The sequence below is a fragment of the Mchenga conophoros genome, linkage group LG3, assembly GCF_057382185.1.
Source record: "Mchenga conophoros isolate Kocher_MC1m ecotype Shallow Benthic linkage group LG3, M_conophoros_male_GT1.1, whole genome shotgun sequence".
In the NCBI taxonomy this organism is placed as follows: Eukaryota; Metazoa; Chordata; class Actinopteri; order Cichliformes; family Cichlidae; genus Mchenga; species Mchenga conophoros.
Genome location: NC_140528.1, coordinates 2470589 through 2542677, shown reverse-complemented (window position 1 = coordinate 2542677; position 72089 = coordinate 2470589). Strand labels below are relative to the sequence as shown.

Sequence of the window (72089 nt, the reverse complement as noted above, 5' to 3'; positions counted from 1 at the left end):
TTTGTATAATATCACCCACTGCTAGCATTCTGTAATTTACTGTCTCTTTTGAAAACTTATCACTTATCACATGGAGAAACCTTTGGAATGCAAGCATGCTGATCCACACAGGTATGCACACAGGTGTACACATGGGTATTCACAGACGCGGACTACAGCTTTCTTGGCTGCTGCCTCAAAGCACACTGTGCGCTGTCTATCCTGCGTGCTGCACAATATCGTTTATTATTTAGTAACTATTGATATCTATGGCTAGCTAGTTTATTGTGATGGTGCTTTTTTTTCTATTATTATGTTGCTCTTTGTTGTTTGCTGTCTCCTCTGTTTGTTTTTTTTCTCCATACAGGTGACCCAGGAGTTTTTTTTTTGTTGTTTGTTTTTTTTTCTCTCTTCCCCCCCTTCTCACCGTCTCTTCCCCCCTTTGGTTTTCTTTCTTTCTCTCCCTCTCTTTCTTTCATTCTTTCCCCCTGTCCTATCCCCCAGTCATGTCTGTCCCGTTTGCAACTGAAAATAAAATAAATTCATAATTATAATAAAGGTCAATCAAATGGACCAATATGGCAAGGCCATGATGATCCACTTGGTAAAATAAATCCGCCTGGCATCTTTCTTGGCCTTAAGACAACAATTCTGATGGCTATAGATCCAAACGGGACAAAAAAAAAAAATAATAAAGTAGTCTCAGAATAGTGAATTAAACCAACATTTATTGTTGATTTTTTTTTTTAACAAGAAAAACATTTTTCAACTGAATAAAAACAATGCCAATAACCAAAATAAATAGAAGCGTACATGAAAACTACACAGTCCTTCACCTTTCTGTCTGATTTTTTTAAGGAAAACAGTTTTTCATTCCACTAAAAACAGGACAAACCCACCAGCATGAACATTAAATAAACTATTACAATTGTAAAACAAAACTCATTTACAAAATGTAATAATTATCAGTGGGTCCCAGGAAATAGAATGTGACATGGGATTTAGATTTCCGTTACCAGGATGGTCGGGTTCAGCGTAGTCTTTATCACCACCTGTCAAAGACACATCATCAATATTCATGTTTGCTCAGGTTATTCACTTGTTCACATCTGTCTGAGATCATTCATACTGTTGTATGGATGTGTGTACAGTATGTATATAATTATCAGCTATGTAAAAGATATTATCATCTCTGTTCTTACCTAGTTGGAAGTCCTCCATTCAAACTCAGAGAGCCGCTGGAGGAAGGTGGTGATCCGAGGGCTGATTCTTGTAACCTTCCTCTTTACGACACGACCTGTCTTGCGGCTTGTACCAAGTTTTGCAGGGCATTTTGTTCCCATGTCTGGATTGATCCTCACAAAGAACCTTTTAACGGAAAAAAGGCTGCTTTAATTTCAAAATTAAAACATACGTTACAGCAATCACCTATATGTTTCTGCAACTGTAAAAAGAGAAGGAGAAAAAAAAAGAAGAGAAAAAAGGAAAAAAAAAAAAAAAAAAGAAAACTTATCACTACATAAACAGCACAAGACTTAAGAGTATTTAACAAGAGCATTTTCCCTGGTTTTACTACCACACTGGGGCACATGTTCACCAAAACGCAGCAAACCTTTGCCATCTTATCCAGGAAGGTCACCTTTTTACCCTCACATGGAAGAAGTAATCTGATTGGCATGGTGGTATGTAGCATGTAGTTTGAAGCAGGGATTTCGTAGTGCCCCATGTGTAGTGTTGGAACCCAGTCAGGATTTGTTTCATTCATTTCATAGGCTGGTTTGTTGCAATAATGCCAAATAATTAGCAACTCTATAAATAGAAGGTAGTTCTGCATGTTTGTTCTAAGTTTGTGCTATGATCTCAGAGCGCATTGAAAATAAAATTAACAGGCTATAAATAATAATATGAACTTATTTAGAACTTACCTGAATGAAAATACTGGAGCACACCAACAGATATCTGTGGCTGGTAGAGAACTGAATATCAGCTCGTCTCGCAGCTGCTATCCAGGCTAGACGCCTTCTTTTGGTAACATCCAACACATAAGCTCCCTCATGATGCTTCCAGGTGAGGAAACAATGAAAAGAGAGCCTGTTTTCAAGCTTATTCCTTTGTCGGTAGTGCAATCTAACATTACAACCGACCACACAGCAAGCATTTGTTTGGCCTGCTAATATGGCGCCTTGACCAAAAATCCTGGCTACGCCCCATCCCGTAAGATCACGCTCCAGAGCCCTATTAACGTACGGATCTAGAAAGAAGACGCTGCATTTTTAACTCTGAGGGAGATGGAGAATGAGCCTATTTCCAAAACAGTGGAGTGTGTTCCTTTAAGTACTAAATTGTATATATTGTCAAAAACTAAAGTGTACATAGCAGTTGTTGTATCTTGTTTACTGTATCACTGACAGATAATTTCAAAGTCAATGAACGCTACATTATAGTGAGATATTGTGTAATGTGAAATACTGTAAACAAATGAATAAACAACCTAATTCGTGATAGACCTTTGACTCTGTTTTGTTTGAATCCAACTGTTTTTTGCAGATGTGCATAAAACATGTTACTTTTAGTATTGTTATCATTATCATCATTATTGCACTAAATATATTTTAAATAAAGGATACTTTGATATACATTCTACTGTAAGGTTGGAAATGTATTTTCTTCACCCTAAAATATGTTTTGAAATGTATTTTGGTTTGAAAGAAATATATTTTCAATTTCAAAAATATATTTTTTTGGAGCATCACAAATACAAAATATATTTACCATATATTTGAAATATATTTTGGCCAGGAAAAATGTATTTTTTTACCGTATGGGTTTGCTGCTGCTGACTTTGAAAATCACACCAAACATGGAATCAAATATATCGACTCAGCTTAGACTACAGAGAAGCTCGGCACTGCTCACAAAACTCAACACAAAAGGCTTTTTAAAGACAACAATCACTTTGACAGACACACAAACACGACTGAGTACAGAGCAGCTGCTGGTTTGAAGCCACAGAAATGTTCAAATGTTTAAACACACTGCAGCGTTGCAGCCGTGATGCATTTGTGCTGCTAAGGCCACACACATCAGCTGCCTTACATTTTAGTACCAGTTCATCTCTGACCATGGCAGCACAGTCTTTCCAGTACAGTGATGTTGGTGGGGACAGTGGGGACTGATTGTTCATTGGCTGTAAGCCGGTCACATGGACGTTTAACTGGTGCTTTGATTGCTCTGTAGTCTGTTGTGCCTGTGAGCTGCTCCTAAAATGAGACAGATTATAATTGTCACCATTCTGTTAATGACTCTTATTATGTGCGCTCTCCTCCACTGTCACACTAAACACATTAAACCTTTATTTTTGTGTAAAGTCAGGATTTATTGGCTCTTCTTAAAAGCGTCATGAAGTGCAAAACTCAGCAAACATTATACAAAAGTAGATTTAGAAGCTGAACTGAAAACATTTAAAGTGACAGTCAGCACAAATCCAGCTGACATCTCCATCCAACCCAAGTCTTCATTTAAAGTCATTATAACTGTGACACACGTTTGTTACAGTATTAATCCTGCCTGATGCTGCAGGGCCAACATCATGAAACAGGCTCAGCATTTATTTCCATTATGAAACTTTATCATTAAAAACAAACCATTGTTCTGCAGTTGTCCCAGGACTGTCGGTCAAACGTTCTCTCCACATGTTTAAGGCTGAGCTCACTTTATCGTCTGCCTGAAGGAGGGAAGCAGATGTTACTAAACATCACAATAAAACATATGAAATGGGTGCACATGAGGAACGTCTGCACTGTTAAAGCCATGCAAACATCTTCACACATGAAGCAGCAACACCTCTCAGTTTAGCAGCAGCTGGTAAAAGCCACAGTGATCCTGGAGCCTCCCTGAAGGACTCGTTCATCAGTAACTGTCAGGAGGACGATTAAACCTGCTGCACACGTCCTGTAGTTACACACTCGGGAGGAAAGACGACGTCCTCGCTCTGCAACATGATCTGTGTTTCATCCAGGACGCTCAAACACAGATTGGTTTCCAAATATTAGACGCACTGGTTCTTCATGCGTTTCTACCTGAGCACTCAGAGTCATTTCTACAACAGGCCTCCTTCACCTGCTGGTGCCTCTGTTTCTGTGTTTGGCTGTTTCCATCAGTGCCTGATGTTTGTGATCTTTGATCTGTTCTGAAGTCTCTCTTTGTAACACAAATGGTGTTTGGCTTCTTTTGCAAACAAGGCAAAAGAACTTTAATGGATTCATTTGCTGATCTTACTTTTCTGATGCAAAGCCGTCCTTTCAACGCTTTAGAAAGAAAACCAAACAATGTTTTTAAAACTTTCCCAAAATGTAAAAGCTATTAAAACCATAAACTTCTGCTCCTTGATCATGTGATTCTTCTTCTAGACTGTCTGTAATTGTTATTGCTGATTGTCAATAAAGTTGTTTTTTATAAGTTATGTTGTAAAGGAAGCTTGTGGCGAGGGAGGAGGGGCGACTAAAAGCAGGTTCATATAGTGGGAAAGTCCTCAGGTCATGTGAGGATATTTACTGATGCGTCAACACTGTCAGATAAAAGAACGGCTGCTGCATTTGTTCTCCCACAAATAAGTTTGGTGATGAGTAAAAGAATTACAGATGATGTGGCAGTTTATACTGGGAGCTGGTAGTGATGTTACTGGCTTGAACTGTGTGGAGGACGCACTAATATGCAGGTATGTGGTTTGCTGGGACTCTAGCAGCGTGCTAGTGAGCACAGGTGATGTGTGTGTGTGCGAGGTGAATTAAGGTTATTATTCAGATATCATGTCTCATCTGGGAGAGCAGCCAGCAGCTGCAGGAGGTGAGCATCCAACGACATGATGAACCCAAAGACTCCAGCTCAGCCAAACTACAATTACAGATTACAGTTACACTCCTAACTGTTCCTGCAGTATTTAAGAAAGACGTCAGTGATTCAGACCAAAACTGCTCTGCAAACTTCACATTTACTAAACATTAATGTTCCCAACACAGATTTACATGAGAAAAACAGGACATCATAGCACCCCCTGCCCCCCCTGATATTACATCACTTCAATCCCAAACAGAAGGAAAGGAAAGATCAAATCTGTCTTGAACCTCTGCTTCAAAGTTACAGGTGCTGTCTCTGTGTGAGCCTTTGCACTGCTGCTCGCAGCACCGTTATATCACTCAGCGCTCGCTGCTGTTATTGAATCCACTTTTTACTGTCCGTGCAATCAAGCTCCTCTGCAGAGCTAGAAAATATCTTCGAACCAGTTTATGTGTTAGGGGATCCTTTGCAGCTGTGACTGTTGCCTCTGTTTTTGTCCTTTGGTTCCTGGGAGCCTTTTACATTTCCATCAGCAACAAATATCTGAACAGGCTTTATTGTAGGAAATACAGGATTAAATAGTTGTCATTATTTATTAGATGTTGTTAAAGATGATCCGATGCTTGTTTAGTTTAATGCTGTGGCTTCAGTCAGCATCACTGTGCTGTATAGTTTTATTTTTCTGATCCTTCTGTTAAAGTTGCTGAATAAAAGCTGGTTGGTCTGCACCTCACCGCTGCCTCGAGCCTCCTTCTTTAAAGCAGCAGAGGCTCTTCATTCAGGTATCACAGCTCGAGTTGTTCTGCAGGAGACCCAGAGTACTGTCCTTGGTCCATAATGACATTAACTTTGATTCATGTCAACACGAAGCCTGAACGTCTGTGATGAACACACTATCAGCATCACTGACATATTTCATCATTTAAAAACACTTCCTGTCTCTGTGGTGGTTACAGTGACATCATGCAGTTTGTGCTTTGACCTCCAGAGGGCGACAAATCAGCACAGACAGAGAGCTCCATTCAAACTTTGCTGCCATCAGGAATAATTCTTCAAATATAATCATCAGTGATTGAGCAGTTATGATATCAGGGACAATCTAGACATGTGTGACAATACTGAACATGTCACATGACACACCTCAAACATCATGTGATCCACTCTCAGTCTGCACTTTCAGTCATGACTTCATGAATTTATGATCAGTTTACTCCTGAAATATTCAAATGCTGCAGGGTGAAGAACAACAAAGTGCTGACACATGTTTGTGTTTCAAACAAGAAAACCAGCAGAAATAAATCATCTTTGGACAACATGACAGAGATTAGTGAGTTTCCAACTTGCACTTGAATGCAGCACAGACAGATTCTGATGTTCGTGGTTGTAAACGTGTCCTCAAACGCCGCTCTGACTCTTTCCTTCCTGCTCAAAGTTCCTCTTTTCTGAACTTGGTGTTTGTGCCTGACGCTGATCGTCTCCGTGTGGAGCTCCGTGTGAAGGTAACGTTAGCAGTGTGTAATGTTTCCTGGCTAACATCAGCTGTGTGCAGCTCAGTTCCAGCACAAATCTGCCGCTCCATAGTTCACGGTAACGGACTCATGAGGTCGACCGTTAAACGCTCTCCCGCCATTTTGTCTGTGTGCGCGGATGTGTACGTTTTTGTTACCACTGTCATCTCATCAATAGCCTATTTGTAAAAGATCTCTGTTCATAGTTTAGTTGGATTTTAAAACTCTGTAGTTGGACAGTTTTATTTTGGACTGATGCTAAAATTCTTGCTGATTGTTTCTGTCGAGGTTTTGTACTTGACATCCACCATTTTGGATGTGATAAGCTGTAGAGAATGCGTCCAAAAAGAGAAACCAGAAAGAGAACCTGTTTTATTAATAACCTCTTGCAAATAGAAGAATATGAAAAAAACAACAACAAATAGGATAAAACCTTTAAATTACTTGAATTTCTAAAATCACCATCATCTGTTAACACAAATTTGATCATTTCAAATTTGTGTTTTCATTTTCTCTTCCCAGTTACTTCTTTCTCATTCTCTTCATTCTCCTTGTCACCTTACGTCTCACTCCTTAACTGAAGTTATAGTTCTAACATAAGAAGTCCCACCAACGTCCTTTATTTAATCTCTGTGTTGTCACAGTTATTATCATCAGATCAGACATGAGACCCAGACAACAACATAAGTTTACAAGCTAACATCATGTCAGCTAACATTAGACGATAGCATCATAAACTTTAAATTACTTTGCCTCTGATCAACAGTTTGATTACATTCTCACATCACAAGTTTATTTGCTAAGTGTGAGTCCGCCCACATTAGATCCACTTTTCAGCAGGTGGAATAATTTGTAGTATATAGGTAATACATCAACAATGCTGCCGTGGCTAAGTTAGGAATATTTATAATGTCATTTCCAAAACTTGCATATGATCTGCAATTTGTAGCAGATCTACTGACTGTCACAGAGCAGCTGGAGCAGTCTCGAATGCAGGTCAGTCCACTGCTGCCCCCTGTGGCCAAGTGCCATAGCTACTGCTGGATGAACTCGTGACACATCTGCACCTGTTTCTATGAACACATTGAGTCTGAGTGGCTGCACTTACACTGGTGCATTCAACATATTGAAAGATGCCAGCAATGTGGATTGTCAAGACTCAAACCAACCGTTGAGCAAAGACAGCAGGATCACTTGTTTCTGTTTGTTATACAGCCAGATTTACTCGTGACACACATGTGCAGCTGCTTTATCACCTATTCTGAATTTGTTTCAAGCACAATACATTTGTTACACATGTTGGGATATTGTGTTTGTTATAAATGTTATATACCTGTGTGGTATGTGACTTGTGTTGCCATGACGCCAGGTCTCTCTTGGAAATGAGATTTTTAATCTCAATGAGATTTTTTTTTACCTGGATAAATAAAGGACTAATTTGTAACTTTCAGTGTTTTCCGGTCTTCCAAAAGAAAAAAAACCTTCAACTACATGACATGCAGTTGTGTATTTGTTTTCACCTTATCATACACTTGAAGTTTTACAAATCACCACTTCTTTAGTGAATATCATTTCAGTCTCAGACAACCTCGTTTCTCTTACAGAGGTTGAATGCACCTTCTGCGGATGGCGGTACCACACAGTGTGCGTGGACTTCCCCTGCACAGAAGGCAACTACAAATGCTGTGAATGCTAAATAAACAGAAACAAATGATCCCTGTTGTCTTTGCTTGATGATTGGTTTGAGTCTTGACAATCCACATTGCTGGCGTTGCATCTTTCAATGCCAGCAATGGCAGGTATCAGTGCTCAAAGCTTTTGTGTTTGTTTCCAACAAGTTGCCCACCTCGGGAAACAAAAATGTGTTCTTTTACTTGTCAGATGAACATATGAGACACTTTGACTCTTCAGTGCAGTGTGGAGCCTAACAAAGATCTGTTTTGTGTCCCAGCTGATCAGCAGGAGGAGGAGAGTCTGACGGAGCAGCAGAGGAACATTTTCAGCTACTTGGACTCAGCTCAGCCACTACAGAGGAAACAATGAGCTCAACACAGAAGGTGACAGACAGAGCAGGACCATATGACCAAAGATATTTATCACCATATACATTTGAACATTTGCCATAACGATGTAGCTGACGATAGAATTGACACCAGACAAAATACTTTACAGCTGCACAACTTTATTAAAAAGCCATCAATGTATTTTCACTGAAACAAGCAGCTGTTGTTTATGTGCATTAAAGTTATATAAAAATGTAACAGTGCAAATGCAAATTCCTCGCTGACAGTTTAACCAAAAGGCGTTTCCAGTGGAAACTGGCCGACACATCCTGAGCATAACCATGTATAATATCCACTAAACTTCAGAAGAGGTTATACAGTCGTGGCCAAAAGGTTTGAGAATTGCATAAATATTGGAACCTGGAGAAGTTGCTGCTTAAGTTTTTATAATAGCATTTTGCCTGCACTCCAGAATGTTATGAGGAGTGATCAGATGAACTGCATCGTCCTTCTTTGCCATGAAAACGAACTTAATCCCCAAAAAGCCTTACCACTGCATTTCATTGCTGTCATCAAAGGACCTGCTGAGACCATTTCAGTGATCGTCTTCTTAACTCAGGTGAGAATGTTGGCGAGCACGAGGCTGGAGATCATCATGGCTGTATCCCGATTCAGGTTCTGCAGCTTTAAAGTCCTCAAGGGCCGCGTACTCAAAGACCGCTAAGGCCGAAGTGCGAGGCTCGTAGGCTCGTGAAATGGGACGTCTAGCCTCCGTCGCGCTGCCCAGGTTGCCTAGCAACCATGATACTAACAGCTGGAAACGTTTCATACAGCTTTGTTTGACAGAAATGAAGGAGAACATATTTAGTTCATTTGTTTCTACATGAGCTCTGTGTGATTTGATGAGTATCTGAGGCTGAGACCACAGGACTGTGAAACATGATTGTTGGGCTTCATTTCTGTGCTGAACAGACGTTTAAGATTAGCTGTAAATAACAATTAGCTGATGTTGTTCATGAGACTAAAGTCATCTCACTGTGGTAATGTAAATATAATATGGCCAATATTATAGTTATTATATTAATCACTTCACTCACAGACAAGTATCTGTGACAGTGTGTATACAGATGTATCATATAAGAGACAAATATTGTTTGTTTAATATGTTGGTACTAAATGTGGCTCAGTGCTTACATATATGTGTAAAAAGCAAATGTAGGAGCTGTGATAACTGTGTCTGATAGAATGAAGAGTAGACTGATATATGAAATATTCCTTTATTGGGTGAGAAAATCAGACCATGTCATAACTGCTGTAAGTCACACAGAATAGATATCAGAGCCTTAAACAGGCTGACTTCTGCTAAATGGGTCAAACTGGGCAGAAAGTCTACAAACACATAACATCCTTATAGAATATGATGTAACACTATAGATCAACTTACCTCAGAATATATAAAGCATATAAACAGTTACAGCAACATGATGCAACAAACACAGCAGCTACTGATCCAAAATACTCAAAGCTTCATAGAACTGAAACCAACATTTATTTTTAGCTCCATTCTGCTGCTGATACAGACTTTAGGTTTCTGAACATTAAACTTGTTGCTGCCTTTCATAGTGTGTAACTTGAAGGCCCTGAGTACTTTCTCCCACACTGGAAACACTGGGATGATCACATTATTTGAACATTACCTAATAAGACTGATTCAGCACAGACAGTTATGTTAAACTTTCCTAGCAGTCCTTCACAAACAGGGAACAGTCTGTCTATTCTCTCCATCTGTCAGCTGCTGCTGGCTCTTCCTCCTCCTCTTCCTCACACACTGCTGAGTTTGTCCTGGTGGATCATCAGGGCTGCAAAGCCTCACAGATGATGTGCAGCAGTGGCTCCCTCAGTCTGTCCTCACTCTGGACACTTGCAGTCGTCACACATGGAAATCAAATGTGTGATAAGCTGCAGGATTCAAACACAAGTGTAACTTATAAACACATGTTCATACTTTTATTCCACAATCAGAGAGAAAGAAACAGAGAGAGAGTGCAGGACAGACAGACAGGTGACAGTCTCAGGTGTACACACTGCTACACAACAGCAGCAGAGAAGCAGGATTTAGTGTTTGTGTTATTACGAGTGTAAACAAGAAGAGTTCCAGATGGTGCAGTGGACACATGTGTGACTGCTGTGATTAAAGCATCTTTCTTTCAGCTTAACGAGTGAACCGTCAGCTCGTTCAAACACACGTTAAAGTGCGTTTGGCTCGACACCAGCGAACAGAGGCAGCAATATAACACAGCTAACATTAACAGTGCAGTGGATCCTGCTTGTGCCGTGATGTTCAGGACTGCAAACCGAGCAGCATCACTGACTTTCAGCTTGTTGTGTTTGTGGATATATGACTGACTTTAATTATCCACAAAATCATCACATTCTCTGTCAGATTAAGGTCGACTATTGAACGGCGTATATTTTAAAGGCTTTAAAACCAAGTTAACGCTGAAAGTACAAACATCACTAATGTCACATAACTCTGCCGACAAGGCATAGCTATGGCTATGAAATGCTCTTTGTGTATCACTTCTTCATTATGAAAGATGTCATTAATGCACTAGTAATGTCTCATCTGGAGTATTGTTCAATCATTTGGTCAGCAGCTAATAAGACAGATCTTAACAGACTTCAGTTAGTCCAGAATAAGGCGTCCAGATTAGTGTGAAGATGTTCATACTATACTAATATTGATCAAATGCATAATAACCTTTCTTGGCTTCCTGTACAGGCTAAAATATTCTATGGCTTACTTGTAGTTCTAAAGAAAGCAATTCTGTTAAACACACCACATTTATTCTGCTCAGCTGCAGTATCCAGATGAAATACATCATCATATTACACAGTTTTCAACAAGCTGCAATTTAGTAAATGCTCGAGTTAAAAGTAACGTTTTGTAAAACTGTTACATTTAGAGCAACTTTTAAGTGGAATAAGTTGCCTTAAAAAATTAGAGAATTATTCAAAACTTCAATGAACACTTAAAAGCCGATTTACAGAGCTTTTAGTTGTTGTAAATATTGTAAGACATGATTTGTTTTTGAAATTTGTGTAATGTGCCTCAATGTTATTGATATTATTATTATTATTATTATTGATTGCTTATATTTGAACAATTGTGAAACCTCACTGTGGATGTAAGAGTGAAATTATGTGGATATCTTGAATCCACTTTATTGTGTAATATTTTATGTGAGTATTTGACGGAAGACGAGCAACATCTGTTGTGGAAGCTAACGGGGTTCCTTTAGAATAAACAAACATAGGATTTATTATCACTGAATAATTCTGTATAAATCTATACAAATTATAGAAATATGTAATAGGAAACAACAAAATAATCTAAATTATAAAATAATGTGTGTGTGTGTGTGTGTGTGTGTGTGTGTGTGTGTGTGTGTGTGCATGATTTTAGTGTTTGAACAGTCATGAATTATCTTTAACAGCAGGTTGGATGTAATGTGTTAGAACTACCAGCAGGTGGGGATAAGAGACCTTTAAGGTGTTTGGTGCCACGCTCCACCTTCAGGTTTAAAACTAGTGTTAATGGAGTTTGAAGGTTGAGTTTGTTCCACGACTGCATTTCACTCACTGCCTCTGTTTGTATCTCTGTCACTGCAGGACCAACATGGAGCCAGAAGTCAGCGCTCTCAGGAGGCCGACAAACCTCACAGAAGAAAGGGAGAGAAAAAACACACCTGTGACGAGTGTGGGAAGGGTTTTACTGTGAGGGCTAAACTAAAACAGCATCAGGTCATCCACACTGGAGAGAGACCGTTCAGCTGTGACTTGTGTGGAAAGTCTTTTTCCTTGAAGCGTTCCCTAAAACAACACCAACTCATCCACAGTGGAGTTAAAGCGTACAGCTGTGATCAGTGTGGCAGAGCTTTTACTCAAAGTAGCAGCTTACAGAGTCATCTAGTTACCCACTCTGGAATTAAGCCATACAGCTGTGACATCTGTGGAAAAACTTTCAGCCAGAGAGGGAGCCGAAATAAACACCTACGCATTCACACCAGACATGATGTGTACTGCTGTGAACAGTGTGGCAAAGAGTTTACAACAGACGCACACTTACAACAACACATGTTTACCCACACTGAGGAGAGACCTTATCAATGTGACCTGTGTGAGAAGACTTTTAAATCTCCACGTCACCTGAGACGACACCAACAGATCCACACCAGAAAGAGACTCTACAAGTGCAGCTACTGTGAGGTATGTATTTATATTGTTATCTTGTCATTTTAGCCTGACTGTTTGGAACAACTCTGCTCATTAAACTGTGTTAGCATGTTAGCAATTCTACTGCATGGAAAAGCAGCTCTGAGTGATTATTCAGATTTTCCTTTCAGTTATGATTTTAGTATTACTGTAGTATTATGGTGGTAGTATTGTAGTTATTGCAGCCCAGTAAACTGAGTGTGTTAACTGAAACAGTCAAATGTAGTTGGACGTCTGCAGAGATGCTCTTTATTTCAGGCGACGTTCAGGATACAAATGTTGAAGGACTGACTTACACTGTCTTTGTGTCTTTGTTTAGAAGCAGAGCGACACAGATGGATCCAGTTCTCAACCCTGTCATCACTGTGGTGGTGGGAAAGACTTTCATTGTGACCTCTGTGGAAAAACTTTCAGTCAGCAAAAGACCCTAAAAGTACATCAACGTAGACACACTGGAGACAAACTGAAATACTGCAAAGAATGTGGGAGAAGCTTCACCACACCAAGTGATTTAAAACGACATGAACTGATTCACAGTGGGGTTAAAAAGCACCTCTGTGATCAGTGTGGGTCATCCTTCACCACTGCATGGAAGCTTAAAACACACAAACGAGTCCACACAGGAGAGAAACCACACAAGTGCAGACACTGTGAGAGAAGCTTCTCACAGTCAGGTCATCGTAACCTTCATGAACGTGCACACATGGAAGGAAACTACAGCTGTGACCAGTGTGACAAGAGCTTCAGGAATCTCAGTTCATACTCTGAACACAAACGATCCCACGTTACTAATAAACTGTTTCACTGTTACCAATGTGCCCAAACATTCACCTCATTGTCTGCTCTGTGCAAACATCAGCGCGATCACTCAGGGCTGAAATCACTCCCATCACTGGATCACAGTGAATCTGAAGACACAGAAAGATCCTCTGGTTTCTGTGTCAGACTCAAAAAGCTTGAGATCAGGCTCCACAGAGTTCAGATAGAATCATTTAAACTTGTGTTGAACTGAACTGGTTGCTGGGCTGAACTTCTACATAATACAGATCTACATGGGATCTTCTTTTCTGTTTTACTGAGTCAGTTTTGTCCTTTTTTCTCTGTCCTGGTTTTGCTCGTCTGTAAATGATTGAAACTCAGTCAAATAGTTCATTGTTCTCCAGCAAAACGTTTTGGAAACTCATGTTTAACCTTTAAAACTCTGACATGTTTTAGCACACAAGGCTTCATCGGGGAGTTCACTCATGATTGGACCATGAGAACAAAGGTTTTTAGTTCTTTCAAAGAGAGTCTTGGAGATGTTTGATGTTTCTGTTTTTCTGAAACCACCTGAAAGAAAAACTATTTTTCTTGCTTTATGTAGTGTGGAAGTTTTTAATGTTTCTTCATCTGTGATGTTCTTGAATGTGTTCACGTGAAGATGGTACAAATAAACTGTCCTTTCAGCTTTAGCTCCTAATTTATTCATTATTTATGGATGTAGCACAGCAGCCGTCTCTTGATTAACACATGGAGGGCTCGGGATCTGATGGTGTCGTCTCCCTAATTTGCCCACTCAGTAAATCTCACTCATGGCCAAGAAATTGAAATAAACCTTGTTTCCCTGCTGGATAGTGATCCACTGTAACTCTGCTCCTCCTTCCTGTTTAGGATTTCTGTGGCTGAAGTAAAATTCCCTCCATCCATCACTTATCCCAGCTAACCCAAAGTGAAATAAAGTTTTGCTGGTCTTAAAAAAGCATTACAATAATGGGCATTACCAATGCAAACTGAATGATACAGAAGATGAAAGAAGAGACTTTGATCAGTTAATAAAGCTCATGATCTGGATTCATTGTGGCTGCTACACAGATACTTCTGGGTCACTTCTCTCAGTTAGGAACCTTCCTCACCAAACTGACTGTTGGACCACACCCCTGGTTTCATGAGAAATTGTTTCAGCCATGATTTCTCTTCCTGTATTTCAGAGTAAAGACTGAAGTGACAAATGGAAGCATGTTTAAAAAACGCAATGTGAGAGAGACGTTGAGGTCCTTAGAAGTTACCCTGGGTTTTTCTGTCACCCTGCTAGATGTTACACACCTTGTTATTGGACTGATTTCTACTGCTGGACTACTCCTGCGGAGAGTAACAATACTCTTACTAATTAGCTCCCTTTCACAGCTTTGGGGATATTTATTTTTGTGTTTGCAGCGCTGTGAGCCAGAACAGCGAGAGAAAAATCTGCAGCAGCGACGAGCCGAATGCTTACGTGAATCGCAGCAGCTGCACATGTGCTACGCTGAATTAGAGGATATCTTTGCTCTGGATTTCTATTTCTACTTTTTCATTTCTATATGATTCTTCTTGCATCTAAACAAAGATGATTCAATTTGCTAAATGTTGATGGCTCTTCGTGCTCAGGTGTAAATGAGACGTAATATTTGCTCTTGGTTTGGTTCTCCTGTACAGAACCTTGCAGTACAACAGAAACCTAAAAACATTATTTGTAGTGGTTATTCTTAGTTGTTCTGCTGCCTAAATACCACAGGGTCTGATTATGAAGTTATTGAGCTGCACATACGTTACGACCTGCTTAAGTTCGAGGTCACAGCGTCTGTAGAGCAGCTGGAACATAATGAAGTCTACAAGGTTAAAGTTTTCTCTTCAGTTATTGTTCTTTCTGCTGCTTGGTTTGATGGATCTGAGAGCTTTTGTTTTTATTATTGTTATTATAATTATCATGAATATTTTACTCTCTAGAAGCTTTAAAATAGTGTTTGTGTTTGAAAAAATTGATTTAAGAATTGAACAGAAACATCTGTCCTTCTGAAAATCGCCCAAAGGCACGGAGACAAAGTCAAAGGATGCAACCTGTAACTTTCTCTTCCTTCATGTCAGGACCATCATCCATGATTTATATAAAATGCATATAGCAACAGTAGCACTTTAGTTTGGACTTTATGATTTCTGTAACTGGAAAATATTATTTTGTTTAAAAGGGCGACATTAACATTAAAATAAATGAAAGAAGCTTCAGCTGAGAGCTTCATGCAGTCATCATCAGCAGCTCATAGCAGTCACAGCTCTTTATTACGCAGCTTTGCAGGAATTAAAGTGGCTGAAGTGTCAGAGTTTGTGTGAGAAGCTGCTTCATGGACAGCTGTACACACGTCTTTATTATTTCTTCATAAATCAAACACACAGGTTTGTCTGCAGATGATTTAAAGTGTGTCGTTGTGCAGTTAAAGCTGTTTGTGTGACGCCCTGACCTCCTGTGAATGAAACAGCCAATCAGATCCATCAGAGAGAGAGCAGGAAGTGTTGTGTGTTTGTGACAGAACAAGGAAACAGTGATGATGATGAACATAAAGGTCCTCTGATGTTTCCTGTTACAGTAACGCTTGTTCATCTGTTGCTCTCCTACACTTTCCTATAAATAAAGGAGAAAAAGTCCGTTTAGTTTCATTTCCTACAGCTCAGAGTTACACTTCACATTCCTGCTGTCACATCAAAAAGCTTCACTTTGGTCCAACATCTACATGTTAACATGAAACACAGACAGACTCAGAACATCTGGAACATCTGCACTTTGACCCAAACTGTTATAGCAGGATATTTTCTACATATTTCTTATGTTGGACCTGTTTGAACTGTAAACGACCTGTAATCATCTGTAAATGGTGTGAGACACACTGAGGCCACCTACAGGGCAGCTGGGGAACAGCAGGGATCTGAAATCATATGAGACGTTAGTGAGTGAGAAGAACAAATGGACTTAAGATGGCTCGAAGTGATCAAAGTTGATCTAAAACAGAAGATAAATCCACTGATTCTTTGTAAAGTTCATCTGCTGCTCACATGAATCCATGAAAGATTTATTTCACTGAATGTTTCTTCAAAGCTCATTTCAACCTGTTGAAGTCATGAATGAAAGTGCAGACTGAGACTGGATCACATGATGTTTGAGGTGTGTCATGTGACATGTCCAGTATTGTCACACATGTCTAGATTGTCCCTGATATCATAACTGCTCAAACACTGATGATTATATTTGAAGAATTATTCCTGATGGCAGCAAAGTTTGAATGGAGCTCTCTGTCTGTGCTGATTTGTCGCCCTCTGGAGGTCAAAGCATAAACTGCATGATGTCACTGTAACCACCACAGTGACAGGAAGTGTTTTTAAATGATGAAATATGTCAGTGATGCTGATAGTGTGTTCATCACAGACGTTCAGGCTTCGTGTTGACATGAATCAAAGTGAAAGCAGAGAAACTGGAATGAATCAGGTGTTTTTACCTGGTGTAAATGGCAACACATTAAAGGTGTATAGACAGTAGAGATGTTTTAAAAATCTTAACAGTTCAGTAGCAGCGCCTCGCTCGTCACTTCTCACGGTAGATGACTTTAAACTATGGCCCGATGTTAGCTACATCCACATTATTAATGACTTGTATTTTCCGAAGGCGTTGTTGGCGAGGAATTGTGTAATTATAAGAGCACCGAGGCGTATAATTACCTGCACAGCAACAACATTGATAAAGTACTGCTCAACAAACAAGACGACTTTATTTTTCTTAAAGCACCTGTAGAGCCGAGCCAGAACGCTAATCAGGCTAAACACTTAGCATGGCTAATGCTAAGAGAAAGTGGAGTAGTGGAGACAGTCGGCTGTTCCTGTATCGCCGGATTAGGGAGATCATGTAGTCATGCTGCTGTTCTGTGGAGGGTATTTCACTTATCTGGATATCACAATGTTTAAATGACTGAAACAGAAACACTGGACTGGTCAAAGGCTGACTGGGGAGTCACGCTACTGCCATCCAGCCACAGGGGACTGTCCTCTCCCCCTTCCTCTTCACCCTCTACACCACAGACTTCAGCCACTGCACAGAGACCTGCCATCTTCAGAAGTTTTCTGATGACTCTGCGGTGGTTGGATGCATCAGCAGGGATGATGAGACAGAGTACCGGGCTGTGGTCGACTCCTTTGTCACGTGGTGTGAGCAGAATCATCTGCAGCTCAACGTGGCAAAGACCAAGGAACTGATCGTGGACTTCAGGAAGACCAGGAAACACTTGACCCCTATTTCAATCCAGGGGGTCAGTGTTGACATTGTGGAGGACTATAAATACCTTGGAGTACACATTGACAATAAACTGGACTGGGCTAAAAACACCACAGCACTTTACAGGAAGGGCCAGAGTAGTCTCTATTTTTTGAGGCGACTGAGGTCCTTCAACATCTGCCAGAAAATGCTGAGGATTTTCTATGAGTCTGTTGTGGCCAGTGCGATCCTCTATGCTGTTGCATGCTGGGGGAGCAGGCTGAGGGTCGCAGATGCCAACAGACTTAATAAACTGATCCGTAAGGCCAGCAATGTTGTGGGGATGGAGCTGGACTCCCCCTCAAGGTGGTGTCGGAGAGGCGGATGCTGTCCAAGATAAAGACAATGTTGGATAACACCTCCCACCCACTCCATGACATGTTGGTCAGTCACAGGAGCTCGTTCAGTGAGAGACTGAGATTACCGAAAAGCACCACTGAACGACACAGGAAATCATTCCTGCCTGTGGCCATCTCCCTGTACAACGCATCCACTTAACACACTGTTTACTGCTACAGCTACACATGTTTCTTTTCCAACTATTTATTTATGAGTGACTTATGTATGTATGTATGAATATATATGTATATATTGTACTATTCTTAGTTAGCGTATTGTCTGTCTTGTCTTAATGTTGGTTTAAAATGGAGCACTGTAACAAAAAATAATTTCCCCCAGGGATCAATAAAGTATTCTGATTCTGATTACATGGAGTACTGTTTACTGTTTACATGTCAATGCCACTCGTTAACTTTGTGTGGGCTGTATGCTGCACAATAACAGGTTAAATACAAAACTGTATTTGAAGACACCTGTAGCACTGCCTCAGTTCTGGATGTTTCCACAGACTCCTCTGTGCACCTAAAGAAAAGGTCAAAGGTGTTGAAAATCTCCCAATTCTTTGAATCTTTGGGCTGAAGGAAGGACAGTACTCGGTGTATAAATGCTCAATCAACAATCATTTATTTCCATACAATTCAACACTTAAGAGCATAAGAACCATCATGATGGGGAGACCTGCCTGCAGAGGGTCACAGCAAGTCTCAAAGTGGTGACGGGTTACACAGCCTCTTATAGCTTCTAGCGGCCCCCACCTAGTCGTAAAAGCCTAAACATTCACATTCTTTCTCTCTTACGGCGCCTAAGTTATGACCTCGGCTCCTTGTCTTTCTGCTCTCTGTAAGGTGGGGGTATGGAATGTGGTCTGTCTCTTCTATTATCGGCACAAGGTCCTCTGCACACAACATTCTCTTCATGATTCAGCAGTATGACATGTCAAGAAACAGTGTAACACATTCAACAGTGTCGAGTAATACAGGTCAATCCAATAGATCTAATGATTTTCACACTCTTTTAAGTCAGAAGTATAATGCAAACTAAAACTACATACTGATCACACACTCTATATTAAAGGCAAGGCAAGGCAAGTTTATTTGTATAGCACAATTCAACAACAAGGTGATTCAAAGTGCTTTACAGAGACATTAGAAACAAAAACAAATAAAAAGCATGATTTAAAATTGATTAAAACAAGCAAACAAACTAACTAACTAATTAACAAACAAACAAACAAAACAGTATATAAAATCAAAACAGATAAAATCAGAACAGTAGATAAAATCAGTAGTTAAATGTAAGTTTTGAAATTTAAGCTTAAAAGTGTGGATTTGGTGCTTTATTCAAATGCAGCTGAGAACAGGTGAGTCTTCAACCTGGATTTAAATAAACTGAGTGTTTCAGCTGATCTGAGGCTTTCTGGGAGTTTGTTCCAGATATAAGGAGCATAAAAGCTGAATGCAGCTTCTCCGTGTCTGGTTCTGACTCTGGGAACTGATAAAAGACCGGATTCAGATGACCTGAGTGATCTGGAAGGTTCATACTGGGTCAGGAGGTCACTGATGTATTTTGGTCCTAAACCATTCAGAGCTTTATAGGCCAGCATCAGAACTTTGAAGTCTGTCCTCTGACGGACAGGCAGCCAGTGTAAAGACCTCAGAGCTGGACTGATGTGGTCCACTTTTTTGGTCTTAGTGAGGACTCGAGCAGCAGAGTTCTGAATGAGCTGTAGTTGTCTGACTGATGTTTTAGGTAGACCTGTAAAGATGCTGTTACAGTAATCAAGCCTACTAAAGATGAATGCATGGACTAGTTTTTCCAGGTCCTGTTGAGACATCAGATCTTTTATCCTTGAAATATTCTTGAGGTGATAGTAAGCTGACTTTGTTATTGTCTTAATGTGTTTTTCTAAGTTTAGGTCTGCATCCATCACTACACCCAAATTTCTCGCCTGGTTTGTGGTTTTTAGATGTATAGATTGAAGTTCTCTGGTGACCTGTAATCGTTTTTCTTTGGCGCCAAAGACTATTACCTCAGTTTTGTTTTTGTTTAGCTGGAGAAAATTGTGGCACAACCAGTCATTGATTTCCTCAATGCATTTACCAAGAGCCTGCACAGGGCCTCGGTCTCCTGGTGACATTGTGATATATATTTGTGTGTCATCTGCATAGCTGTGATAGTTTATTTTGTTGTTGTTTATAATCTGTGCCAGTGGGAGCATGTAAATGTTAAACAGAAGGGGTCCCAAGATGGAACCTTGGGGAACTCCACATGTGATACTTGTCTGCTCAGATGTGAAGTTACCTATTGATACAAAGTATTTCCTGTTTTCTAAGTATGTCTTGAACCAGTTTAGTACAGTTCCTGAAAGACCTGTCCAGTTCTCCAGTCGTTTGAGTAATATGTTGTGGTCAACTGTATCAAATGCTGCACTGAGATCCAGTAAAACTAAGACTGACATTTTTCCACTGTCTGTATTCAAACATATGTCATTAAACACTTTGGTCAGAGCGGTTTCAGTGCTGTGGTTCTGTCTAAAACCTGACTGGAAGGCATCGTAGCAATTATTCTGTTTTAAGAAGTAATTGAGCTGTTGAGAAACTGTTTTTTCAATGATCTTACTTAAAAATGGGAGATTTGAGATCGGCCTGTAGTTGTTCATTTGTGTCTTGTCAAGATTGTCCTTTTTCAGTATAGGTTTGATTACAGCAGTTTTTAGTGATTCTGGAAACACACCTGATAATAAAGAAAAGTTGACGATCTGTAACAGGTCTGACTCTAAAGTCTTTGAGACCTTTTTGAAAAAACTTGTTGGCAGGACATCTAAACAGCAGGAGGAGGAGTTCAGTTGACCTAAGATGTCCTCCAGGTCTTTGCTGTTAATCGGATGAAACTGTTTCATGGTGTTTAAACAGTTTTTTGGTGGACACAGTACATATCCTGGATCTGCTGTTGATGTACCAATTGCTTGTCTAATTTTTTGGATTTTTTCTGTGAAGAATTTGGCAAAGTCATTGCAGGCCATGGTCGAATGAAGTTCAGCTGCCACTGGCACAGGAGGGTTTGTTAGCCTGTCAACTGTAGAAAATAAGACCCGAGCATTATGGCTGTTTTTAGTGATGATGTCAGAGAAGTAGGACCTCCTTGCACTCCTCAGTTGTAAATTAAAATTGTGAAGTTTCTCTTTATAAATGTCATAATGAACCTGGAGGTTTGTTTTTCTCCATCTGCGCTCAGCTTTCCTACGCTCTCTTTTTTCATTTTTCACCAGTGTGGAGTTTCTCCATGGAGACTTTTTCCTTCCAGAGATAACCTTCACCTTAATGGGAGCAATAGTGTCCATTACATTTAACATGTTAGCATTGAAGCTATTGACGAGCTCATTGACTGACCCTCTGGACAGGTCAGGTGTTAATGGGAAGACCTGGTTAAAAATTGCACTACTGTGTTCAGTTATACACCGTTTTGTGATCACTGTTGTTGATATATTTGTGTGGGCTGAGATTTTACTTTCAAAGAAAACACAGTAATGATCAGACACGCCCACATCAGACACAGTAACCTTTGAAATGCTCAGGCCTTTGGAGATCAGTAGGTCGAGAGTGTGTCCTCTATTATGTGTGGCCTCTGTTACATGCTGAGTCAGCCCAAAGTTGCCCAGAGTGTTACTCAGGTCTTTAGTCCCTTTGTCCTGAGGGTTGTCCACATGGATGTTAAAATCCCCAGCAATAATTACACAGTCAAAATCAACACAGGTCACAGACAGCAGTTCACTGAGGTCATTAAAAAAGTCTGTGCAGTATTTGGGAGGCCTGTAAACATTAAGAAACACAACTTTGGATGGGGCCTTCAGCTGTAAAGCCACATATTCAAAAGACTGAAAACTTCCAGGAGATAGCTGCTTACATTGAAATGATTCATTAAATAAGACAGGGTATAATATGATCTACAGCAGTATCAACTACTTTGATTACATATATAAGGTAACATATGATAACCGAATAATCTCACAAAGGTCAGCAGCACATGTAGTTGGGACAATTCTTCAGTCGCACAAACTACACAATCATTTTCCTCCAATGACGACTTTTCACTTGCAGAAATGGTCCTGTGTGATTTCCAGGCTGTGATATAAAAACTAGTTCCTAATGGCAGCGACTCACTCAGTAAACATGTGTTTCCTTCACCAACCTCACACACAGATCCAATAAGATCAGGAAGTGGGCAGTATAGTACAATATGTGTTATTCTGTGCTGCACTGCACAAACTAAAGATCTGCTGAAGTGTTGGAAATGATCCAGATGTTTATTTTGGATGATACAGCAGAAGATCAGACATGAAAGTGGAGATAACACAGAAGACCTGCAGCAAAGGTCAGAGGTCAGACTGGGCCCCTGGATTCAACAATGAGCCAATGATCATCAAGCAGTGACTAAAGCAGAGCCCTGACGTTCTGACATTCATCACACAGTCAGAACAAATGTCTGCTGATGACTTCATCTCATGAAACGACTGATAGATGTCAGTTCATTGATCAGCTGAGCTGCTGATCTTCATCGTCACAGAAACATTCAGCTTGTTTCAATCAGTAAATAACTCCCACTACTCCCAGTTTGAACTGTTCCCACTCAAAATGCTGTGAGAACAATGATCATTGTAGAACTTCACAAACATCACGTGTTGTTTTCCACATGTAAGATCAGCAAACACACAGAAACTTCCTGTTGCCACACACGGCCTCTAAAATCTCTTCCACGCTTTCTGTCTGAAGTCCACTCTCTGTGTCGGATCCACAGGAAACAACAAGATCTTATTAACATGGTTTTCAATGTGTCTCCTTCCAAAAAGTCCAACCAATGAACAAATGTGTGTATTTGTGGAGGCCGAACAAAAGCATGACACATTTCTCTGTTTCTATAAACTGGAGTCAAACACAAACATGAAGAGTTTCACTGACAGACTCCAAAATGCCCCCACAGTGGATCAAAGGGAAATCCTACAGTGTGGCCAGAGACTCTTAATGGCTCCAACATCAACACATCCACAATGTTGGATCCAGTTCTGCCTCACAGAGTTACTAAGACACACCCTCTGCAGCATCACAACAGCTCCACCTGCTTCACCTGCCTCCTCAGCATCTGTACACCTGAAGAGAAAAGAAAGGCTCCAACAGCTCAAATCTACAAAGGATTCATGAAGTTTCATCCAACAATAACATGTTTGCCTTCCACAGTGTGCTGTTAGACACCACTGTACCTCTGCCATTTCAAAAAGAGCAGCTTGGGAACATTTTGGCTCCAAACACTTTGTGTTTAAGTTCTTTGTTTTCTTTGTGAAGCCGACAACATCTGGAGCTTTGTGACTCATAGAAACATCATTTTGTTCTTTAGATGACAGCAGATTGGGACTGAATAATCAATCACTATCAAACCAATAAAGACAAACATGCTGATTTTACAGGAACTTTGTTGGAGAAGCTGCAAAGACATGAAACTGGTGGAGATCCCAAACCAGTTGATAGTGCTGGTTATTCCAAATAAAGCTGTTTCCCTTTGAGATGAAACGACTTTGTGTCCTGATATATAATAAAGATGTTGTTGTTTTTGAGCCCCTGTATTAAAAGTAGTTTAAAGTCAGCTTGAGTTTGATGTCTTTATGTCAAAGCTGCTCATGATGTTGAGCTGCTGATGGAATAAAAACAATATAAAAGCATGTAGTCCAGACTTAAATGTAGCCTGTTGTTAGCTGAGGTCCACACACAGTGTTTGACAGTGTAAAGTGTGTGAAAGGGCTGCTGGTGGAGCTCACTAGGATGAGCAGGTGACCACGAGGTGGAGAGCAGCTGGCCTGGCTTTGACCCGGGCCACGCCCCCTTTCTCTCTGCTTTGCTGTCACTTATCTTCACTGCTCTGTCCAATAAAGCTGAAAAAGGCCCCGAATCAAAGAAATCTGCTGCAGCCTCTGAAATGTCTTCTGTTTCCTTCCCGACGGCTTTTTCACCGTCAGCCCATCAGACAGTCCAGCAGCATTTATGATGATGTCATGATGTTGAAGAGGCTGCTACGGTGGCCTCCCATGACCCCCAGCCTCATCACAGCTGAGATGCAGACATTTGAAAACATTCAGCAGACAACTGAATAACAGTCCAACACAACAGTCTGTGTGCAGACACACACTGACCTTTCATATAGTCAAACACAGCTGGTTGAGTCATTTCTCTGTGAGTCTAAAGTGAATCTAGTATTTGAAAGTCCACTTCCTGTATTTGTTGTTGAAGACTTCTTCAGCTTCTTCTCAAGGACATCAGCTGCTTGTTTGGCAGCAGAGGCAGTTAAGAAGCTTCCTGAAAAACACTGAACAGTGAGTTCACTGTGGCATATGACAGATTCAGCTTTCTGTGTGCAAATGTGTCTGTGTCGACCTTTCAAATGCTGTTGAATCCAAAACATCAGCGGCTCCTCGGCTGCTCACTTCATGCACTTCTGTCTGTGTGACAGTCCAATGACATCACAGCTGTTTCCAGCCCCAGTGTCTCAGGACTGGACACCTTTAAACATGTCGAGGATCAAACAGCGTCCAGCTAAACACACATGAAACTATCAGAGCTGACAATCATTCCAATAACATCTAATGGTTCATGTATGTAGACACAGGACTACAAGGAAATGGCTCTCAGCATCTGGCTGTGGGAACACATGAGTCCCTGTTTGTGTTCAGATTGTGTGCATGTTTTAGACGTGTGTCACATGTAGAAACACAACAATCCCACAATGACACACAGATGTGTTTGACACAGCTGTGCAGCTGTAAGTTGTTTCTAATGATTCATTGAAGCTCTTCTAACATTCTGGAGACGATCAGTACATGAATCTGTTTGTAACCCATATCAACTACTCCCTGTCACATGACCCACGTCAGCTGATTTGAGGTCCCTCTTCTGATTGGCTCCTCCCACGTCGCGGCAACTCTGAAAACCGGCTGTGGAGGGATACTTCCGGGTTCGACTCCTGCTGTGGCTGTGAGCTTATGGCATTTAGAACGGTGTTGGAAAACAAAGCGTTTTCTCCCCTCAATTCATCTTTAAACTTTAAACTCAGCGGTAAGTGTCCTTAATATCTTTCAACCTTTGGTTGTCAGTAACCAGCCGATCGTTTTCGCGATTAAAAAATGACTTTGTGCGGCAGCGCTCCCACCGCGAGCAGAACTCCGGTTCAAAAACCGTTGTTTTTGAACACTTTTATTTGCTTAAGCATGTTAATGGGCTTACTTTGAAACAAAGTGTGATTGAAAGATTATTGTTATGTGTTGCCTTGAATTCGGCTATGCTGTCTGTTAGACAGTTGTTTTTCTTTATTGTTGTTTTTGTATTGTTTGTAGCGAACGCTACTGGAATGTATAGATTAAGCTACGTAGCCAAGATGATTAATGATTTAACTGTTTTACATTGATTGATGATGATTTATGGTTTGCATTGTTACCTAGACATGCAGAAGAATATACTTGTTTACCGGTAAACTGAATTGAACTTGATGTGCTAATGGACGTTTTTCTGACCTACAGGTCAGGTTTTTTTCCCCTTTGAATTGATCTTCTTCATATTGAAGTGGCGAGCCGGTAGGACCATTCTTTCTTTTCCCCCACTTAGCCGTCTTTTGATTACGGACATATTTCCCCCTTGTATGAAGCTGGACCCTAAGGAGGAATACCTTAAAAGTGAACTTTAAAAAGAAAAGGACCAAAAAAAAAGGACTCTTAGCAAAAGGACTCTTGCACAGAAAAATCACAGCACTGATTTATTATTTAATTGTGGACATTTACGTTGTGTGTTGTGTTAATTATTTTGTTCCATTTCCCCTTTCCCCTATTTATTCAATATATTTTTGGTACAAGACATTGCAGTTTTTGGTCTCATCATTCACACCATCTGGGCTCCATAAAGAACTATTTCTTCTGCGCGTCAGTCAGTAAATTCATCCATTGACATAAACTAGTCCTTAAATAACTTGGCGTTACACGTGGCGAGCCAGCCAGGAGCCTGATGGGTGAATGAGTGGGGTTTTTTTTGTGTTATTTGATGTAATTTGATATTCAGTATTTTCTGTGGTTTTGATAAGGTCCGCGACAAGAAAAAATGAAGTTTATTCAGGAAAGTGGGGTCAATGTTGCACATTCTGTCATTGTTTCTGGTGCCACGAACACTGAGAAAGATGAGGAAATTCTTGATTATTTGAAACAATACGGTCGTATAAAAACGGTTATTTTCGTGGATGACGCAAATAGTGTTTTTTACAAAAACCTGATCGTTGAATATTGTGATAGTTCTGCGTTAACTGCTCTTAATACGGTTTTCCCATATACTCATCGGTCAAAGAATCACTCGGCTTTGACTTTTTGTGTAAGATCGCTTGCCGCAGAATGCACAGCCACAGGAGGAGTCAGGACCCCTGCAGATTACCTCGGCGAGCTCAAGCAACTTGCACGCTGCAGCGGCAGGGATTTTCCAGATATTCTGCGGGAAATGATGGGACAAATTAGTGAGCATCTGGAAGGAATCGAACAAGACAGTGACTTAGAGGGAGCCTCAGTCCAAATTGTGGAGCCTGCATCATCTCTGCCTGGCCAGCAGGGGTCGTTGTCTGGACACTCCACAATCCCTGAGACAGCTACCAGCAATCCCTCACCTGACCAACAAGGGTCACTGCCACATCCACAAAGATTTTCACTGTCACAGACTGAAATGAACCCCCCAGAAATACAAAAAGTAGTGGTGGAGCATGTTGTAAAAACAGACACCGTACCTGCATTCAGACTTCGTCCTTTCTCTGGGAAGATCCCCAAACCAGCCAACGAAACAGATTATGAGACCTGGAGATCTCACATTGAACTGCTGTTAGCAGATCCAAATTTGGCACCTCTACAGATCACTCGTCGCATCCTTGAAAGTTTGCTACCTCCAGCAGCAGATGTTGTGAAAGGGCTGGGCTCAAACACAATTCCATCCATCTATTTAAAAGTGTTGGATTCTGCTTTTGCTTTAGTACAAGATGGTGAAGAGTTGTTTGCTCAATTCCTGAATACGTTACAGGACCCGGGTGAGAAACCCTCTGCTTTTTTGCAACGTTTACAACTCACATTGAACACTGTGATGAAAAGAGGTGGTATCTTGTCTTCAGACTTCAACAAACATTTACTCAAGCAGTTTTGTCGAGGATGCTGGGATAGCGATATCCTAAACAAACTACAGTTGGAGAACTTGAGGAGCGATCCCCCATATTTTGCAGAGCTCCTCCTACTGCTTCGAACTGAGGAGGGTAGACAGCTGGCCAAGGAGAATCTCATGAAGAAGCACCTAACTGCATCCAAGCCTCGTGCCGCTGTTCATTCGCAGAGCACATGTGCTTGTAGCCATTCAGACACAAAGGCTATTAATGAGCTGAAGCAACAGATGCAGAAACTGCAGAGTCAAATGGCTGCTCTTCTCTCACAGAAATCTCAATTCTCCAAGCCAGCACCACCTCAACTCAGATCAGCACAACCAAGACCCTGCAGCAGTGCAACCAGTTCCCGGCCTAGAGCAGGCTACTGCTTTAAATGTGGAGAGGATGGGCACATGTCAGCAGGATGCGCCAACCCTCCGAACCCGACACTGGTTCTGAAAAAGAAGAAACAACTTGAAAAAAGACAGCAGGCTTGGGACAGCAATCACAAATCGTCAAACTAGAGGCAGTCTCTGTGGAGGGACAGACGGAGGCTGCAGTCGACCCATGTCCCAGTTACAAGCAGGATGGACATTCCATCACATTGCCTAAAGGACTCATTGGAACCAGAAGCACAGCACAGGTCACGATTGGAGGAACTGTATTCAACTGCCTGTTAGACACTGGGTCTCAGGTAACCACCATCTCTCACTCCTTCCACCATGATTATCTTTCTGACCATGAAATACAACCTCTGAAAAATCTCCTGGAGATAGAAGGAGCAAATGGCCAAGCTGTTCCATACCTTGGTTATGTGGAGCTGAACGTCACTTTCCCTCCCGACTTCTTGGGTTCCACCACAGCTGTTGACACACTTGCCCTGGTAGTTCCTGATGTCCAATCAGCTCAACAGCCGTCAATACTGATTGGTACGAACACTCTGGACTTGGCATATGAGAAAGCATTCTCAGACCAACAACCCTCCATTCCAGCGCCACATGGATACAGAGCGGTGCTGAAAATCCTTGAGCAACGATACAGACTGGCCAACAGTAACCATCACGGAATCATCAAGCTGCACACTGACAGACCACAGACCATCCCAGCTGGAAAAACTGTTGCCTTGGAGGGGTTAATTTGCGGACGCTGCCTCCAGGCCGAGAAGGCTGTGTTGGTGGAACATCCAACTTCGTCACCTCTGCCAGGTGGCTTAATGGTCCCGTCTTGTGTCATGGATTTCCCTTCTCACCAGCCATACCACTTACCTGTGGTAATCTGCAACCAGTCTGATCATGATGTAACCCTCCCAGCCAAAGCCATCATTGCGGAGATCAGTGCCATTCAGTCTATTCAGTGTCAGGAAAGGAGTCATGACAGTATGCCTCCTAACCCTGTGACCTCTGGGTTCAACTTCAACTTTGGTAACTCCCCCTTAACACCGGAATGGAAGAGTCGTATTACTGAGAAGTTAAACGCCCTCCATGATGTCTTTGCAAAACACGACCTTGACTTTGGGAAAACCAACAAAGTGAAACATCAGATCAAGCTCTCTGACCCTACTCCCTTCAAACAGCGCCCAAGACCAATCCATCCTCAAGATCTGGATGCGGTGCGCCAACACCTGAAGGAGCTGGTTGACTCTGGGGTCATCAGAGAGTCAGAGTCACCTTTTGCATCACCCATTGTCGTGGTGCGAAAGAAGAATGGGAGTGTGCGGCTCTGCATTGATTACCGGAAACTAAATCTGCAGACCATCAAAGATGCATATGCATTGCCAAAGTTGGAGGATACTTTTACAGCTCTCTCTGGATCAGAATGGTTTTCAGTCCTTGACCTTAAATCTGGTTATTATCAGATTGAAATGGAGGAGGAAGACAAGAGCAAAACAGCATTTGTATGTCCACTTGGATTCTATGAGTTCAACAGAATGCCCCAGGGAGTCACAAACGCACCCAGTACCTTCCAACGACTAATGGAAAAGTGCATGGGAGAAATGAACTTGAAAGAAGTCTTGGTCTTCATTGATGACTTGATTATTTTTGCACCAACGATTGAAGAGCATGAGAGGAGACTACTGAAAGTCCTTCACCGTCTGAAGGAATTTGGACTCAAGCTCTCAGTTGAAAAGTGCATGTTTTTCCAGAAATCCGTTAAATACCTGGGGCATGTTGTGTCAAAGGATGGTGTGCAGACAGATCCAGATAAAATCGAGACACTTAAGTCCTGGCCGATTCCAAAGAATCTTAAAGAACTTCGCTCTTTCCTGGGTTTCGCAGGATATTACCGTAGGTTCATCCAAGGCTACTCTAACATCGTTAAACCTTTGCATGACCTTACTGCTGGATATCCTCCATCACAGCGGAAACTCAGAGCCACCTTCAAGCAAGAGCAATATTTGGATCCTAAGGAACCACTTGCCAGTCGCTGGACTCCTGCATGTCAACAAGTCTTTGACACAATTATCAAAAAACTCACGACAGCACCAGTACTTGCTTTCGCCGATCCCCAGAAGCCTTACCTTCTCCATACAGATGCTAGTTCTACTGGGCTAGGAGCTATTCTGTACCAGGAGCAACAAGGACAAAACCAGGTGATTGCTTATGCGAGTCGGGGTCTGTCGAGGTGTGAGTCCAAATATCCAGCTCACAAACTGGAATTTCTGGCTCTCAAGTGGGCTGTTACGGAGAAGTTTCATGACTATCTCTACGGCACCAACTTCACTGTCATTACTGACAGCAACCCACTCACCTATCTACTTACCTCTGCTAAATTAGATGCCACCAGTTACCGTTGGCTCTCTGCTCTTTCTACATTTTCATTCAAAATCATGTACAGATCTGGTAGGCAAAATCCAGATGCTGATGCTCTCTCTCGCAGGCCGCATGGAGAACTCTCCAATGACCAGATGTCCCAAAAGGAGAGGGAGAGAATTCTCCGATTTGCCCAACATCATCTGGATCAGTCTTCCTCAATTTCCATCGATCAACACACAGTCAAGGCCCTTTGTGACCGGCAGCTCGTTTATAGTACGGCTGAAAAGATGTCCACCACCGCACTCATCCAGTCACTAACTGCCCATGCCGACAGTTTGCCTGACAGCTTCGTCAACGACACTCAGTTTGCACCTCCTGTTGTTCCTCAGCTGACGAATGCTGAAATCGCTGAGAGACAGAGGGAAGACCAGACCCTGAGGCATGTCATATTGCTGCTAGAGACTGGGGAAAGCCCACCTCCCGTCTTGCGGGATGAACTCCCAGAACTGCCCCTTCTACTCCGAGACCAACATCGCCTGGAGCTCCAAAACGCCATTCTCGTGAGGAGGAGGCAAGTTGGGGACCAGCTCTATCACCAGTTAGTGTTACCTCAGAAATTTCGGGCTGAAGTACTGTCAGAACTGCATGACCAGATGGGTCATTTGGGCATCGAACGTACTCTTGACCTCGTACGTCGAAGATTCTACTGGCCAAAAATGGCCAATGATGTGTGGAATAAAGTGAAGACATGTGAGAGATGCACCAAACGAAAAGCCTTACCTGAAAGAGCGGCACCCCTGGTGAACATTCGAAGTTATCGACCTCTGGAACTGGTTTGCATGGACTTTTTATCACTGGAACCCGACAGGAGCAGAACCAAAGACATCCTGGTAATAACAGATCACTTTACCAAGTACGCTGTCGCTGTCCCCACTCCAAACCAAAAAGCAAAGACTGTCGCCAAATGTCTCTGGGACAGTTTTCTGGTTCATTATGGTATCCCAGAAAAGCTCCATAGTGATCAAGGACCAGACTTTGAGTCACGCACAATAAAAGAACTCTGCAAAATGGCTGGAATTCACAAAATAAGAACTACACCATACCATCCACGAGGAAATCCAGTCGAGCGCTTTAACAGAACACTCCTGAATATGCTCGGAACACTCACCACAGAAGAGAAAACTCACTGGAAAGATTTTGTTAAGCCCTTGGTCCACGCATACAACTGCACCCGGAGTGATGTTACTGGCTACTCACCCTATGAGCTCATGTTTGGTCGACAACCTCGCCTCCCGATTGACCTGGTCTTTGGACTGCCTGTGGACAGCAATCAACTGACTCATTCGCAATATGTCCAGAACCTGAAGTCAAATCTAGAAAAGAGCTACAAAATTGCCATTGGCAATGCGGAGAAGCTCATGGAAAGAAACAAGAGCCGTTTCGACCAACATATCACCCCCTCTGAACTGGACGTTGGTGACAGGGTGCTGGTACGTAATGTGAAACTCCGAGGCAAACACAAAATCGCAGACAAATGGGAACCAGACATCTATGTGGTGGTAAAAAGAGCAGAAAATCTTCCAGTGTACACTGTCCGACCGGAGAACAAATCCAAACCGATTCGTACTCTACACAGAGATCTCCTATTACCATGTGGATTTTTGCCGCATTCCACTCGAACCAACCGAACAACTGTAAAACCAACCAGGAAGCAGTCATTCAACCCTTCTGATGAGGACTGTGCACAACCTCAGTCAGACGATGAGGATGAAATGATACCGCATCAATGGTATGATCCTGTATCAGAGCCTCTGCAATTCACCACTGTCCACAATCTGCCAGAACCGTCATCCGCCGTTCCAGCCACTGAACCTTTACCATCTGATACACCAGTCTGTGAACCTGCTACGCTCCCTTTGCCTCCTCTTGAGCCAGCAGAGAGCGAAACCCCTGACTCAAAAACCCCCGTCAAGGAGGAAGCTCCTGATACTGTGGAATCAGAGGACAGTCTGTCCTCTGCTGAACCTACCAATGTTGAATTGCGGACTGAGTCCAGTATGTCCTCTGCTGCTGATCTACCATCTAACTCTGACACCTCCAGCTCTGAACTAGAACCTCTGAGAACATCAACTCGGATCAGGAAACCTCCGGACCGGTTACAATACTCTACGCTTGGTCAGCCCATCTTGAAGAGTATTCAGGCACTAGTCCATGGCTTAACCACTGCCTTTACTCATGCACTGGAGGATGAAGAGGACCATCTGCTTACTGCCACTGAACAACCTGTCATCCGGACCCAACCACCATGTACAGGGACGTACATGAGATTGAGGGGGGAACCTGTAACCCATATCAACTACTCCCTGTCACATGACCCACGTCAGCTGATTTGAGGTCCCTCTTCTGATTGGCTCCTCCCACGTCGCGGCAACTCTGAAAACCGGCTGTGGAGGGATACTTCCGGGTTCGACTCCTGCTGTGGCTGTGAGCTTATGGCATTTAGAACGGTGTTGGAAAACAAAGCGTTTTCTCCCCTCAATTCATCTTTAAACTTTAAACTCAGCGGTAAGTGTCCTTAATATCTTTCAACCTTTGGTTGTCAGTAACCAGCCGATCGTTTTCGCGATTAAAAAATGACTTTGTGCGGCAGCGCTCCCACCGCAAGCAGAACTCCGGTTCAAAAACCGCTGTTTTTGAACACTTTTATTTGCTTAAGCATGTTAATGGGCTTACTTTGAAACAAAGTGTGATTGAAAGATTATTGTTATGTGTTGCCTTGAATTCGGCTATGCTGTCTGTTAGACAGTTGTTTTTCTTTATTGTTGTTTTTGTATTGTTTGTAGCGAACGCTACTGGAATGTATAGATTAAGCTACGTAGCCAAGATGATTAATGATTTAACTGTTTTACATTGATTGATGATGATTTATGGTTTGCATTGTTACCTAGACATGCAGAAGAATATACTTGTTTACCGGTAAACTGAATTGAACTTGATGTGCTAATGGACATTTTTCTGACCTACAGGTCAGGTTTTTTTCCCCTTTGAATTGATCTTCTTCATATTGAAGTGGCGAGCCGGTAGGACCATTCTTTCTTTTCCCCCACTTAGCCGTCTTTTGATTACGGACATATTTCCCCCTTGTATGAAGCTGGACCCTAAGGAGGAATACCTTAAAAGTGAACTTTAAAAAGAAAAGGACCAAAAAAAAAGGACTCTTAGCAAAAGGACTCTTGCACAGAAAAATCACAGCACTGATTTATTATTTAATTGTGGACATTTACGTTGTGTGTTGTGTTAATTATTTTGTTCCATTTCCCCTTTCCCCTATTTATTCAATATATTTTTGGTACAAGACATTGCAGTTTTTGGTCTCATCATTCACACCATCTGGGCTCCATAAAGAACTATTTCTTCTGCGCGTCAGTCAGTAAATTCATCCATTGACATAAACTAGTCCTTAAATAACTTGGCGTTACATGTTCAACACGACAACAGTTTGACTTCAGTGTGAACGTTTGCATTAAATAACCTTCTTCATCCAGCTGACAGCATCTTCATCCTATGATGTGAACAGTTCCTCCTGTTGATGACAAACCTCTGACAGGATCTGCTTGAGGAGCTTTTTCATGTGCAGCTCTCTGAGCTCAGGGCTGAGCTGCTGTTTCATCTTTAAGAGCTGCTGCCTCCTCGCCGGACTTGTTCTCCTCTTCTTCTCCTAATGACACCATTTCTGCTTCATATTAAATTCAATAAAGATGCTGACATGTATCTGTAGCAACAACATCATTGAATCTAGAACAACTGGAGCCAAACCAGTGGCTCTGCTGGGATCACTGGTGAGCCAACACTTCCTTGTTGATGCAGATTTCAGGGCTTCCTTTTGCTCCTCCGTTATAACTGTTCTCTCTTCTCAACACATGATGACACAAAGGAATCAGCAGTGACAAAGATGATGCTGAAGAGAAGCACACACTTCACACATATAACAGAGCAGTGCAGTTACACACACCTCTGCTCGACATCAGGCCTCAAACAAAGACACAAAACACTAACTTGACTCTAAACAGAAGAAACGAGCAGCTGTTTCTGTTCTGTGCTTATTTATATTTGACACACATGCTTCTCTTTGTGCAAACACACATCGCACTATAAGGGTAACCTCGCACACAATGATTGGACAGCACAGTGATGATGCTGGGAGATCCTATACGCAGCAACACAGAAAGACTGAGAACTTTAAACAATGATGGAAAGTGTTATAAATGACTTGTTGGCCTCTGATCTGTCACAAACAGCTGAAACGTGTCTCTCATGAGTCACATGAAGGTTTTTGACAGAAAGGACAAAAAGTAGCTGCAGTCAGTTTGTGTCATTTTTATATTTATTCATCTGGGAGAAAAATCTGAGGGACATTAAAATGTGTTTTCAACAGAGACAAGAACATGAATATAACAGAACAGGTAAATGAACATGTTTCAAGTAAACAGCTGGACTGATCAGGTCCAAACACAGAGTGATAAACTTGTCAAACAGCTGTCATATCTTTATATAGAAGCTCTTTATAAATGCTGCTCACTGCAGTCTGTTTACTAATAATGTCAAAGTGTTAGAAACACAGAAACATCAGAATGGTCTTTGTTCACAGAAACCTGTCTGGGATCCTTTGTTGTTCTTTTGATGCAGAGTTACATTATAAATATAAAGAGTTATTTCAGAGTCTCATCAGTTTTCCTGCATGTCTTTATTTAACACATCAGCAGGGCTGAAGCTCTCATGTTAAACACACACTGATCTATGGACACGTTCATGTGTTTCTAACAGAACCAGGCTGTTATCAGCCTGCACTAACATTATGTCACACACACTGAATGTAACAGTGACAGTTTACATCATCACACAATCAGCTGTGATTGTTTCACTGTCATCAAACGAGTCAACAGGAAGTAGAATCAATAGAAACCAATCATTTCCTGACAGCATGTCTGATGGAAATAAGTGCAGATTATGTATGAAGTCTAACTGCACACAGTAACTGTGTTACAATAAGGACTTAACAGCGCCCTCTGCTGGAGTGTTTCAGTACTGCGTTAACTAGAATACACCACCTCCTCCTCACACCACCTGCTACAGCTCTACTCTTCTATGACTACAGTCATCCACAGCACTGATGTGAGGTCACATGGTTCATATGTAAGGAGCACAGCTGACCTCAGGTCAGTTTAATGACTGTGAGCAGCAGCTGTGTTATTGTCACTGTGACAGGGAGACACTCTCAGACACAGCGCTCATGTCAGCTTGTTCTCATGCAGGAGGATCAGGAGCTCCATGTTTGTCTTTCTGTTTGAATCATGATGTGTTTGTGCCATCAGAGTCTGTCATGAGTACTCAGGGTTTCACAGCAGCTCTTCTGGATGCTGACGAGGACTCCAACCTCATGTTTCACCTCTCTGAGCTTCTGATGTCTGTGAACACTCGTGTTTCTTCTCTGGGCTCATCTGGACAAAAACACCTTTCTGTGTTTGGCTGCAGCCTCATTCTGACTGACAGGAAGTGTGTTATCCATGAGCTGCACTTCTGTGAGGAAGTTTCCTGCTGTGTTTCCTGTCTGTGGACAAACACGAGTGTTCCAGCTGAGGACTTGGTTCCTTCCACCTGTCCATACAGGACATCACGCTGTCTGCAGCTCTGTAAATGCAGCTCCAGGTCCTTCCACGTGCTGCTCTGTATTTGTGCAGTTTGTAGTGTGTCCTGGGAAACGTAGCACACATGGTGTTCTTCTGCTGTTTCCTCCTTTCACTGAGTGTGAAACACTGACGCTGTGCTGTTGTTCACAGAGGGGAGCTGATTCTAGCTGCAGCTGGACTCTGTCATCTAACTGAATGTGTTGGTGCTGATCACGGGGCTCTGAGGGGGGAGCAGCAGGAGGACTCTGGATGCTGACGTCAGTGTATCTGTGGAAGCTCCCACAGCGTGTCTGTCATTCAATATTGTGCTGTATATTGTATCTATGCAAAGATGAACAGACTGTGTGTTCACTGGTCTCTGTGCTGCAGCTCTGATGTCATCATCACTCCCTCCTCCACCCTCAGCAGTCCCAGCATGCTGCTGTGGTGCACCCCACCCTCACTCTACACCTGAGCCACAGACCACACCCTCCACCTCAATATACACCACAGTTTTCTCTGCTGTGGAAATGAGATCAGGAGGAAATCATCATTATTATTATTTAATAAACGCTCACATTAATGTGGGCTTATTTGTTTCATATTAGAAACATTAGTTGAGTGTTTTTAGTATAAAATGGTCAAAGTCCCTCTTTTTGCTCCTCCCCTCACCTGTGGATGGACGGTGCTGTTACCGTGGTGACAGCTTGGATGTGTTTCAGTCCTGCCTGGTTATCACTGCAGGAATCTTTCACATTTATTACAGGTAATAACTCTGATTTTTCTGTGTATTATGAACCAAATGTATCCTGATACACACAGAGATGGATGAGCAGAGGTCACATGATGAAAGAACAAACATGGAGTCTTTGATTTATTTAGATATTTATTGATGAATGCAAACAAACCTGACACTGAACCATCGTCCAGCAGAACAAACCTGATCACATGACCTGCTGACCCAAACAGTGCAAAGCTCCATGGCAACAACAACAAACAGCCTCACATATGTTAACAGAGGCTGTTAGAAGCACAGAGTCTTTACAGTCTTTCTCCTGTTTGGACACAGATCTCTGCACATCTTCATCACAGTTACTCACAGACGTGCAGAGTGTGTGGATATCAAAGCTAAGTTTCCACCATGTTTGTAGTCTGTACTGGGACTCATGGAGCATCTCTCTATGAGCACTCAGTGCTTTAAACAGTGAGTCCCAGTTTAACCAGCAGCCTTCACACCACACATCACACAGACATGGAAACTTCAAACCTCAGACTGAAGACACCATCAGAAATAAACAGATTGTGATGAAGATGAAGAACTGGACCAGTTTGCTGTGGTTTCTTCTGTTCCTGTCAGAAATAAGAGTCTGGCAGCACTTTGCTCTCCTTCCACATGTTTAAGGAGGAAGTGAAGAAGAGCGAGTGAGTCGTCTTCCTCTGTGGGCCCAACATCAGGCAGCAGCCACGTATTTTTAAAAACCCAGCACACTGCTTCAGAAACACTGAGTCCAGGTGACCAGAGTCATGTGATCAGTGAGGTCTTCACTCAGGACGTCACTGCTTCAGGACCTGATTCAGAGGTTTATAAGGACGTGGATCATTGGTGCTGATGTTGTGTGAGAGCTGGTGAACCATGGGGAACATAAATAACAACCAGGCCATCAGCAGTTCTACCCCCAGCTCTAACACCTACATAATACACTATACATATAGTTATTGTTAAGGTTCAAATATTGAGGAAGGAGAGTACAAACAACCAGGTCCAGAAGAGCTTGGTCAAACAATTGATTTTAATGAACACAGGCGTGGGGGGACCAGCGCCGTACGCAGACAGCGCTGATCTCCGACTAATCAAAGCATAAACAGATATTTTATACCATCGGGGTTTGGATTTAATGACGCCCCTTCAACGTCACACAGATACATACATACATACGTCAAATCAAAACCACAATGACTTTTAACACAGTTTGAAAAGAACATTATCTCTATCTTCATGGCAGATGTTTCCTGTCAACCTTTTGACTGCCGCTTCTCCAAAACCACAGACCATGCTCTGCAGTAAGATACCACTTCTGCACGCCCGCAGTTGCAAGCAAACATGATTAACCTCTCACCTATAACTGAATGTATCTACTATGTGTGTGTGTCATGACCTCACTTGGCACTCTGTGTCACCTCTCACCTACTAACGCTCGCAGTCAAACAGAGGCCACTCTCACATGTGTTAGCAGTTTACTAAAACTATATATGTAGTATATTGAATAAATGTTTTAATCAAGAACCTCTACTAGAAGCTTAATAAAAGAATATAAAAGTATAAAAGATAATAATGAACAACCTGGTTATTCAAATAGCATCATCCAAACAGCTCCTCAGAATAAGCTGCACTCACAATCTGCTTTTAGTTTCACTTTTGCAAAAGCACGCTCTGCAAACCTGCAGTTTCCTGTCAAGACTTTGCACAGAGTGTCCTCAGAATCAACAGAATCAGCCCATACACACTTAAGATTATAACAAGCATTCAAAAGCATTTAAGATCATAGATTCAACTCAACAGTTTAAAGTGGTTATAACTGCACCTGTAGTAAAGGCTAATTGGGTACCAAAATGTTTAAACATCTGAATGCAATATCAGTGCTGTAGATTATATTATTAATGCAATGGTAATGATGATGATTATTAACAGTAGCAACAAAATAATTTCCCTGATCTCCACATTATATAGGTTATAGTATGTTATATATAAACGTAGCTGAAGCAGTTTCATTTGTAGCTTCACGCTGCACTTCACATGTTTGTCCACCAGATGGCAGCACAGAGGCCTGTGTTGGAAAGCTTTGAGTAATGAAGCGTTTTCAATCCAAGCTTCAGAAAGCTTCATGTGGTCATCAAGGAAGCAACCAGGAAATATCTGCTGTGTGTAAAAACAGCAACACAAGAATCCAGGATGAAGACAAGAAACTCAAAGCTCACAAAACAGGTGGAGCTAATTTTGTGACGTGTTTCTGTAAAAACACCACAGAAGTGAATCATCAAAGTTTCCATGTGAGCTGATGATGCTGCTGCAGAGTTTCTGTGAACCTCCTGTGACCCCGCCTCCTCATACAGAGACATCTGATTGCTCTTCAAACTGCATCACGTGGACACATGTGATTGTGTGTTGTAGTATTGATCCCAATGCTGGTATCAGTCCTGGATCAATAACACTGGATGGATGCGTTCAGCATGGAGCCCTGAGCTGTGTTACAGACAAACATGGAAACTGACAGGTCTGTGTCATTCACAGTCTGTAACACTTCTAAACAACAGAGGCTGACCCAAGTGCCTCAGAGCCAGGCACGCTCACATCACAGCTCTCTAAATAAGCCAGTTTCAAAATAAGAGCTGAAAGCTGTGTTTGCTTGTGTTAGCTTATTATTGTGGAGACTAACATTCAGTGATCATGTGTTCAGACTCATAATGATTACTCTCAGAAATCCTGATCTTTGTATTTACTGTGTGTTGGATCAATAACTGAGATTCATGGTATCACACAGCTGTGCTGCTGCTGATGTCAGCACATCTGGAACAATACGAGGTATCTGCTACCAGACTGAGCAGGACGTGAGACCTGTGGACTGTTTAAAGCTGTCCCTCCACAGCTCACTCAGACCTGATCCACACCTCAGTGATATTCTCTGACTTCCTCAGTAGAGACAGAAACCATTCAGATCTGGGACCATCAGCTGACTGATGATGTCACACAGACTGTGTTTTTCAGGAACAGTGATTCTGATGTGAGCCTGCTAGCTGACAGCAGACCTGATGAAAGCACATGTTCACATCTGTGAGGACAGACTGGACTCTTTGACTGCACCTTGGTTCTCCTCAGAGGTCTGTACAGGAGCATGTCCACCCCCACTGAAGATCTCAGTCACTGTGAAACATAGAAAGCTGCTTGTGTGGCCTCTGCCTCACATGTAGATACAGCTACAGGTTTCTCTGTCAGTCAGACTGAAACAGTGTCCTGATGCTGCATCATTCAGCTCTGTGCCCCAGTCAGCATCACTGGGAGCTACCAGTGTTTCTGCCCTTTTCCTGTAACACTACACTCAGCACAGGCTCAGCTGGTATCCAGTGTTGGACTTTGGCTTCAGCTGCTGTGATAGATCCTCTAACATAGATCAGCTCTGCTACATGTTGTTAGATAAGTGCAGCTGCTGTCATGTCCTGATGTTTCTCTGGCTCAGCAGCTTCTCCATCAGAGGTTCACATGGAGCTGATCCAGTATCTCCAGTAACTGTGTTCTGTGCCTCACTGGTTCATCCTTCTGTCTGTGTGACGTCAGTCAGATGTTGACTGTAATCTTCACTGTGTCACAGAGTTCAGTGAGTCCCGTTATTCACAGTATCAATCAGATCATCAGAGAACAGCTGATCAGCAATCAGTGGTGCCAACAGCGCCTCCTGTGGTGAGAGGATGCAATAATGCAATGTAGCATTTTTCCACTCAACACTTGCAGTCATGGAAACTGTCTGTTGGATCTGTGTGACGTTGCTTTCTTGGTTAGAGTTCCTCACAAATGTCCAGATGATTCTTCTAATGAGGCGTCGACCATGTTTGCAGCTCTTTGGAAGAAAACGTCGCCCTTTGCCATCCTTACTTTTCTTTGACTTCTTCAAATGCAGCTGAACTCCAGCTGGTATTTTCTTGGACTTTGCAGCTGTTTCTGGTCATCAGTTCATTCCTGCAAACCTCTGAAGCTGAACAACAATGATGCTGCATTGCTGGCTGATCCCAAAAGGTTGATTCTGTTCATCTGGACCTTTTCAGAAACGTTTGCTCACTGATCAGGTGACTTCTTCAGTCTCAGCTGACTGCAGCTTTACAAGCTTACAAACAGCACATTTGCACAATGACTGAAAGCAGCAGCACCTGATATATATGATACTAATATAATACATATACATATATAATCCATACTAATGATGAAGGAACTGAGCTCACAGTCCATTGTTCATTCAGTGAACTACTCAGTTTATTTTGGGCCTCAGAAATGCTCACTCTGTTTGTACATCACTGTCAGCAATAGACTCATTCTGCTGTGTGGACAGGAACACATGTGACATCACTTCCTGTTTGTTTGTGACTGAAGAAGTTTACAAGGAATCATTTAGAAGAGTTTCAAACATCAACTGATTGAATCCATGAATCTGAAAACGTGTTTGTGAGTGAAAGAGACAGACATGTACAGACTGAACTATCTGTTCAACAGTCAGAGTGTTTCTGTAACAGGAGACACTCTTTACACTCCACTCAGCACAGGGACACTGAGGAACCACGAGACCAGAACATAAACCCAGGATAAAGAGTTTGAGTGAATGTGGTGTTGAAGGTGTGGAGGTGGATCAGAGTGTCAGAGGAGACTCTGTAGAAGGACAGAGTGCCAGCAGGACAGTCCACATACACTGCTGCTCTGTTAGAGACAGAGGAGGAGGAGGAGGAGGAGATGGATGTTTGTATCTTATTGTGCCTGACAGACTGAGGACCATCACCAGAGCAGCTCAGACTCCAGGACTGATCATTGTATCCAAACACACAGTCAGCACTGCGTCCTTTCCTTCTGATGCTTCTGTAACTCACTGATATATAAACGTCTCCTCTCCACTCGACCTCCCAGTAACAGCGACCAGTCAGACCATTTCTACACAGCAGCTGAGGATAAAAACCATCAAATCTGTCTGGATGACCAGGATATGACTGAACCTCCTCCACATGTGTCACCTTCCTGTTGTTGTCAGACAGTTGGAGCTTTGTGTTCACTGTGTTTGTGTCGATTGTGAGTTGACAGGAATCTGATGGAGAGAACAAACACAATCCAGCTGCAGTTATTGATCCATCATCTGTTCATTGATTGACACTTTGATGATGACTCCTGACATGATGAAGATGGTTGAATGTGTGCTGCTTTGTTTTCATGAATCCCATTAAAAACACACTTACACTTCCTCAGACCTGGTCTCAACCATCGGACTCCAGCAGGCTCCACCCTGAAAGGAGGAGGGGGGTCAGAGCAGCACAGTCAGCATGCACACATGGACATTACATGGCTCTCACACACACACTGTTACACACTGAGCTCAAAGCTCGGCTCCACTGTTTTATTCAAAGAAATCTACATTTATTTATCAGCACATTTAAAAACAGCTTGAGCCAAAGTGCTGCACAGAGTAGAGAGAAAATAGGAAACATACACAGTAATGACTATAAAGACTGGTCAGGATTGAAAGCTACAGAGTACAAATGTGTTTCCAACCGGCTTTTAAAAATGTCCAGTGTTGGTGACGACCTGATGTGAAGGGCGACTGTTCCAGAGTTTGGCTGCAGCCATCGATAAAGCTCACCTCTGTTTTTACGTCTAGTTCTGGTCAGAAGCTGCTTATCTGCAGACCTGAGGGCTCCACTTGGATTCTTTTGTTAAAGAGAGATAAGATGGAGCCAATCCATTCACAGATTTAAAGACAACCAGATCTGGAAGTGGATTCTACCACGTACTGGTAACCAGTGGAAAAAGCTGCTGATGGGTCGTCTAGCACAGACCCACCGCTGGAACCAGACAATTGATGAGGGAGAGAACTGTGACAGCGCCGTTCCTTCACTTGACCTCAGTCGCTCTCGTCTGCTCCCTCGTAACACTGCTCTTTATTGAGCTTACATGAATATGCACAAGTTCATTATGACGTCTTACACAGGTATGAACAAAGAGTACCAGTCTGTGCATAGTGTGTGTGTGTGTGTGTGTGTGTCTGTGTGTGTGTATATATGTGTGTGTGTGTGTGTGTGTGTGTGTGTGTGTGTGTGTGTGTGTCTGTCTGTGCATAGTGCGTGCGTGCGTGCGTGTGTGTGTGTGTGTCTGTGTGTGTGTCTGTGTGTGTGTGTGTGTGTGTGCGTGTGCGTGTCTGTGTGTGTGTGTGTGCGTGTCTGTGTGTGTGTGTGTCTGTGTGTGTGTGTGTGTGTGTGTGTGTGTGTGTGTCTGTGTGTGTGTATATATGTGTGTGTGTGTGTGTGTGTGTGTGTGTGTGTGTGTGTGTCTGTGTGTGTGTGTGTGCGTGTCTGTGTGTGTGTGTGTGTGTGTGTGTGTGTGTGTGTCTGTGTGTGTGTGTGTGTGTGTGTATATATGTGTGTGTGTGTCTGTGTGTGTGTCTGTGTGTGTGTGTGTGTGTGTGTGCGTGTCTGTGTGTGTGTGTGTGCGTGTCTGTGTGTGTGTGTGTGTCTGTGTGTGTGTGTGTGTGTGTGTGTGTGTGTCTGTGTGTGTGTATATATGTGTGTGTGTGTGTGTGTGTGTGTGTGTGTGTCTGTGTGTGTGTGTGTGTGTGTGTGTGTGTGTGTGTGTGTCTGTGTGTGTGTGTGTGTGTGTGTGTGTGTGTGTGTGTGTCTGTGTGTGTGTGTGTGTTTGTGTGTCTGTGTGTCTGTGTGTGTGTGTGTTCCAAATGTGACCCTGTGACCCCAAAGCTGGTGCTAAGAGTCCAGCGGTCCCCCTAACAAAGGGCTCTTATACTTAACCAGACACAGAGTAGGTGTCCTCCTACACCAGGGGTCTCAAACTCGCGGCCCGCGGGCCAATTGCGGCCCGCAGGACGATAGTTTTTGGCCCCACCTTAATATGAAAATGTAATGTTAGTTTGATAATGTATGACACTTTACAGTGTTGTGGGCGGAGCTGAATTAACCCACCAATCAGGGTGGGATATGGATCTTGTGGAAAACCTAATGCGGCCCAGCCTCACCCAGACTCTGCCTGCAGCGGCCCCCAGCTAAATTGAGTTTGAGACCCCTGTCCTACACCATAAATCAGTAAGAGAGGGTACGACCTCTCTCATGGCCCCAAGTGGTGTGTGCATGCCAGAGCACTCTGGAAGGCACACAGAGTCTTTACAGACTACTAAGGATCGAACCTCTATCATCATGCAATCGATTATACAACTCTAAGCATATATGAGTAAATATTTCTAAGCATAAATGACAATCAACAATATAAACCTTACAGCTGGTTTTAATAACAGAATTCATTTGTTTCTCAAACGAGAAAGAGCTATCGAGAAACACTCCTAAATCTTTAGTTCTTAACTTTTCCAGTGGGCCAAGGTCAACATTATCTGCTAATGCTAAATAGGCTGCCATTATTAACTAATGCTAATTTGACATGAATTAGCATTATGCACTAATGCTAACACTTACTTTTTTTAAAAATGTGAGTAGCTAATGCTAACACTATTTCCCTTAACTTTATAACAATGTGAACGGCTAATGCTAACACTCTTTTTCCTAGCATTATAACATCTGAGCTGCTAATGCTAAGTAGGCTGCCATTAGCACCTACGTCTAATTTAAGGCAAATACGCATTAGAACCTAATGCTCATATCGTTTTCCTTTGCTTTATAACAATGTGAGCAGCTACTGCTAAATAGCATTAGCTAATAACAGCAGTCTAATTTAATGCAAGTTAGCCTCATTTGCATTACAACGATGTGAGGAGTTAACGCTAAGTATGCTGCCATTAGTGGCTAATTCTAATTAGGGGTGAATAATTATTACCAGCTAATGCTAATATCGTATTCTCTTCCCTTTTAACAATGTGAGCAGCTAGTGCTAGGTAGGCTGATGCTAGCAGCTAATGCTAAAGCTAATTTAATGTGAATTAGCATCACATTAGTGAGGAGTTAATGCTAAGTAGACTGCCATTAGCAGGTAATGCTAATTTTAGGTGAATAGGAATTGGCAGATAATGCTAATACCATATTTTCTTGCTTTATAACAATGTGACCAGCTAATGCTATGTAGGTTGCCGTTATTAGCTAATACTAATTTGAGGTGAATTAGCATTATCCCCTTATGCTAACAATGTTTTTTCTTACTTTTTAACAATATAAGTAGCTAATGTGAACACTTTTTTTTTTATTGAATTCTAATTTTTCCCTTGCGATGTGAAGAGTTAATGCTAAATAGGATGCCATTAGTGGCTAATTCTAATTTTAGATGAGAAAGCATTAGAAAGCTAATGCTAATACCATATTTTCTTGCTTTATATCAATATTAGTAGGTAATGCTAAGTACGTAGCCATTATTAGCTAATGCTAATTTAGGTGAATTAGCATTATCCACTAATGCTAACACTGTTTTTGCCAACTCTTTTCCCTTGCATTATAACAATATGAGCAGCTAATGCTAAGAAGGCTGCCATTATTAGGTAATGCTAATTATTATGTGTGTTAGCATTATCCGCTGTTGCTAGCAATGTTTTATCTTACCTTTTAACAATATCAGCAGCTAATGCTAACACTACTTTAATTTCAGTTAAACCTACTTAGCATTAATTAACTTCATTTAGCATGAAGAAGTTTTTGCTATATGCTACCATTAGTGGCTAATGCTAATTTTAGGTAAATAGAAATTGGCAGCTAATGCTAATACCATATTTTCTTGCCTTATAACAATGTGACCAGCTAATGCTAAGCAGGTGCCATTATTAGCTAATACTAATTTGAGATGAATTAGCATTATCCGCTTATGCTAACAATGTTTTTTCTTACTTTTTAACAATACGCCATTAGTGGCTAATTCTAATTTTAGATGAAAAAGGATTAACAGCTAATGCTCATACTGTTTGCTTTGTAAGAATGACAGCAGCTAATGATATGAAGTCTACTGTTATTAACTAATGCTAATTTGATGAGAATTAGCATTATCCGATAATGGTAACTCTTTTCCCCTGCATTATAACAATGTCAGGAGTTAATGCTAAGTAGACTGCCATTAGGGGCTAACTCTAATTAGGGGTGAATAATTATTAGCAGCTAATACTAATACCGTTTTCTCTTTTTCCTTATAACAACTTGAGCAGCTAATGCTAATTTGATGCGAATTAGCATTATATTAGTGAGCAGTTAATGCTAAGTAGGCTGCCATTATTAACTAATACTACGTTGACGTGAATTAGCATTATGCGCTACTGCTAATACTGTTTTCTCTTACTTATTAAAAATGATAGTAGCTAATACTAATACTCTTTTCCGTTGGGTAACAACAAAGTGAGGAATTAATGCTAAGTTGGCTGCTTTTAGCGGCTTATTCTAATTAGGGGTGAATAATTATTAGCAGCAAATGCTAATACCGTTTTCTCTTTCCTTATAACAATATGAGCAGTTAATGCTAATTTGATGTAAATTAGCATTATATTAGTGAGGAGTTAATGCTAAGTAGGCTGCCATTAGCAGCTAAAGGTAATTTGAGGTGAATAAGCACTAGTAGCTAATGCCAATACCCTTTTCTCTTGTGTTATAATGATGTGAAACGTTAATATTGTTCTCAAACAACAGAATGAGAATGAAATATTGATTCTAACAGGGCCCATAAACAGCATTAGCTTAGCAGCATTAGCTTATCAGAGTCTCCATCATGGGGTGGCTGTAGCTCAGGTGGCAGAGCAGGTCAGCCACTAATCAGAAGGTCGGTGGTTCGATCCCAGGCTGCCTCCTGGCTGCATGCCAAATATCCTTGGGCAAGATACTAACCCCATGTTTGCCTACTGGTGGTGGTCAGAGGGCCCGGTGGCGCCAGTGTCCGGCAGCCTCGCCTCTGTCAGTGCGCCCCAGGGCAGCTGTGGCTACAACGTAGCCACAGCTGCCAGTGTGGCTACACACACATCGCCAGTGTGTGAATGGGTGAATGACTGAATGTAGTGTGAAGCGCTTTGGGGTCCTTAGGGACTAGAAAAGCGCTATACAAATGCAGGCCATTTACCATTTACCATCATGGTCACACAAATCCTTAGCGGAGCAAAGTGGCCTACTTAGCAATAGCTGCTGTAGAAAGCAAAGGGAAAACAGTATTAGCATTAGCTGCTAAATGTGCACTTGAGAACAAATCTATTGTGAATTCAGCCGTGAATGTAGTGTTTCCAGTAAGCTTCCATTTCCAAATGTTAGCTGCTCCTGTCTGCCTCTTTGTCACACACAAAGACTGAAATGATTCACAGCCTTGTTTCATCCTTCTGTCAGCGTCACTGACTGTCACTGTGACTGTGGACATACAGCATGGGAAACACACACATGGCTGATACTTGTATCTAAAGTTACAAAATGTTGTCTCTGTCCAAATATTACCTAACTGTAAGTCTACTTTTAATGAAACTCTCAACATGACTTATCAGTTATCATTAATGTTCCTGCAAACAGACTCCTTGAAGACCCCCTACATAAATATCCATGTACTATCCAGCTAGACTAGTGTGTCTGTCCCTGAAAATATTCCTGCATGTGTGATTGTTCATGTCTCATCTGCAGGAAACAAACAGGAAGTGAGTGAAAGACACAGGAAATGATTCCAGCTCTTCCTCCTATATCAGACATTCTCTCCATACCTGAGAGTGTCCAGTCTCCAGCCTGGATCCTTCAGTCCAGCCGACAGAAACTTCATTCCTGAGAGACCTGGATGATTGTAGCTCAGGTCCAGCTCTCTCAGATGGGAGGGGTTGGAGGTCAGAGCTGAGGCCAGAGAAGTACAGCCTTCCTCTGTGATCAGACAGCCTGACAGACTGCAGACACACAAAACAACAATCCATCTGTTATCCATCTCTATAGCAGCATAACTAAGTGATGGTTCAGGGTCACCTGATCCAGCTCTAACTATAAGTTTTATCAAAAAGGAAAGTTTGAAGCTGATCGTCAAAGTAGAGAGGGTGTCTGTCTCCTGAACTCAAACTGGGAGCTGCTTCCACACCCAGTCCAACATAGCCAGGCTTTCTTTGCTGCTTTGACAAAACCTCAAATCCCAGTCAGAGATGGTGAGCATCATCACAGTGATGATCATTTCTCTGTTAACCCAGGCTTTCTGCTTCAGGATCTGTGCACGCTCACAGAACAAGGAGACCTTTATACATCATTTCACTAAATGGATGGACTGAGCTCAGCCTACAGATGAACTGGATAAATAAAGATTTGACCTCAGTGTGCTCAGTGTTCCTGTCTATTCCTAACATATTCCTAACATGATAGCTGCACTTTAGAGCTCTAAAACTGGAACTGACACATATTTAAACTCCACATGTTACTCAGTACATTCAGTTCTGACACTCGCCCACAGTCCAACAAAGGAAACATGGAGATCACATCAGTTTGTCACCAAAGTCTAATTATTCCAGAGGGCAGTGTTGATACAACTAAAGTTATTTTTAAGCAAAGTTGAGTTTTTTATTGTCGCAGTACTTCATGTCTGAAGTATCACTTAAATGCATTACACGCTGTTGATGGCAGCAAACAAACCACCCAAACAAACAGAGGTGGGAGGCTTGGGCAGACTACGTAGGATCAGCTTGTGGGAGGAGTCAGGATAAAACCAAAGAAAGACAAGCTAACAAACACCACAGTGAAGTGAGTAGCTACAAACTGCAGGCTGATTAGTGTTGTTGAAGAAGTCGGTCTGAGGAACGTTCTTAGGATCAACAAATGACGGCATGTATGAGCCTCCCTCAAGACGCACCATCACAAGAAGAACACATGAGCTGTAGAAAAAGGAGAGACTACGAAAGCCACGGCGTTACAACGTGCACCAGCTGTTGGTCTCTCTGGAGACTACTGGGCGTGGCTGGGTAACCATGGTTACTTGGGAGTTACAGTACATGATATTAATGAAGAGTGGGAGCTGCGTTCTATAGCAAACAATTTGTTATGAGGTAATCAGCTGATCTTAGTTTAACCGGAAGCCCTTCACAATAATTGCAATGCCTTTATTTTGTCCAACTACCATCAGTTCGTCTGTACTGATGGTAACTTAAAGTCACACTAATGTCGTTTAGTTTCTATAGTTTATGTAGTGGAAGTATACTACAGTACCCTGATCACTGATAGGACAGATTTATGTAGATATACACCTTTGTGTTTAACATTACTGCATTATAGTACTGTGATCTTTGTCCTTATATATGGCTATATTAGCTATACTGATGTACGTACATATAACTGGATATGTAACTTATCTATTCATCTTATTTGTCATGTATTTGTATTGTGTACTTCCTTTTTGTAAGAAACCACACACATGATCACAGCCGCAAGAATCAATCAGTGAAAGAATAAAGTGTCTCAAACCAAACCTTAAGCTCTTTATTCCACATGCTGGGATCATTTGGCCTTCAGTGGTGTTCTGGCTGACACACCGGAGTGACCAGAGTGCTAAAGAGTGAATCGGACACACCAGTGTCATCTCTGATATCTCCACTACATTTAATCGTCCTTCAGCTTGTGGCTGCCGTTAGCTGGTCTGCTAGTTAGCTGATTTGCTATTTAGCCGGTGTGCTAGTTAGCTGGTGTGCTAGTTAGCCGGTTCGCTAGTCAGCTGGTGTGCTGACCAGCGAACCAGTAGGTTACAAGATGAGCTTGTCTGTCTGATGAGCCAGCTCTCTCTGTCTTGGTCATTTTGTCCTTGGGCAAAACCTAACCTACCACTACAACTGTAGCTTACCTCCACCAGTGTGTGAATGTGAGAGTGAATGAATACAGGGAGTGCAGAATTATTAGGCAAATGAGTATTTTGTCCACATCATCTTCATGCATGTTGTCTTACTCCAAGCTGTATAGGCTCGAAAGCCTACTACCAATTAAGCATATTAGGTGATGTGCATCTCTGTAATGAGAAGGGGTGTGGTCTAATGACATCAACACCCTATATCAGGTGTGCATAATTATTTGGTAACGTCCTTTCCTTTGGCAAAATGGGTCAAAAGAAGGACTTGACAGGCTCAGAAAAGTCAAAAATAGTGAGATATCTTGCAGAGGGATGCAGCAGTCTCAAAATTGCAAAGCTTCTGAAGCGTGATCATCGAACAATCAAGCGTTTCATTCAAAATAGTCAACAGGGTCTCAAGAAGCGTGTGGAAAAACCAAGGCGCAAAATAACTGCCCATGAACTGAGAAAAGTCAAGCGTGCAGCTGCCAAGATGCCACTTGCCACCAGTTTGGCCATATTTCAGAGCTGCAACATCACTGGAGTGCCCAAGAGCACAAGGTGTGCAATACTCAGAGACATGGCCAAGGTAAGAAAGGCTGAAAGACGACCACCACTGAACAAGACACACAAGCTGAAACGTCAAGACTGGGCCAAGAAATATCTCAAGACTGGTTTTTCTAAGGTTTTATGGACTGATGAGAGCTCCAGTCCCACTCAGACGCCAGCAAGATGGAGGTGGAGTACTGGTTTGGGCTGGTATCATCAAAGATGAGCTTGTGGGGCCTTTTCGGGTTGAGGATGGAGTCAAGCTCAACTCCCAGTCCTACTGCCAGTTTCTGGAAGACACCTTCTTCAAGCAGTGGTACAGGAAGAAGTCTGCATCCTTCAAGAAAAACATGATTTTCATGCAGGACAATGCTCCATCACACGCGTCCAAGTACTCCACAGCGTGGCTGCAAGAAAGGGTATAAAAGAAGAAAAACTAATGACATGGCCTCCTTGTTCACCTGATCTGAACCCCATTGAGAACCTGTGGTCCATCATCAAATGTGAGATTTACAAGGAGGGAAAACAGTACACCTCTCTGAACAGTGTCTGGGAGGCTGTGGTTGCTGCTGCACGCAATGTTGATGGTGAACAGATCAAAACACTGACAGAATCCATGGATGGCAGGCTTTTGAGTGTCCTTGCAAAGAAAGGTGGCTATATTGGTCGCTGATTTGTTTTTGTTTTGTTTTTGAATGTCAGAAATGTATATTTGTGAATGTGGAGATGTTATATTGGTGTCACTGGTAAAAATAAATAAATGAAATGGGTATATATTTGTTTTTTGTTAAGTTGCCTAATAATTCTGCACAGTAATCGTCACCTGCACACACAGATATCCCCCTAAAATAGCTAAAACTAAAAACAAACTAAAAACTACTTCCAAAAACATTCAGCTTTGATATTAATGAGTTTTTTGGGTTCATTGAGAACATGGTTGTTGTTCAATAATAAAATTATTCCTCAAAAATACAACTTGCCTAATAATTCTGCACTCCCTGTAGTGGGATTGTAAAGGGTCTTTGAGGGTCCCGAAAAGCGCTATATAAATGCAATCCATTATTATTATTAAGAGCATCTTTAGGCCTGACTGTGCTCATCCTTCCTCCAACCTCTCCTTACCAAAGATAACAACTACATCAGTATTAGCTCAATAACAATTTCTGCAATTCAATTGTGGACATTCATTTTTAAACCTTGTGTAAAACGATAAGCAGCTGTTCAGGCTACTAAACTCATCCCAGAAATAACAAGTGACACCATTAATAGTAGAGGTGGGAATCACCATACAACTCGCAATACGATATTATCACAATACTTAACGCACGATACGATATTATTGCGATTTTTTAAAATATTTTGCGATATTTAAATTCTGCACATAAAGGTAAACTTTATCAATATTCATTTTATCTAATATCAAAGTCTCACACTCAGTCTTTCTCTCATTTCAGTCAGTTTTATTGTTGACAAACTGAACGGTTTGTATTACAGTCTAGTCCAACTTAACTGAATGCAACCATCTGGTACAATTATAGCTATTCTGAACTATGCAATTTATGAAAACTATGCAGCCCCTTCAGCAACTGAAGAATTTGAAAGTAAATTTTAAAAAAAATATAATTTTACATTAAATAAAAAAGTTTTAAACTTAATTAAAATTAAACATGTCTTAAATTAAAATAAGTAAACTGTCATGTTTATTGCTGCCAAAAAAAAAGTTAAACACATTTGGACAGTGAAGGAATGTCAGGATTGTTGCTCAGAAAAAGGATCAACATGCTCTGAAGTCAACATGCTCTGACTCCAGAGCATGTTGACTTCAGAGAAAAAATTGTTTGTAACAAAATATCGATTTCTGCTGTCCCTGTATCGATACATTATTAGCAAACAAAATATCACGATACTACACAGTATCGATTTTTTCCCCCACCCCTAATTAATAGTGGAGCTAACTTTAACAGGTGAAACTGATTTGACCTATAAGGCTACTGCAGTTACTTGTTATCAAGGTTAGTACGGAAGACATCTGAATGAGGTAGTTAGTAGTATGTAGTTAGTACCGGGCGACTCCCCTCCCCCACATCGGCACCAGAACCCTGTATTTTCTACAGGGTAAGACTGCCTGTTTTATCAAACTATGGCCATTACTACTGTGATCATTTGCAGCCCAGTGTGCCGCTCTCTCTGCTGGGATGAACCACTGGAGCTCACCCAGTCATCCCTTTCTTTCTCTCAAGAAGAAGTGAAATAAATGTATTTATTATGTTACGAGTCTAATATTCTTTAAATCAAACTGTAATGAATAAATGAAGCAAGAAGATTTGGTGGCTCCACGTGTTGTAGAAGAAAAGATAAACATCTCATTTTGAGAAATCAGCCTTTAAAATTAAGTACTGTGAATAAAAAACAAACAGCGAGCCAATCAGCAGTCGCCAATATCCTCCTAATTTCATTCACAAAGAAATCAAATATATATATTATGGGCCCAAAGGAGCCTAAATCTTTAAATTAGGCAGTACGTGAAGTATTTTTTTAAATAAACAAAGACATGACTATAACAACTTTTAGTAATTCAGAGTCCAATTATCCACTCAAATGTGAATAAAAGTTCACTTGACAGCTGTAAAAGTTACCTGTTTATACAATAATATAATTCACATTTCAAATGATCATCTGTGGAAAAGTTTGAATCCTGACCTGAGAGTTTCCACTGCACACTGTGAACTCTTTAGTCCAGCGGACAGAAGCTTCACTCCTGAATCCTGCAGGTCAGAGTTACTCAGGTCCAGCTCTCTCAGACTGGAGGACTGGGAGCTGAGGACTGAGGACAGAGCTTCACAGCTTCTCTCTGACAGGTTACAGCCACTCAGTCTGAAAAATAAAAGACAATCTATAAAACAAGTACTCATGTAGAGTTTGTTAATACATTTCACAACATTAAATGTTGACTTTCTATTTTTAAAGGAAACATAAACATACTAAGATACAACATCATATGGATGAACTTTAATTAATAATTCTAAAAACTAAATGTTTTCTGATCTGACCTCAGAGTATTCAGTTTACAGTTTAAACGTTGTAGTCCAGCAGACAGAAGCTTCACTCCTGAATCCTGCAGCTTTCTGATACTCAGGTCCAGCTCTGTCAGACTAGAGGACTGCGAGCTGAGAACTGAGGACAGAGCTTCACAGTTTTCCTCTGAGAGTTCACAGATGTTAAGTCTGAAGATAAAAACATGAATAAAGATTGTTGTTAAAGTGTAATCAAGGTGCAATAGCTTATTGTCTTGTGCTGAGCAGGTTAGTAAAACTTCCGTTTAACTTTGAAATGAATAAAAATGCTATGAAACAAGGATAACTGGATAAAGACATAAACAAAAACAAACATCAAACACATAAACAAACAGAACTAAACATAATACAAATTGATCTGACCTCAGAACATTCAGTTTGGCATGTGGACTCTCCACTGCAGCAGACAGAAGCTTTACTGCTGAAGCCTTCAGGCTGTCGGTACTCAGGTCCAGCTCTCTCAGACTACAGGACTGGGAGCTTACCACTGACAGCAAATTTTCACAGCCTTCCTCTGAGACGTTACAGCTGCTCAGTCTGAGAGAGAAAGGGAAAAAACCACAACAAAAAAAACAAACAATATATGTGATCAAATTAAATTTGTTTATATGTTGAACCCTTTTTTTTAAAAATTTATTTAAACCTATGAGACTATGAGTGCTACCAGTCCAGTGCACATGATTGGTACCTTGATGGTACCTTGCTCAGGGGTACCACAAGGTAACTATTCGGTGGATTCGACCCCTGACCTTATGATCATGGGGCGACCACTCTGCCTACTGAGCTAATAATTCTGTGTACACTGTCATACAATATTAACTAAAACAATTATTTTAGAAAATTTTAGTAATTCAATAATCATGCTCATTACCTGTGTATTGTGAATAACACTTGATTTTAAACACTAGCTGTATAAAACTCTTCCTGTTAAAGGTGTGTATAAAGGAGATGAGCTGAAATGCAGACTTCATGGAGAATGTTTGCTGTCAGCATATATCAAAGACAAAGCAGAGATCCATCCAGTCTCTTCCACTAAGCCCACAGAGGGACAGACAACCACTCTCACTCACACCTGCATGAAGTTTAGATCACCAGGTAACCTAACTGCATGTCTGTGGACAGTGGGAAGAAACTGTAGAGGACCCAGAGTGAACTATTGTACTATTCTTAGTTAGCGTATTGTCTGTCTTGTCTTAATGTTGGTTTAAAATGGAGCACTGTAACAAAAAATAATTTCCCCCAGGGATCAATAAAGTATTCTGATTCTGATTCTGATTCTGATTCTGAACCCACTGTAATTCTGTGATAACACTGGTTATGGAAGCCTTACAGTTACATATGGTTACTGACAAGAAACACGACCTTAGAGGCAATTTCAGTAATGAAGACCGAGTTTCTCCCTCCATACAGGATGAAAACATGACAGCACAGCAGAGATTTATATTTAAAAAGGGAGGGTGTGCACTGAAAGTGAGATACAAACTTGAACTTAAATTATGAACATCAGAAAAAGATGTAGGTGAAGTCTGGCAGGTGAAGTTTGTGCTTTAGAATAAAACAACCAAACTCCTGGAGTTGGAGACAAATGAACAAGCTGAGGATAATAAACCTGTCAGAGGGGCTGAAGCATCAGAACTCATGTTCTTATAGGCTGGGTCTGGATTGTCCTTTGATAAGAGTTACAGAACAAAGTGTGTTTTAGAAATGCTGGAGTGAAACATTAAAACTACCATATATTTACCGAGTGACTGATGATCATTTAATTTACTATTTTAAAAAAATGTTACAGTGCTGTTTGAACTCAGCATTTCTGATTTATTTCCCATGATTTTAACAATGAAGCGATGACAACATGTTTACTCACAGAGCTTTGTTGGAGGCTTTGACCACTGGCAGCAGCCTCAGAAGAGCCTCCTCTGAAGCAGAGTATTTCTGCAGGTCAAACACATCCAGATCTTCTTCTGATGACAGTAAGATGAAGACCAGAGCTGACCACTGAGCAGGAGACAGTTTATCTGTGGAGAGACTTCCTGATCTCAGGGACTGTTGGATCTCCTCCACTAGAGAACGATCATTCAGTTCATTCAGACAGTGGATCAGATTGATGCTTTTCTCTGCAGACAGATTCTTACTGAGCTTCTTCTTGATGTACTGGACTGTTTTCTTAGTGTACTGTGAGCTACTTCCTGTCTGTGTCAGCAGGGCTCGTAGGAGAGTCTGATTGGTCTGCAGGGAAAGACCCAGGAGGAAGCGGAGGAACAAGTCCAGGTGTCCATTTGGACTCTGTAAGGCCTTGTTCACAGCACTCTGGTAGAAGTGTTTCTTTGCAGATTCTCCTGTTTCAGACTTCTTGGATGTTGTTTGTTGTTGTTCCAGCAGATTGAGTCCAGAGTTGATGAAGGTCAGATGGACATGAAGAGCAGCCAGAAACTCCTGAACACTCAGATGGATGAAGCAGAACACCTTGTCCTGGTACAGTCCTCTCTCCTCTTTAAAGATCTGTGTGAACACTCCTGAGTACACTGAGGCTGCTCTGATATCGATGCCACACTCTGTCAGGTCTGATTCATAGAAGATCAGGTTTCCTTTCTGCAGCTGATCAAAAGCCAGTTTTCCCAGAGACTTAATCATCTTCCTGCTCTCTGGACTCCAGTGTGGATCTGTCTCAGCTCCTCCATCATACTTGACCTTCTTCACTTTGGCCTGAACCACCAGGAAGTGGATGTACATCTCAGTCAGGGTCTTGGGCAGCTGTCCTCCCTCTCTGGTTTCCAGCACATCCTCCAGAACTGTAGCAGTGATCCAGCAGAAGACTGGGATGTGACACATGATGTGGAGGCTTTGTGATGTCTTGATGTGGGAGATGATGCTGCTGGCCTGCTCCTCATCTCTGAATCTCTTCCTGAAGTACTCCTCCTTCTGTGGGTCAGTGAACCCTCTGACCTCTGTCACCATGCCAACACAGTCAGGAGGGATCTGATTGGCTGCTGCAGGTCGTGTGGTTATCCAGAGGCGAGCAGAGGGAAGCAGTTTCCCCCTGATGAGGTTTATCAGCAGCACATCCACTGAGGTGGACTTTCTAGGGTCAGTTAGGATTGTAGTTTTGTGGAAGTCCAGAGGAAGTCGACACTCATCCAGACCATCAAAGATGAACACAACCTGGAAGTCTTCAAAGCTGCAGATTCCTGCTTCTTTGGTTTCAGTAAAGAAGTGATGAACAAGTCCCACCAAGCTGAACTTTTCCTCTTTCAGCACATTCAGCTCTCTGAAAGTGAATGGAAATATGAACTGGATGTCCTGGTTGGCTTTGTCTTCAGCCCAGTCCAGGCTGTGTTTCTGTGTTAAGACTGTTTTCCCAATGCCAGCCACTCCCTTTGTCAGCACTGTTCTGATTGGTTCATCTCTTCCAGGTGAGGCTTTAAAGATGTCTTCTTGTCTGATGGTTGTTTCTGGTCTGTCTGGTTTCCTGGATGCTGTTTCAATCTGTCTGACCTCATGTTCATCATTGACCTCTGCAGTCCCTCCCTCTGTGATGTAGAGCTCTGTGTAGATCTGATTCAGGAGGGTTGGGTTTCCTGCTTTAGCGATGCCCTCAAACACACACTGGAACTTCTTCTTCAGGGTGGATTTAAGGTTACGGTGACAAACTGGAGCTTGAAGTTCTGAATGAGAAGAAAAATAAACACTCAATTCCAAAAAGAACTAATCTTTAAAACATGTTGCTCCATCTTCCATCTCTGGAAAATGTTCATTTATCCAGCAGCTTAAATCTTTAGATAAATCCTCTTACTGCTCTGCAGACGGTCAGCCAGCTCCTCCTGCTTCATTCTCCTCAGGAAGTCCACTGTGATCTTCACAAACGCCTCTCTGCTGCTGCTCCTCTGACTCTCTAAGCATTCTGGGTAATCTGGACTCAGAACCTTCTGGATCTTCTTCAGCTCGTTCTTCACAAAAGTGATGATGTTGTCCTCCAGCAGCTGGAACAGAATATTTATGAATGAGCCAATCAGACTGAAATCATGGAGCCAAACATCAGATCCATGTTGGACACACTGACGATCCACTGGTCTACAAAGAGCAGCATGGAGATGACTGTGAACAGAACAGATGTAACAGTAGTTGTTGTACATGTACAGACCATAAATATGGAGTCCAGCTGTGTTTGATGCTGCTGGGCAGACTGACCACTGGGAACCTCTGAGCTCTGCTGGTCCACTCTGTGGAGGAACCATGAAGGATTAGATCAACACAGGATAAAGATCCAGGAGTTTCTGCTCAAATAACTTCATCTGAATCAAGTCTGTCAAGTTTTAAACTCTCAGATTGTGAACATATCAGTAATTTTCAGTCTGTTTTCATGGACGTCCTTTCAGTGGTGATGTCAGGGATGATTTTGAAGAAGCTCATCAAACTGAACCATCAGCAGATCACTGCTCCAAAACCAGAACACGATCCGAGTCTCCCTCCACCACCAGAACACCAGCTTTACTAACGTGGTAGATCAGTGTAGTACAGATCAATAACTGATGAGTCATTTGATCAAAATCACTGAGTGCTTCACGTCTGACCCTCTGATGCTTCTGTAGACATTTTGCATATTTAATGAATGTCTGACAGTTTTACATTCATTCTATGAACACAGTGGAAATGTTGTGTTATAGTCTCCATGTTGTTTCCAGCATCATAAATTCTTAAGTTCAGAAAATTAGATTCTTTCTTCACAGCTGAAAAACAACAACATTTATTCTCTATTGAAATCTGCATCGTCCACTCCAAAGGTCACAATCTGAAGGTAACATCTGGTTTTGTTCCCTGTGGTTAACTCTGAGCATCAGTATGGTGGGATTTATCCACTACATCCACACCACTGTGGTTCAGTGTTGTCCTGATGGAGTAACAGCAGCCAGTATGATCCAGGCTTTAGCTGCTGGGTCTCTGTGTGACCTCTCAGACTGTTTAACAGATCAGACACAAAGAGAATCAGAGCAGCTCTGTTCTTTAAAGACAAACATGAACCCACTCAGGTCACACTTTCCCCACAGATATGAGCATCACTGTCCTCAAACAGCAAATGACCAAGTCGAACATTTGGATCTTTTCTCTTTCATTGTTTTCTTTTTAATGAATCTTTGTAACAATCTGAGGATGTTTCAGGTCATATTTATCCAGGAAACACAAACATGTAAAGGAGTCATCACAGCTCTCTGACCTCGTTGCTCCAGGTTCACCACTGAAGTTTGGATTTCCATCTTTGGACCAGTCACTCCTCACAGACGGACAGCTGGACCCTGCAGACTGTGACCTCTGACCTCTGCAGACACAAACATGATTGAAGCAGCTGTGATCACACAGACTGCAGATAATGCAGCTGTTTCCTGTCAGTAACATCCTCTTAGATTAGAGTTCAGCTTTTTACAGGAAAACTGGACAAAACTGATTTTTGTTACAAACTCATTTTCATTTCCTCTCAGCTCACAAACACAGTCAGACAATCAACCAGAGTCAACACTGATTATAATGTCAGTGCAGAATTATTTCTGTTACTCAGTGAGTTCAGCTCTCTGACCTCGTTGCTCCAGGTTCACCACTGAAGTTTGGATTATAACCTTTGGACCGGTCACTCCTCACAGACGGACAGCTGGACCCTGCAGACTCTGCTCTGTCCTCCTCTTCCTCCATCATCATCTTCAGTCAGTCTGAGAGGTAAACCACAAACACTCAGTGAGTTCACATTAACAGGAGGAACTGAGTTACAGTCGCTGACCTCTGACCTGTCATGTGACCTAGAAACCAGGTCAATATGTCTGTAGGTTCAGTCATCCAGGTCATGTGATCTAAGGAGCTTGGAGAGAAAAGAGACGTCTTTAAGTTTCTGGAAGACGTTTCATCAGAGAAGCTTCTTCAGCTCTAAAACCAAACGGTGGAGAGTCCCAGATATTTAAACCTGAGAGGGAAAGAAAGCATGTCGCTGACCCACCACTGATGTTATTTCAAGGAGGAAACTGAGAGCCTTTGCACCAGGAGCACAAACATCAGCTCCAGCAATGATCCACTGATGTGTTTTTATTCCATGTATGAATGTTGTTATTGACAGAGATGACGTTTGTGTGTCAGTGATGCAGTGACTGTTGTTGTTACCTGTACAGGCTGGTTAGACTCTATGAAACAGATCATACAGATCTCTGCATGTTAGAAGAGACTATTAAAGGTCATGAATGAGACAAAGGCAGGGAGGCGTCCTTTACAGCTAAACAGCAGAGTGAGAGAACAGCCAGCACCTCTACATTTATCACATTATACAGCACATGTATGATACTGACAGGGATGAGAAGAATTTAGTGATTCTGATCCCATCATTGATATTACTTATTGATTCTCAGTAGCTCTGCTCTGACAGTCACCACCATCACTGAGCAGCATATCAAAGACATTTGTGCACATTAACTGCATGTTGTGGCTCAAATGTTTGTGCATGTTGGAGGCATTTCCTCTTTGTTGTGATCAGTGTTGGTCATTACTCAAAACAGTCATTATTACACATATTACACAGAACACTTTGATTAAAAGTAATGGAGTACGTTACTTCATTACTCCTCATAACATTACTTTGATGTTAAAATGAACAAATGAGCATGTAACAACATAAAGCTGAGGTACAGCCCCACACACCAACACAGATCCTGATGAGGTCACGTGATGTTTCTCTGAGTGTTTATGAACACAAATCAAAGATGAAACAGCACAAAGACACTTCAAAGTGATTCTACTGTAGAAACATGAACAGGTAGAAACCTGCAGCCTGACTGCTCATCACTTTGTTACCTGTTCAAGTTCAGCAGCAGCAGCTCACTTTATCACGGTGCTGGTCTGGGGTCAGTGTTTACTCAGCTTTAACTAGTGATGTGACGTTCTGTATCGAGGCTTCGAAGCGTGTGTCGAGTAATGGAGGGGGCGTTTCCGCGAAGCGCGTATCCAGGCTTGCTTCATTTATGGGAGGAGCTGAAAATGATGACGTCCGAAGCCTCGCTGCCCGGCTGTACCACGTGACTGGTTCAGGAAGCGGTTCGAACTTTGCCGCGAGCTATGACAGCGATATAAACCCCTCAGACAAAATGTGGGCGTTTGATGGAGAGTTGCGGTTAGTGAGAGTTAGAGACAGTTTAGAAAAAAAAAATCGCCTACGACCTGCCACAGTGGAGAAACTGTTTCTTTTTAATAAAAACCAATGATGTGTCCCCTAAACACTAATCACTGTCCTTGCCTCAATGTTACAAAAGCACAACCACTGTCCACACCTCACCTCACAGTATATGATCATTTCCATTTTAGGCATTTCCAAATAATCATGTTCCATACTGCCAGTATAAATATACACAGTACACTGCATCACTACAATATACATGTTTTACACACTCCTTTTGTTGTTGACATTTACAGGCTGTGTGCAAAAAGGCCACACTCTTCAAATTCATGCCAACTAATATTTTTACGTCCAGTAGGTGTCCTACTAGAGCAAATGAAGCTTCAAGAAGCTTCGCGTTGGGGTGAACCAATTGGATGAAAAGCTTCAGTGCTTCATGAGGCTTCATCTGCCCATCACTAGCTTTAACCTCACTCTGGGTTCTTGGCTAGCCTAGCTTTAGCTTAGTGTTAGCATGCTGTGTGCTAGCTTAGCGTCAGAGCTCTGCAGGTGTCTCGTGTGTAAATATTAATCACAGTGACAGTAAAGGAGGTAAAGGGCTGTGACGTCATCACGTACGCTGCGTCCTCTGTGGGCTCTGAGTGAACTCAAAGTACAAACTACAAGTACACAAACACGAACGTAGCTCAGAGTGGCGGACACACTCGGCCTCGTTGGTCCAGCTGTGAGTCCGTTACCGTGAACTATGGAGCGGCAGATTTGTGCTGAACTAAGCTGCACACAGCTGATGTTAGCCAGGAAACATTACACACTGACTTTAATGGAGAGACCGGAAATACAAACACACACAGTTTGTTGTGTGAAGAAATCAAACACGAGCTGAACAAACAGTAAAGTTCCTAAAGACAAACTGTTAAAGGAGGAAACAAAGCAAACTTACAGTTTCTTCACACACCAACAACAAGCTCCACTCCACGAAGTTCAGGAAGTGAAATTAAACTTTGAGCAGGAAGGAAACACCCAAAGAGACGTTTGAGGACAATCAGGAGCATTGGAACACTGTGCTGCGTTCAGTTGCACCTCGGAAACTCCAAACCTCTGGCAGGCTGTGATTTATTTCTGCTGGTTTTCCTGTTTGAAACACAAACATCCGTCATCAATTTGTTGTTGTTCTTCCTGCAGCGTTTAAATATTTCAGCACTGAACTGATGTTTCTTCAAAGCTCATTTCAACCTGTTGAAGTCATGAATGAAAGTGCAGACTGAGAGTGGATCACATGATGTTTGAGGTGTGTCATGTGACATGTTCAGTATTGTCACACATGTCTAGATTGTCCCTGATATCATAACTGCTCAAACACTGATGATTATATTTGAAGAATTATTCCTGATGGCAGCAAAGTTTGAATGGAGCTCTCTGTCTGTGCTGATTTGTCGCCCTCTGGAGGTCAAAGCACAAACTGCATGATGTCACTGTAACCACCACAGAGACAGGAAGTGTTTTTATGACTGAAACACTGAAATGATGCTAACGGCTGTCGTTAGGCTCACTGACAGCAGTGCTGATGTGTTCATGTCAAACACTGGCTCAGGTCAGACTCCTTCATCCTTCTCCAACGTGAGGCCGCCCTCAGACCCACAGGAGCTCTGACCTTTGACCTCCTGACCCTAACCATTTTAGTCTTGTTGCATCTGCAAATCCATCCAAACTGTAGCCGAGCAAAAGAAGCTGGAAGCTGTTCTATGAATGATGTTGTTGAAGGAGCTTGGAAAGAAAAGCGTCTGGACTTCTTTAAGTTGCTTGATGAGGGACATGGACGTCTTAACGCTCACTTACATCCTGGGACATTTGATCACAGGAAATCACATGATGGGGTGGGGCTAGATCTCACAATGGGTTCACCCAAAACCTTGGCTGATTGTGACCCACACCCGTTCTCACACCGTGGCTCGTGTGATTAGGTAGAGGATCAACAGGGGCTTCGTGTCCCTGAATTTAAACTGAATCTAAACACACCGTGCACAATGCCAAGTTAGATAATGGTTAAAAGAACAAGATAAGAATAAATAAAAAGATAAAATAAGGATAAAAAAATAACTTAAAAAAATAAAATAAAAAGATAAATAACTGCAAATAAGTACAAATAAGTAACTGAAGACACGTGTGGTCTGCAGATGTCGATGTACATGGATGTACATGGAGTTTAATGTGCAAAATGAACTTAGTGTGCAAAGTGACCTGATGTGCAAACTGCAGTTTGAGGTCGGTCAGCTGTTCAGGAGTCTGATAGCAGTGGGGAAGATGGAGTTGTTGAGTCTGGATGTTCTACATTTCACACTTCTGAACCTTCGTCTCGAGGGCAGAGGTGTGTCTCTCCTCTGGACTCTGTGATGGTAGCTGCTCTGCAGAGAGGGCAGCGGGGTCCTGATGATCTTCTCCACAGTTGTTATCACTCTCTGCAGGCGTTTGCGGTTTGCAGTAGTGCTGCCGTACCATGCAGTGATGCAGCTGTCAGGCTGCTCTCCACAGTGCAGCTGTAGAACCTGCTGAGGATCTTGGCCAACATACCAAATTTCCTCAGCCTCCTCAGGAAATACAGCAGCTGCTGAGCCTTCTTGACCAGCTGTGTGAGTTTGAGTCCCTCACTGACTCAAACTCCTTCAGTGACACTTGCAGCCTTGCAGATTAGTTTGCTGATCCTGATGCATCTCTGCAGCTGATGCTGTCCCCCAGCAGACAACAACAACATAGATGCTCTCACTAGTCCACTTTACCCTCTAATCACATCTCTGACATCTGCAGGTTGCTCCATAGAGACTCTTGTGCAATGCCAGGTGTTTGTGTTTGTCTGTAGGTACACATTAGATATGACCATAGACGCACACACACAAGTGAACACAGCAGCACAGATGGTTTCCACCTGCTTCCCTCTTTCTTCACACAACTGTGAGGATGATGAAGAGGTTTCAGGACGAGGTGGTCAGCAAGCACAGGATAAAGCAGGGCCATGAAACTCTCTGGTGCAGCAGATGTTTAATCAGACTCAGCTTTAGGCTTCTTTTCCCACCTGGCAGCAAAGTAACAGCTTCACTAATGTGAACAGTCACAATGTTAAACGTTTCTATATCTTCATATATTTTTATCTGTTGATGCTGCAGAATAAAGTCTGTTAACAGAGTGCAGGATGTGTAGAGCAGGTCCAGCTCTCCCTTTACTGTGTCCACTTTCATCAGCCCCTGTGAAGTGACACAGAGTGCATGTGTGTCTGTCAGCTGTTGTTTGTTGTGAAGGATGGAACAAATGAACACACACTTTTAGAGAAATCTGAAAAAGCAACACGTGCTTGGGCTCCTTCTGTGCTCGTCTTCATTAATGCTGATCTTTCTTTCCTGTTTGTTCTTTGGCACAAGCTTCAGTCTTTTCTCCCAGGGCTCCTTCACACTTAGAAACACACCTACATTCATTTATACACAAACATCATGAAACAAAGGCTTTGTAAAAGAGGACATGAGATCCTCTCTGAACAGCACATTCATATCAAACACAGGACTGAACAGGATATACTGAGTCTGTGCTGTTTTCATTGTTACTTGCTGAGTATTTTTCCAGTGTTTGAAATGTGACTCAAGTCTGATTCTTCTACTGTGTGTGAACTCTAAGCAGCTGCATTAAACAGCTGCTTTTCAAACCAGGCTCAATCCTATGACTCTGTGAATGTAAACTTTTGTCACCTGCATGAATAACAATCCTTGATCTAGTCAGGACTGCAGTGCTCCTGTGATCCCAGCTTATAGATGGAGGCTAGCATGAGAGGCTCAGCAGCTAAAGCAGCACACCTGGGTCTCCCAGCCTATTAAAAGCAGCCCTTTGCTTCACCTGCTTCACTAAACATTATTATTATTATTTAAGCAGAGTGGTGTGATTCATGTAGGCATTGCTGTGTGACAGGAGGACTTTTCTTGAAACAGCTCGTGTGACGTGAGCTGACGTAAAAACAGTGATGTTAGCTTGATTCTCTTGGCTAAAACTATTTTAAAAAGAGGGTCAATCATGCAAATCTGCCAATAGAAGCCAAAGTTACAGCCCCTCAGAGTTTAAAGAGAAAAGGCCCGTTTCCAACACTCGGTTGTGCAAAGGGAAACAGGCCCACAGTGCCTGAGTGTGTGGGTAATTCTTCAAATAATATTCAAAAGCAAACATTTTTAAGCATGTAAATAAAATTCAATCATTTCTGCTCTTCAATACCTAAGAAATGAAAACTGGCAGATGGTCCCAAAATGTGAAACGCCTGGCTATCTGTGCATTTAGTGCTGCAAGTTTTCACTGTTTACCTTCAGAAGCATAAATCTCTGCACAGATAATGTTCATATGTGGATTCCTGGTTTTCTGCAGTTAATTGTGACCCAAAGCGTATTTTTAAAGTGGTTCCAGGCAATAAAGTCTAAAAATAAATACATCTACTTCCTTTTTCTGTGTTCCAGCCTCAGTGACTCTGACACAGTGCTGTAATATTTACACCTCTGATGAAAGCAGAGTTTGTAGTTGCAGAAATACTCGACTCATTTTGGGCATTTACGAGCAGGAACCTCAGAAAGCCCCTCGCTGCTTCACTGGTTAAGAAGCAAAGCAAACATTAGTTCACAGTGATGTTAATTAAGGCCCAAAGTTTAGGAACGAACGTCAGCACTTCACTAATGAATGTAATGCTGATTCATGTGCTTGTTTTGTAATGTGCATGTTGTGCGTTGCTATTTCCCATATTCTTTGGCACTGATAGATGAAGAGTCTCAGGCAGGACCGAGGCTGCCAGCTGCTGACAGTGAGCAGGGAGAGAGCAGCAGAAGCTGGGCAAGAGCAGGGCACCTTCAGCCCCCTTCATCAGTCAGAAATCATTTGGGTGTCTGTGTGAAATGTCTGATTTTTAAAATCTTTTTGTAGACATATTTATTAAATGTTTAACAATTATATAGAAGAAAGACAATGTAAAGAACAAAACATGACAAAACAAAAACGAGTTGAAGTTATGAACTGTTTCTGAGAGACAAATAACACCAGGATCCTTTTTGTGTAGCTGACAGCTGGTAACTGTGCAGGGGCGGGTCTAGCAAAGTGTTGCCAGGGGGGCAGGTAGGGCATTAACAGGGAGAGGGGGGCACAAAGACATACTTTTCTTTCTTGTTCTCATTTAAAATGTCTCACTTTTAATAAATAATTATCTGAATCTTACAACAAACGTTTCCATCTGATGTAAAATGTATAGAAATCCATTATTGTACATAGTCATTTTTTAGGGTCCCATCATAATTTCTTCAGAAGTAAGTACTGCATATGATGCCAGTGTTTCCCACATTTTCTAGATTCTGCACCAGTACTGTGTGTAAAATGCATCAAAAAGTCAGTTTGATTCTTTCTCAGCTGTCTTTCTGTCTCCTTTCACTTTTTAAAGGTTGCCATGTTAGAAAACATATTTTGCCCTGCCGTGCTGTTTATTGATGTGGCAAATGAAAGGTTTATGAAAATATATCTAAATCTGTCATCAGTAATCAGCAATGATCATGTCTCACCTCTAGTCTCTGTCTTAATGTCAGGTTTCCACCGTGTGTTGTAGATGTTCAGGAGGTTAACTCGACCAACAGTCTACTTCCTGTTTAGAATACCAGGACAGGGAGGATGGTGCAGGTTTAAGTTTATTAGACTGATGCATGTATACCAACAAGACAGCGTCCATCACTGTGACAACAGAGTTTGTTTTCATTCAAAGGCTTTATGGTTTTTCCTTTAATACCTGGGGGGCCGGTCTCCAGTCAAAATGCCCGGGACCATTTTTTGTCCCAGTCCAGCCCTGGTGTCAGATCTGCATGCAGTGTCAATGAGACGATCAACAACAGATCAGACAAAACACTCAGGCGGACACTCCTCTGTAGAAGGAAACATGGAAAGTGTGAGGTAATCAGTGCACAACATCACTTTGTATTTCAGGCTGTTTTTATATAGAACTTCAGCACCAATGTAAAAGTTCTGGTTTTAGGAAGATGAAGAACATTTTCAGGAAGGATGCCGTCTGCAAGCAGAGCTGCTTGAACCTCAGCGCTGAGGTCCAGACTACTTCCTGTGAAGCCACGTGATGTAAATCTGCTGCTGTAACTTCACAGTTTACTGAAGCTAAATGCAACGTTACCATATAATCTGTTTTCAACAAAGGTTTCACTCCGTCCGGTGTTGATGGAATGATTCAGGCCGTACTCGTCAGGCTTCCCGTCGACCACACGCATTTCAGTCACAAACCCCGTGACTGACAACAAGGGAAACAGCAGAAGAAAAGATGTGAAAAATACTGGATGATGATGATGGAGGATTAACCGCGGTGGCTAAACTGTTTCCTGTCTTTGTGGGCGTACTCACAGGGAAGTTTCCAGGCACGTCAGTCTTGGTGGCTAAAGTCTCCATTTTCCAACATGTATCGCTACAGGTGCAAAGACACAACATTAATCATCAGTGTAAATATTTTAATGCTGTCCAAACGGTGTTTGCTTTGTCTGTCCTCTCGCGCTCACAGAGGAAACGAGGACGCCACCTTCAACCCATCTTCAGTTGGCTCAACCATGGCCGGACTTCCTGTTGGCTTTGTGACAGCAAACCACTTGAAATGAGAGCAAACTGCAGTCAAGCAGCACTTACAGCAACCTGTGGACACGCAAATGGAAAGCACTGAGAATCATACAGAAGCATAAGAGCTGTTTATTGTAACACGTGTGTGTGTGTGTGTGTGTGTGTGTGTGTGTGTGTGTGTGTGTGTGTGTGTGTGTGTGTGTGTGTGTGTGTGTGTGTGTGCACATTAATAACACACTGATGTATGTTAGTTTGATTTATGCTATATCTGAGAAAACAACTGCAGAATTTTACATCAAAGTTTCCAAAGCTGATGTTTTGTTGTTCACTCTGTTTTATATTCATATAGTTTGTTGTTTTTAAATCAGTGGACAAAATAAATATTATCACACAAAATCCAGGGTGAAACATAACCAAATAACCTAAATGGTGAAGTCATTATAGAAGTACATGTTGCAAAGGTCGTCCTCCTGTATAGACTGCTAAACTGTCTGGGGGGGCCCTGCCTGTCCTCGTTGGATAAGCTCCACCCCTTTTCCATAAGACGGAGACATTTGTATGAAAATAGATGGGCAGTAAAATAAAAAATAAAAAATATTATGGATGACTCTGTAAATCAAAGTCCGCCTGAGGCAGAAGCAGAAACCATGAGGAGCACAGCACCACTCCCAGAAGGGCACGAAGTGAAGCCATAGCTGCTGAAGAGTGAAGACGTGATGATGGAGGAGATCACAGATGAAGATCTGCTGCCTGCTGACTCTTTATATAGAAGAGTGAGACTATCTCCCCACCAGCAGCTGCACTTATACAAACTCCAGGTGCTGGGATGGCTTTGAACATGTGACATTTTCTGCAAACACATGGACAGTTTCATAAGCACAAAGATTATTCCTGCAGCGGCAGAATCGTATCCACTGTGTGAGAGGTGAACGTCAGACAGTTCTTAGAAAATGTAGTTTCTCTTTAAGCTTTTAACATCTTTTACCCCCATTTGTCTAAAACTACTTGACAGCCCTTCATGTCAGAGGTTTATTACCTGTGCAGGATGGAGCACATGGTCTCAGTCAGGCTGGACACGATCACTCCTACAGGAAGTAAATGTGATTTTATTTCACCTGTGAAATGATGAAAAACAGCAGAATAGCTCACGCTAACAAACGGGTGTTGAAATGTTTCATTTTCTGCTGTTTCACAGGTCAAAAAGGGCGTCGAAGCAAACTGAAGCTGAGCTGCTGCTGCTGTTGTAGTGCAGCATCTGCTGTGTGCTTCATCAGAGAACCTTCTGTACACAGCAGACAGAGGCTGCTGCCACTGAAGTCCATCTGCTAGAGAGCTTTAAACACTGGTTATTGAAGTGGCTTTGATGATACTGATACACAGTCTTTGCTGCTGTCACAGGACAGGGATCCACCAGGGAGTAGTTGTCAGGATAAAGAGCCTTCGCTTCTCTAAATATAAACTGGATACTTGTAGGAAACTTTGGGAAGCAGCATTTTTCCTCATATCGTCTAAACTGAAGTTAGCTCAGGTGCTTCTTCCATACTTGCTCTGCAGAAAGCCAAAGAGTTTGGAGCTCTGCAAACATTTGCAGCACAGCTGGATGTTTGTAACTTTGGTCACCTCTGTATCATCCCTCAGATTCTTTCTGCACAGCTTTGAAACCATGACAGCACGAGTGATGCTGAGGAGACGTCCAGTTTAAACAGACCTTTATTCCTGGAACACAAACACATGAAGTGATGCTGCTAAAGAAGAACATTTAATCGCACTAATGAATCAAGCATCTGTTTGTCTGTCAGTCTGTCAACAGTTCCTCTGATCGACTTCAGACTGTTGATTGCAGTTATTTACATCAGACTTCTTCTCTGAGATAAGAGCACCATTTGTGGGAAAGATGACAGTATTTCCAGGCTGGATGCTGTTTGCAGGGAGAACTGAATGAAAGTCTCCTGCACCTCAGCGCTGAGGTCCACACCTGTGAACACAGATGAGGTCAATCTGCTGCAGCACGTAGAGCTTTACTGATCAGCAGGTTCAAAGGATTCAGCAGAGCGTAGAGTCAGAGCTAAATGCCACATCACCATAGAGTTTGTTAACAACAGCTTTCTTTGCCCTTTGTCTCGATGGACTGAATCAGGGATACTCGTCATACTTCACCTCAACCACGTCACTGAGAGACCCCAGCCTGACACAGCAGCAGAGATGATGAAAGCAGAAACAGCAAACAGATGCTTCAGTTGTGTTTCTCTCTGTGTGTGCGCTCACGCCCACTTGTGTGTGTGAACTTTCCACGTACCTCAGCTTGTTTCTCCAACATATTTCTGTCCACTATACAGGGAGTGCAGAATTATTAGGCAAATGAGTATTTTTTCCACATCATCCTCTTCATGCATGTTGTCTTACTCCAAGCTGTGTGGTCTAATAACATCAACACTATATATATATAGTGTTGATGTTATTAGACACTATGTATATATATATATACATCAACACCGCCATTGTTGGCAGCTGAAATTTGGCTGGGCCGCGCTATGAATTCTGGGATATGGTGGGCCACGAAGGACACACCCGACCCATCCTTCAAACTCGGGGGAATGAAGGACGCATTTGAAGGAGTCGAGGAATCGGGACAGCCTTCGTCGCCTGGCTGTGACGTCATCGGCCTTCAAATGCGGCCTCCGGAGGATGCAGCCGACGTTTTGGGACACAGCTTGTGTGTCTTTGTTGGTCATGTGACCTCCCAGGGACTACACATGGAAACGAGCAGTTTAGCTCAAATCTGGCAGGTTTCCATCGTCTGTTTTTGTCCTGATGTCCATGAACATGAACACTGTCCCTGTCAAACACGTCCAGATAATCTGATCCAGTGTTGTTCTTCTTCTGTGGTGTTTGTGATGGAGCTGCTGATCCTGATGTCCTCCACCAAGGGGGCAGCAAATTCAGCTGACTGTCATCATTTATTAAAAAGATGTAACAATGTGACATAATGCAATATAATAGTGTCAGTTACACATTGTGGGTTGCACTGTGGCCAGAATGGACATTACCTCCTGCCTAATGGAAGCTGTCAGCCATCCTGCAACCATGAATTAGATAAGCAGAAGTGAAGGGATTGTTAACAACAATTTAATAATAAAATGTAATGTGATAGTTGCACTTTATTAGCTCCCCACAATCGTATGAATAATAAGCATGAATGCACTGCATGCTCATAGCAAGTTCTTTAGGTTTAAAGTGAGATCCTGCTTTAAAGGGCGCTTCATCTGCTGGGAATGACATGTTTCTTCTAGTATGTAAGGCTCAGCCCATCTTACTGGGACTTACTTTTGTAGATCCACATGCTCTAAACCTGCTGCTCCATGATTGGTGCAGAAGCTTTAAGCTACTATTAACAAATAATGACCATGGACTTAGTTGTTACTACAATAACTTATCATTGAGCAACTTTTAATTTTACTTGTAAAACTATGCAAGTAGAATTGAATGGGGCACAGTGAGCTGAGCACAGGCCCACTCTGTGACACTCAGAGGTTTGTGGATATCATACTGAGAGTATTGGACACAGTGCAGCCAGCTTGCAGCCACTTTCCCACCACTTTAGCACAATGTTTACATGAGACTCAGCCACACTAATGTTCCTGGGCAGACATGTGGTGCAGCATGGCTGATGGCACTGTACCTGCAGCTGTCATGGACAAGAACCACTCAATACCTCACCCAAGCCAAGCCTGTGCTGATGTTGTGATCTGAGACCGAGACACTAACCCAGGATCATGATATGATGTTGTGAGAGTTTCACTAAGAATTAGCTCTGATTACAAGATTTCAATCTATCGTAACTCTAATTTGTATTTACTTCAGTTTGTTCATCTTGGAGCTGTGTGCAGCTGAGGACAGTCTTATTATTACCAGGTGAGGATATGTAACAGCCACAGTCTGTAGAGATGATGTCACCATGGAGTGGTGATGTCACTGGAGCTGCCAATATGTGCTCCAGCCAAAGCTACACCAGAGGGTTGTGCTGTGTAACAGGTTGGTGCAGGTGGTGTTATCTACATTTGAACATTAGGCAACAGTCTCATGAAGACACTTTCTATTGTTCACTAAAGACCAACAATAACAGAGACAAAGGGAGAGCAGCAGAACTAGTGCTAACAATTAGCACTGCTAGCCTGCCCACCAACACCAGCTAATGTTCTAAAAACGATGATCAATGATTTTGCTGTAACGGCTCCAGCTGTCTGTGTCAGGGACACGTTGGAGATGAAGTGAGTGATCCAGTGACAAAGGTTTGGAAAGCTGCAGTCAGCTGAGACTAAAGGAGTCACCTGACCGAGAGACCAAATGTTTCACTGAGAACGTCCAGATGAACAGAATCAACCTTTGGGATAATCTGTTCCACACATCCATGTTTCACTTACTGCATTATATTTCCTCATTGCTGTGCACACAGGCCTGTGGCTTATAACCAACTCCAAGTTCAGACTCAGAGGCTGCTGAAGCTGTTTTCTGGAACAGAGACGTGTTGGATATAAAAGCAACTCTTCTTTATGTGTCAGCACTGAGGAAAGGAGCAGCTTCGTTTCTAAGTGTATGAAGGACTGTAGCAGTGTGTGTGTGAGCTTTATTTCACAGACAGAACCATGTCAAAAACACAACTTCAGGTAAAAACAATACAAAATCAAAGAGTCTGATCAGAAGGATTAAACAGAGGAGTGTGGGACTGTTTTTAACAGACAGCAGGTTAAGCCAGGCTGGAGGAGTAAACTGAGCCTCGGTGTGAGCAGCAGTGTGTTTGACAGGAAGCTGAGATAAACAGTCTGGAGCCCATTTAGTGCTTCATATGAAAGTGTGAGGATTTGAAAGCAAATCTAAAATCAAGCAGGAGTCAGTGTGAGAATGATTTGTGCTTTTCCTCAGTCAGATGCTGGGAGTTTCAGTTCATCCATGTTCAGCGTGCTGTGCTTTGTGTAACAGGAGAATATGACAGTATAAATCAAGTCTTCATGTCACTGAAAGCCTCCACAGTCTGCTATGTATGGAACGCCAGGACTGCCATAATGAATTAATTAAATACACCATTAAATAATTAATTAAATAAATAGTTATGACACATGTAATTAATTAATTATTGACACATTTAATTAATTATTTAATGATATATTTATTTATTTCATTTTGGCAGTCCTGGCGCCTGGCTCTCATCATGAAATAATTTTATCTGTCAGCCTCACCCATCAAACTCAGGGGGCGGGGTTAACGCTGATCGAGTCAAAACCATTGCTTTGGCCTGGTGGCCATTGTTTCTAGCACACAACAACCGGCATGTGGAAGCTAACAGAACTGAACTTTGAAAAACCCTGTGTGTGTGTTACCAAATACTGTTTTAATATTTTTTTAGCCGAGAATGTAGCGGTTTAATCTTCATGTGTCTGGTCGGTTTGTCAAGATACAGCCTCTTTGCAAAAGTGTTTCGATGATTTCGGAGATGTCTGCCCAGTCTCACGGCAAAGCGTGGGATAGACCCGCTCGCCTCGCAAGCAATCCCACCGACAAAGCGCAGGCCCCGGTACACAGCTGTAGTAACCCC

The 72089-nt window shown here is 42.1% G+C and overlaps 1 protein-coding gene and 2 long non-coding RNA genes across 3 annotated transcripts; 1 reads left to right on the top strand and 2 right to left on the bottom strand.

The window, feature by feature from the left end:
- The first annotated feature begins 12240 nt into the window (after positions 1-12240).
- On the top strand, positions 12241-13024 carry LOC146576984 (uncharacterized). The gene is made up of 2 exons (XR_014891385.1): positions 12241-12595; positions 12921-13024. It is a non-coding gene; the product is annotated as an uncharacterized LOC146576984 (long non-coding RNA).
- A 24380-nt stretch (positions 13025-37404) lies between these two features.
- LOC146576983 (protein NLRC3-like) lies at positions 37405-60896 on the bottom strand. Its single transcript, XM_085268145.1, has 10 exons — positions 60831-60896; positions 58316-58445; positions 57959-58060; positions 56888-56966; positions 56540-56726; positions 54614-56411; positions 52376-52549; positions 47046-47219; positions 41629-41675; positions 37405-41480 (listed from the first exon to the last, which is right to left on the bottom strand). The coding sequence occupies exons 2-10, from the start codon at positions 58432-58434 to the stop codon at positions 40942-40944; spliced, it is 3219 nt and encodes a 1072-aa protein (XP_085124271.1). The 5' UTR covers positions 58435-58445; positions 60831-60896; the 3' UTR covers positions 37405-40941.
- A 4821-nt stretch (positions 60897-65717) lies between these two features.
- Positions 65718-66534, bottom strand: LOC146576982 (uncharacterized). The gene is made up of 4 exons (XR_014891386.1): positions 66445-66534; positions 66293-66353; positions 66069-66182; positions 65718-65808 (listed from the first exon to the last, which is right to left on the bottom strand). It is a non-coding gene; the product is annotated as an uncharacterized LOC146576982 (long non-coding RNA).
- Between the last annotated feature and the right edge of the window lie 5555 nt (positions 66535-72089).

Bases quoted from the DNA above. Each gene is read 5' to 3' on its own strand.
- LOC146576983 (XM_085268145.1), bottom strand. From the start codon at position 58,434: ATGATGATGGAGGAAGAGGAGGACAGAGCAGAGTCTGCAGGGTCCAGC. The intron at 41,676-47,045 runs GTATGGAGAGAA...TCCTCCTTTCAG, and splicing joins TGGAGACTGGACACTCTCAG to GGTGGAGCCTGCTGGAGTCC. The intron at 41,481-41,628 runs GTAAGTGTGTTT...TCTCTCCATCAG, and splicing joins GAGACCAGGTCTGAGGAAGT to ATTCCTGTCAACTCACAATC.